This window comes from Ptychodera flava, chromosome 5, assembly GCF_041260155.1.
Source record: "Ptychodera flava strain L36383 chromosome 5, AS_Pfla_20210202, whole genome shotgun sequence".
NCBI lineage: Eukaryota > Metazoa > Hemichordata > Enteropneusta > Ptychoderidae > Ptychodera > Ptychodera flava.
Genome location: NC_091932.1, coordinates 9,411,407 through 9,483,495, shown reverse-complemented (window position 1 = coordinate 9,483,495; position 72,089 = coordinate 9,411,407). Strand labels below are relative to the sequence as shown.

The 72,089-nt window shown below is 38.3% G+C and overlaps 2 protein-coding genes and 1 long non-coding RNA gene across 3 annotated transcripts; 1 reads left to right on the top strand and 2 right to left on the bottom strand.

The window, feature by feature from the left end:
- Nucleotides 1-18,264: 18,264 nt before the first annotated feature.
- LOC139132955 (uncharacterized) lies at nt 18,265-20,897 on the top strand. Its single transcript, XM_070699293.1, has 2 exons — nt 18,265-19,090; nt 19,592-20,897. Exons 1-2 carry the CDS (start codon nt 18,479-18,481, stop codon nt 20,735-20,737), a joined length of 1,758 nt encoding a protein of 585 aa, XP_070555394.1. The 5' UTR covers nt 18,265-18,478; the 3' UTR covers nt 20,738-20,897.
- A 10,871-nt stretch (nt 20,898-31,768) lies between these two features.
- LOC139132953 (uncharacterized) lies at nt 31,769-33,380 on the bottom strand. The gene is made up of 3 exons (XR_011552503.1): nt 33,220-33,380; nt 32,923-33,001; nt 31,769-32,660 (listed from the first exon to the last, which is right to left on the bottom strand). It is a non-coding gene; the product is annotated as an uncharacterized lncRNA (long non-coding RNA).
- Nucleotides 33,381-33,864: 484 nt separating this feature from the next.
- LOC139132952 (kremen protein 1-like) lies at nt 33,865-66,541 on the bottom strand. The gene is made up of 5 exons (XM_070699292.1): nt 66,407-66,541; nt 65,654-65,839; nt 61,711-62,037; nt 34,292-34,623; nt 33,865-34,197 (listed from the first exon to the last, which is right to left on the bottom strand). The coding sequence occupies exons 1-4, from the start codon at nt 66,462-66,464 to the stop codon at nt 34,517-34,519; spliced, it is 678 nt and encodes a 225-aa protein (XP_070555393.1). The 5' UTR covers nt 66,465-66,541; the 3' UTR covers nt 33,865-34,197; nt 34,292-34,516.
- Nucleotides 66,542-72,089: the final 5,548 nt, after the last annotated feature.

The window sequence follows — 72,089 nt, the reverse complement described above, 5'->3', positions numbered from 1 at the left end:
ATTGTACTGAGAAGCATTTGGCAGTGTCAAGTTAACAAAACGGTCATTTGCATATTTTATGAAGTTTTGTAATTAGTGATATAACTCCAAAATAACTGCACCAAATGTGATGAAATCTGCTGCAGATACTGATCCGACAGATATCTAATTGTTGTGTAGAGCATTTACTTGTGTGAAGTTAATTAAGGGTTTATTTGCATATTTAATGAACTTTGTAATTAGTGATATTACTCCAAAATTACAGCGTTAAATTTGATGAAACTTGCTACAGATGTTGATCTGATAAATATCCAATTGTACTGAGAAGCATTTAGCAGTGTCAAGTTAATAATTAGCTCATTTGCATATTTCATGAAGTTTTATAATTAGTCATATAACTCCGAAATAACTGCATCAAATGTGATGAAAACTGCTGCACATACTGATACGACAGATATCTAACTGTGTTGTAAAGCGTTTAGTAGTGTAAAGTTAATTAAGGGTTCATTTGCATATTTAATAAACTTTGTAATTAGGTATATAACTCTGAAATTACGGCACCAAATTTTGTGAAACGTGCTACAGATATTGATTTGATAAATATTTAATTGTGCTATGAATCATTGAATAGTGTCAAGTTAATTTAGGGATTATTTGCATATTTAATGAACTTTGTAATTAGTGACATTAATCTAAAATTACAGCATTAAATTAAATGAAACGTGCTACAAATGTTGATCTGATGGATATCTAATTGTCCCATGAAGCATTGAGCAGTGTCAAGTTAATTAACAGCTCATTTGCATATTAAATAAAGTTTTGTAATTAGTGATTAAAATCTGAGAGTACTGTGCAATGTTGAAAAAACCTGCTTCATATAGTGATAACATATATCTTATTGTTCTGTGAAGCGTACTACTATTAATGAACCTGTTGTAAAACACGTGAGCATATTCAGTTCATATCTGGTTCTCATAATGTTAGTATATCAGAGAACAGGAAGCCTTTCTACCTTCGACAGTCTTCAAACTTGAAATGTTTTGAAGATTTGTGTGCAGTCTATTTACATGTATTAGGAGATACAAAATTGCTTCATTGTAATCACTCTTCAAAGGATTTGAAATCAAATGGGAAATGAGAGTTTTCAAAGGTTTCATCATTTTAAAGCTGACATTTTGGACTTGACAAATTAAAGACTACTACTTAAAATGTTTAAAACTACAAGTCACCAATTTATCCAAGTTTTGCAAGTTGTTCACTTCTCAATGATTAGAAAAAGGCATGACAAAGTTCAAGACCAATGCATATCACGCCCTGTCCCTGTGGTAGGTGTATGAATTCACACTTTTAACAATGGGCATTTTATGCAACTTTTTGAGGGACTCTGTTTTAATTAAATCAAGGAATATGTGAAGATCATTTTAGGCATAAACACTTGAATATGGATTAGGAACAGGGTTTTTCCCTTAGGATATGTAGTTTTGTAGTTTATCCAATACTCCCTACGTTTCTAGTGTTGTGTTTACCTACCAGTGTTCACATGCATATGGTATTAAAGGTTATGTAAAGGCCCAGTAGCTGTAACCTTTGATGATTTTTTCATTATTTTTATTTTTATGTCTCTCAAGTTCTTGTTCTGCTCCCCAAAGCATGTTGAAACAATGATTACGTATTTAGTTTACCAACACAGCATCGTTATGTGTAAATACACTGTTATTGATGACATGTGAATTCTAGTGTGGGCCAGAATTCCCTTCTGAATGATACAAAAGCAGTCTGTACATGTAAAGGCTGAGTTGACAAACTGAATACTCTATATCTCACCACCATGCTTAGGGTGGTAGAATGAGAAACTGAAGTTGACATTTTTAACAAAAACAGTGACAAAGAAATCATCAAAAGCTACAGCTACTGGCCCTTTCAATGCAATTTTTATTCATTGATTTTAAAGTTCCATTAGCTGTATCTTCTTGCGATTTTTCCGTTAGTTTGATTGAAATGATCACTGGCTCATGTTGAATAGCCTGTCAAATAACAGAGAATCGCATATTATTCTGAAACATTACGTGCCCTACAACTAAATAACATGTGATTTTGCAACGAAAATTTCAATTTTTGTCCGGACAGAAATACAAACTCTGTTGACACGCGGATTGCAACGTAACATTCTTCTGCACCTGTGCGACCCATTTACAGCAATTTCAAAATAAATATTCATTACTTATGCCCGTACTTACGTCGTAGTCCATTGCCGGAGCACGTTGCGTAGCCAGATGTCTGGCAATCCACGACGCAATGTTGTTTTGATCCCGCAATAAGCGTGAACTTGTACATGCCAGACGTCAACAAATGAGCTCGGAAGGGCAACACGTTTGAACACAAAAATTAGCAGTTTTTATGTGGCTATAACATCACTAATCATGTTTGTTTCTTCGTAAAAACAACATTTTGGCAACAAATATGAGCCTCCAAACATGGAATTGTCCGAGGTTAAAATGGTCAAAAGTTACAAATAATGGCCCTTTAAAGCTAGGCATAGTGTACACTGTATCTACACCATGAGTATCTTGTTTACATGTTTGTTTGAAAGTGTTTGTTTGATATGAATTACCTAAAATCAGTGTTTCCTTTTTTTGCTTTATTTCAGAAAAAAGCTCGGAAGAAGATGTGTATACTTATTTGCATACTCGTTGTAGTTTGTGCTGTGATTGCAGTAATTATCATTTTAGCGACTAGAAAAAAATGAACAGTTTAACTCATCCAAGGAGACAGTAAATAAACAAACAAACCAAAAAAGACAAACAAACATTCTACATTGGACAAGAATTGAGAGCTGTTAAACACTAGCTGTGGTACCATTACAAGACTGGAATCATATCAAGCATACCACAGCATCTCCTCAACAACAACCATTGTAAGCAGGAAATATCTTCTGATGAATCATGTAGTTCACAAAGTTTCAAGTGAACACATTCTGAAGGATGACAAATATCAAGAAATTCTAATTTACCCTGAACTCAAGGTTCTGCCAGAAATGGGAATAGTATGTTTTTCACAGGCACTTCCCATCAGTAGACCTTAACCTGTTCAAGCCGGATTACCTGTACTCAAGTCCATAGTTACCATTGATAAAATGGGTTTTGGCTAAAATCATTTGTAGACTGTTAGTGGTGAACAGGTTAAAGATTTTAATCTGTTATAACATCTTTGAGTTTTGCTAATAGGGTACCAATTGCCAACATTTGATATTTTGATTGTGCATCTATCGTCCAAAGTCAATAAAATCATTAGTGTTTTCAAAGAAGTTGAATGTTTTAAAGGGAAGGGCCATCAGAACTGCACCTGTGTAACTTTCTTGTTTTACAAGCAATGTATTTCATGTACAATATCTAGATGCATCAAATCATCATAGCTGTACAACATTTTAATTTAACGATGTACATTATGGCAAACATGTTATAATTTTCACCAATTGCCAACTTACCTTGGATACAATGTTTACATCGGTCGTATGAGTCCCGTATGATCTTGAACACAGTCCCATTGACCCCTCCCCGTAAGGGTCAGTATTGATGGCACTCTTGTAAAGTTAGCTACAGGCTATTGATTTGTGTGAAAACAAGTGATCATACCACAATACATCTCTGCAAACTATACTTCTTGTAGACTCACAGGGAAATTGTAAATTAGCATGATAACAAAGCTAAGTGCTTTGCCTTCAAATAAGAAATGATCAAAAAACACCATTGCTCTCGCTGACCTTGATTTTGACCCTCTGTGTACATAATTGCAATGTCTCCATTACTTACTGCAAACATTTAAATGGGATATGTGAAAAAGATGACAAAAAAGAATGCCATTTAATCAAAGGCGTTGCAAAATGATCTTGGAAGCTGTGTGAAGGGTAGCTAAGGTTTTGTTAACAAGGTTAAAGCACGCCATTCATTGGTAATCATTCATTTACCACATACACCAGTTTATGAAGCAGCCTAACTTGTAGTTGCTGATCCAACAATGCCAAAAATTACATGTAAAACACTCTTATACAACTAATGAAATGGTTGCACTGTGTAAGACTTTCGGCCATGATTTTCTCAGAGAGAGAACACCCACTCTACATCAAACTGCTGTGAGCATAATTGTATATTTTTTCTCACGTTTGAAATGAGTCTGTCAAAATTTTAATGTAATTCTGTCCTTACTTTTTCTACAACTCTGTGAGTGAATCCAAGTTGAAAACTTTTTTCATTGGTGGAAAACGAGTATCCATGACAACATACTTCAGAATTTGAACAAGAATTATACTGTATTCTTTTACTTGTGAAAGTGATTCCCACATTATAGAATTGTAAATTTTATTCTGTATGCATTCCTTCCCATACTTCTCCAGTACCCAGACTTCTTAACTGGCTGTCTTGTCTATCTGAGTTGTATATTATGTCATATGTAGCATGATTTTCTTTCATTTCATCCACTCTCAAACATCAAATGAACCCCCGGCATTGTGAATGCTATTGATGTTGTTCGACAAGAAATCTGAACAATGCACTCCTATCTGTTCTGATGGATACGTTTTCAGTGATAATGCATTTGCCCACAGCAAGCAAAAATTAGAGATAGCATAGTATGTTTACTTTCATCTCAACAGTTCATTGTAGTGAAATTCAGTAGAATATTAGGTTGAACATATGCATGAAGGTTTTGTACAACTGCCATTAACCTAGACTTGTAAATCTTTTTAATTTATGAAGAGGTATTTGAAAAGTCAAAAACATTGTGGATAGTATAAAAAAATAAGTATTAAATTAGCAGAGATTGAATTTCCAAGACATGAAAATCTGTAAATACTAGGCAATAACATCACATCTCAGAATAAGAAATGTGTTCATGACATTTTCAAAAAAATAAAGAAACCTTTCACACAAAATAATTGGCATTGAGATTTTGTGCATGAAAAAACCTGTTTCAGTATTTTCATGTGTATTTTGCCTCTTTGGTCTGTTTGCTCAGCACCAGATCTTGAAAAGTACTACTGGCAAGTGTTCAATTGACAAATATTTTCCCTTATAAAGTGGGCTCCTGATGCCTTTCCAATAAATCATTTTAATTTTCTCTCAAACTCTCTATTCAACATTCTCAAAAGAAAGGGCATTCACCTTGATTGTTCTGAAAGAGAATCACAAACAATTAGATTATGAAACGCGGCGAAATTTGACATAGTCACTAAACTTTGAAAGATTTTGGCATGCAAGATCAAATTTGTTAAGGTAACAATGTCTAGATTTTCTGCGTAGAAGAGTCATTCTGCAATCTACTGTGAATTGGCATCTATTATTGCTGCAGGCAAAAGAGCCGACATAGAAAAATACATCTATTGATGTACATTTATGAAATTTAAGGGACTCTTTAGACATTGCTTTTTCTACCACTGGTGGCGCTCACAGGCAGAACCGTTCCGTCGTTGAGTGGAGTGATACACGCCCTAATCACCAAAATAAAAGTATACACAATGCACAACAGTGCATGTACTAAGGGACCGAGCACAATTAACGGCAGGGGGCGGAAGAGAAAATGGAGGGGGCCACGAAAAAAAAACGAGTTCTCTTGGGTTGGGCCATGAAAATTCCAGGGAAGGTAAGGGGTGGGCCACCAAAATTTTTTACACCATAACAGACAGAGAATATTTTTCAGCATTTTTGTTCCTTGTTGAAGCTGGAGTTCCTTGTTAAACTTCTTGTAGCATGATGAAATACCAAGTCTTAAACCTCACAATGCAGTTGTTATGTGCAAAATGAGCAATATTATTATTGAAAATTGACTTCATTTGTCAACAATAATAATGGTTGGTAATGATACAGAGGCTAGGTTGAAACTGGTTATTTCATCATGCTATAGGAAGAACTAGAATACGTAGTGGACACACAAGAAAAAAGTACTGAAAAAAAGGAGAAAAAAATGGCATTAATGGGTCTTTTATAGTTAGCCCATGAAGGACTATTCCAATGGCAGACTGTCATTACAGTGGAGTAACATTGAATATCTTGGGTAGACACTGGGTTGTGGAAAGTGCATTGAAATCATAATGGTCATGTTATACATTTTTCCCAAACATCTGAAAACATCATACAGATACTCAGTTGAAGTAAAGCATAGGCATACAGGTATATGAAATGCTAAACATGCATACCAGCAAACAGACTCAAAAATAATTATGCAGTTCAGTTCAGTCTTCTCAGTGACAAAATTGACCTAAAATTCTTACTCTTTGCTGTATCATACTTTGGAAATTAAAAAGACAATGCATTCATTCTATATACCATGGGTAATATGTACATGACCCTGTGTGACCATTTGTTCGGATGACTTTTGAGTAAAGGGTTAATTTAAAACTATATTAAACTGAAGGGGGAAAGTTACATGGAATTTTGCTCATAAAACACTTATCTTTAGGGTTGTGCAGGAATCTGTCAAAAATGTCCTCCAAATGTCTTTTGTTTTCAGGGTATTCAAACTAAACACACAACACACAGCATAATAACTGAACATTCTTATATAAGGCTGGTTAAAGGTACAGTAGCTAAATTTCTTAATTTCCCTGGTATTTCGTCTCGGTATAAATTGACAGTTATTGTTCAACTCCCTAAAATATGTGGCATTGTCTAGTGTTCAGCATAGTGACAGCATACTATACATGTTCTTGATAGTCTAGATTAAAAGTCACAATATTTCAATCATAACAGAGCAATTTGCACACATTGTAATAACAAGCTGAACACTGGGTATGTTTTAAGGAGTTGAAAAAGAAATTTAAATTTAACCCTTTCAGGCCAGATACCCAATAAATCAATGATTCAACTATATCAATTATAACAGCACTGAATGAACTTGTAGATTGTGGTAATTTCATCATTCTTTGAGATTAAAATAGCACAACACAATACTGAAAAGTAGCTGTAGGTGTTACAAGTAGTAAAGCTTGAACATATGTTATTTTGTTTGTTTATCATTTATATATTTATTTGTTTATTATATATTTCAAGAATGCAAGAATGTTGTTTTCACTAAAGCATATATTAAAAGTTATAACGATTATATATATATGTACAAGTTTGTACCTTTGTAATCTTTCTTTTTTTGGGAGGGGGGCTACAAAAATTTTGTTGCTGGTGATGGGGGCCACTAAAATTTTTGCTGGTGTTAAGGGGGGGGGGCTGTAAAAAATATATGCACCACATATTTTCTCTTCCAGCCCCCTGCCGTTAATTGTGCTCGTTCCCTAAGCTAGACCACGGTTTTGTGGAGTGACCATGACTTGGCCAAGATCAGTCGATATAGTATCATCGCTTCGACTACTAACAAAGTTTGAGTACAATGTCATCTGTCAGACGCCAACCCAATAGAATGATCTTGATTGCTAGCGATTATAGGCAAAGAAAAAGAGACGCCACAGAAGTCATTGACAGATGATTTACACAACAAAAGTTCTTGACTGTCATTAGTGTACTGACAGGCGCAATACAGTCCTATGAGTACAGCCTTGAAGTTCTGACAATAGTCAATTTAGTAGTACAGTCTTTGCCATCGGCCTTCGATCAACTATCAAAGCAATACTGCAAGCACCTGGTAGATACGGTCAATATTATGTAAATTAGATCTTATTTTGAAGAATTACCAGATACTGTATACGTTTTCGTTTGCGTCGTGTATGTGAGTGTTTATTTTAAACGAATCTTTTAATAAACAACAGCCAATGATAAAGAACTTTCGTTGCTGTCGTTAAGTGTCGTTAATTTCATACAATTGATATGGAAATATGTAAAGTTTATCATGACTAGCGATACTTCTTCAGCTCAAAGATGTGGGCCTATATCCTCAACAGAGGCTTTTTGTTTGGAGAAATGTGTACTATCTATATGTAGAAAAAGCATATTTAATCACGGTTCCGGACCGTTATTGAACCAACCATTCAGTGTCCGGCTTAAACACGGCCATTTATGAATATTTGCAGTCGACCTTTTTGTCTTAATGAAAACATTCAAAATATTCAATTCATTTGAATATACCAGTACATATTCATACTGATTTGGTCTTTGTGTAGAAAGATTATGGTTTAATCTCTGTAAAGACTCTGCTGACTAGTGAAATGCTGGATATTTCAGAATGTAGTTGGGTATAAAACAGAAATATAAATCATACAAGAGATGTATATGCCACCTCTACAACTTTGACCGTCGCATTGCAACAATTCTAGTAGGATTGATTTACGTTGAGCAGTAATCTCTTTATTTCAATTAAAAATCCATCATTTTCTTTTTTCAGGGGTACTTTCCTTCAGAAGGCGGGGATTACTCAAATATCTCAATTGGAGTAGGGTTCAGAAATACAAATATGTTAGTTTCCACGTGTAATCGTATAAGGATTTGTAAAATTCATTCAAATTTGGCTCTATCAAACACCCTCTGTCAATTTTGTGACACAGCTATCCGGTTCATTTTGGATGCCTCTATCGTATATTCAAGGGATTATATGCTCGGTGGTGGCGCTCTATTATCCATGCATCTTCTCAAGATCACGGAAGAGCATCCATTCATATGATGATCTTTGTTTACTAATTAACAGCTAATTTTTTTTTCAGACAAGACGCATTGTAATTTTAATGCATTCACAGTTATGTAGATTTGTTTTATTTGTTACTGTGTTGAAATAAATTTATCTTTTTCAAAAGAAAAAGATTACGGAAGAGCTGTGCTTTTATCTTCGGGGGCCGTCAACCCCGGGCTGCCAGCTATCAGATAGACATGCGTGGATACACATCGTCATCGTATGAGCGCCACGACCGGGCATGTAAGCGAACGACTTACGGTAAAGACATCGTAGGTAGAAGTCATGTCTCCGCATCAACTGAAATTTTCTCATTTACATTTAACATTTAATTTTTTTATGTGTTTCTGATAATTTGATTGACGATTGAACTCGAAAAAGACAATAAATAGGAATACTTGCGGCAGATATCCAGTGAAGAAAGTTTTTCTGGTTACCCATCTCAACAGAGTCTGCCGGTGCAATGATGACTACAGCATAGGCGTAGGAACCGGGGTGGGGTGGGGGGGGTGGGGTGGGCAGGGGGCAGGGGGGCGGCCGCCCCCCCCCCCCCAATGCTGAAGTGGGGGGAGGGGGCAAAGGTATACTTTTGCCCCCCCCCCCAACTTTTACAAATACACATTGACTACGGCTAGCTGTCCCAACTATTGCTGAGTGCTCTGTAGGGAGTTAAACAAACAACTGGATTTAAGGCGCGGTAAAATAAATTCTTTGTTTGCCGTCCGCGTGCGGGTAGGTTTTTGGGACGAAATCTGAAAAACAAACACAGATCGTATAATCGAAAATACGGCGGGGTGTGCCCTTCCTTTGTTCGCGATGTCGCAGTAATTTACTTCAATGTCGCAAAAACGCAAATGTCGTACGATCGTTTCCATACAAATCAGATTACCTAAAAGGGCTACATCAACCGCTGTACGTAAAGTGTACATGTGCACCTCCTGTTGTAGCGGAACTGCAGTGTACCGTAAGTGAAGATCAATCGACCGTTTCACAAGTTGATTTCTCCCTCAAAGTTTTCAAATCGGCGGAAGGGCGTAAAATCTTTTGGCCTCCATACAGGACGGATCGAAAGCAATTCTTGACTGGTTTAGCTTCGAATAAGGAACGGAACGGAATTTCCATCAGCTTTTCCACGATCCGCGATTGATCACGATGTTGGATCTGAAACGTGGCAAGCAGGTACCGGTACCGCCGGTGAAATGTTCGATGTTGAATGCTCCAAAGAGTTCGTATGCGGTGGAAGTTGCCCTTACTTTGAACATTTTTTTCTGCTGAAAAACGATTTGGACATTTTACAAGTCCGGATTAGAATTCAGTTTTCAAAATAGCAATGGCCATTCGGCATTGCTGTCTTTACAAGCAGAATATTTAGCATTTTAGTATGCAATAGCGTCAGTTTTCTGTCATTAATATGCAAAAATAACTATTAGACCGCATTTTCGGCAAGAACGATGATATCAAAACCTGCTAGTGTTATAATGAATACAAAAACTCACACTAATTCCTATGAATTTATGGCTCAGACTACAACTGAGCTGCAACAACGACCGCGCATGAAAAAAATTGTCCGAATTTCAGGCAGCGGTGTCTGAAGTCGCGCGTGCAGCTATATTTAGTAACAAACCTGACATCGCGATCAGCGCTATTGGAATTCGGCTAAAAAATAGTTGATACACAAAATTCAGAATAAATAGCCTTTAAAGTTACAGCTAATGGAGCATTTAACTCAACAGAAACAGTGATCAGGACTAGTATTTATTTGACACTTAAAAAGGAGGATTTGTACTCGAGGCTGTTATGATTTGTTCAGCTACCCACTCTTCTTACTGTAAAAATTGTAATTTTATGGAAGGGATAGTAGTTTCACCTTTTACCAAGATGTTTAGCATTTGTTTTCTGAGTGACAACTACATACTTTGTTATACTCAGTAACTTTTGCAGTTTTATATTTGGAATTTTCAGGTTTTGCAAGAACACCTTTTTGTTCTAAGCTTACCCCAACATGTTGAAATACATAGTGTACAGTTGTCAAAACAACTGTTACTACTCGTTTTTCTCCTATTATCTCATTACCTCATCTTGGCCTGCTTTTACTCATGGACTCGTCTCAGCTTGCTGAGAGGTGCTGGTAATCTTCGATTGACTACACGAGATGTTCAGAGTTCGTTGGTACTACATAGACTTTATTTCTCGGTAGACAAGCTTGACAGCTGCCATCGCCCAAGATACGCTTCTCCAATTGTCTGTCCCCTGCCCTGTCTGTTGTATTTTTCTCTCTACTCCTTTGTATTCCCTTTCCCGTATTATTTTAGAATGGGATTTTAAACGTTATGTTTAAGGCTTGGTTTGGATCATATGATAGATATGAATTAAAGATGGAAATATACGTCCAATCGTAAACATCAATACAGATCTCGATCTTAAATGTACATGTCATAATTAATATACAAATGTCACTTAGACACGTTGCAAAATTGAAGCCATTGCGTAAACGGTGAAGTTCTTATGTTCCTTCATTAGATGTTGATTCAAATATATTTTGTTTTCTTCAAAACTTCGTAAAAATCGTCGTAATACGTAATTTGCATCTTTTACATTTGTCACAAATATGCTTTTATTCATGTTGAGATCTTGTTATTTTAATAGTTTTACTCTTGCCTATGACTACCTAGTGCATAAACCTCCGTCAGAGACAAACTATAGATCTGCGTAACACAACCAGTTGATTACTACCACAGTGTACATGTGGTACACTAGGCCTATGTACTGGTATAGTGTTTATTGCCATTGTTTATTATGGAATTTTTGTTCAGACTCACAGTCACCTAACTCTAAGTATGCTTGTTGTACTTATACAAGTATAACCTGTGTTTCCAAGCATTGCTTTCAACGTGCTTAATGAAGAGCACAAGAAACACTGTATTGTAAATGTAACAGATGATTTTTCATACTTGTGACCCATAAACCGATGGGAAAGTTAGAGTTTATGCGATTGATCTATGTTGTGTGTTTGTTTGTTTTATTGCTGGCTTGTAGGTTTTTCAAAAATCAAAGGACAGCAAACAAAGTATTTTCTTTACACGGCCTAATACATAAAAACACAAATATTGAGAAATTGCCGTATGTGAAAGTAGTGGTGCTTTCATTACATTTTTACTATTTAGATTGAATTTGGCCTGTTTTAATTATTTTAATTTATTTGTATATGATTTAATATTTTAATTTATTCATATATGCAAATTTTAGATCGTAATTCATTCATCACAAGAATGTAGATTACCTTGCCCCCCCCCCCCAACCGTGAAGTGCTTCCTACGCCCCTGCTACATGATTCCAGCTTGTGGGATGTTTAGTGCTGGCTGCAGAATATCGCTGGGCAGGTTATCACTGGCGGTAACATTAACACGTTCATCGGCGTGATTTTCTAGAAGATGGTTAAATTTCTGATCCAAAAAGGTATATGGTAGTGTAGTTTTGAATGTTTTGTGTGAGCGCACGGTTAGTTTTAAATCTGAATCGTGTGTAGATTGAGTGATTCTGTTTTACATCTTAGTATTTAGGTTGCAATGGTGGACAGATCGAGTACGGGATCGAAAGATCGAGCAGAAAATCGGTCTATCTAGCAGCCCACCCTGTGCACGGGCGCCTGTGGGTGAACACGTTGGGTATGATTTCTTTACTTTCGCGATAACTTTACTACATTACACTCACGAAATATATTTGCTATTATTCTACCACATTGTATTCATTGGTGATTTTTTTATTTACATTCTTGTACCAAGTCTAGTGTGGAACTAAATCAAATGACAAAGATGTCAACTACCAATCAGGCAGTCGCAGTACGGGACTCAGCACTCTGAAGTCCGACGGGTACTGCCACTGGAGGGCAAATTGCTCTATGCCTGCGTTCTATTATCGCCAATGGCCTGTCAAACAACAGTCACACAATGGCTGGAGCATTGTATCGGTGTACAATAGGTTTTCAATCTTAAAGTCAAGGCGTTGTTTGAATTTTCCAATTTAAGGAAATATGTCTTAAATCCTTGACAGGAAAGTCAGTTGATAAAAGCACGCACGCTCCTGTGGGGAGTAACGATGTGTGATTTACGCATTTCGGAATTTTCTATAGGAGCTAAGTAAGTTTCATTGTCAATGAACTTCATCATCTTTTTGTCGGATAGTAAGTCCGTCATACGAAAGAGCAGACGCGTTCTGATGGGACAGATTTACCTGGAATTATCATAGCATCTCCTTCACAATAGTATTCGACAATAAGGGTGTCTTAGATATGCAAACCACATAAAAATGTTTCTGCTTAATTATCAATAACGTCAATTATCAAACTCAACAGCTTTCAAGTAAAGCCTTGTTGACAAATCGCTACCAGCGAAAGATCGAAACAAACTGATGCACAGTGAATAATAACGGATGAGTGTCCCACAGTATACTTTAATACGAAATCATGTGACATGCCGTCCAGTGCAAATCCTCTCATTTAACTACCATCATTGTAATGTATTGTTGACGTCATCGTCCAGACTGAGGTCATGAATTTATTTGCATAATGAAGTATTCTGTATATATTGCGGTCTGTGAGTTTTATGAATTCCAAGAAGTCATTTATAGACTATAAAGTCCGCTATGCCGGCATTACCGTGCATGACTTTTAAGGTAGCTATATACCTTTTAGACACTTATTTTTATTTTTTCTCAATTGAACACGTCCCAAACCCCAATAAAGTATACATTTTCTGAAAGCCCTGATATAGAGCTATCCGACCAAGCACAGTACACGGTCATTATTTGCATAAGAGTCACGTGACAAGCGTTTTGCTGAACCTTCCAAAAACCGGTTTTTCCCGCCTTATGCAAACACGCTGCAAGATTTCCGGTTGGAATTTCTTCATTGACAAGCCTTGACAATATCCTTCAAAACCGTGTCTGCGATTTTTTCCCGGAGGCTCCATTCAAATTATATGGCCCGATAATTAAAATTCCTTGAAAAGCACCTTCATCTAACACCTTTAAGAGCGCATTAAAAAAAAACAAAGGCATATAAAGAAAATCCCAGACACGGTTTTGAAGGATATTGTCAAGGCTTGTCAATGAAGAAATTCCAATCGGAAATCTTGCAGCGTATTTGCGTAAGGCGGGAAAAACCGGTTTTTGGAAGGTTCAGCAAAACGCTTGTCACGTGACTCTTATGCAAATAATGACCATGTACTGTGCTTGGTCGGATAGCTCTATATCAGGGCTTTCAGAAAATGTATACTTTATTGGGGTTTGGGACGTGTTCAATTGAGAAAAAAATAAAAATCTGAAAGTGTCTAAAAGGTATGTAGCTACCTTAAGGAACTACACGAGAAACCCTCAATGAAGGGCGGGTGAAGAATAGACCCATATTCTGTGTAGAACTGTTTCACATTACTGCCATCATGTGATCAGCTGTTGAGAGATAATGGTGTTCAAATTCTTAAAAAGTGGACTCTCAAAGCTAAAGGCTGGACATAATTTTCACGTTTATTCCCTTTCTTATCGTAATAGCGTGTAGCACTTCTTCTGTATTATTGTAAACGCTAGTGTCAACAAACACAGATAATATCTTTTCATGCTTCACAGGCCGACAGGGAAGGAACCGTGACAGGACCTGACACAACTACGAAGCAGAGACATCTCACACAGGAAAGTCGTATAAACGCATTCAAGTATCATAGAAAATTCCCAATGGACTCATATTTGAACTAACTCTTCAACACAAAACTCAATAAAATAGGAAAAGACTGTGAAAACACACTCAAGTGTGCAAAATAAAGATGTTGTTATTTAGCAGTAACAAGATAGGAATCCATGACAGACTGCTATCACTTAGCGTAGGATAGGGCATAAATTTTTCTTTCCTTTTTTCGTTTAGAAGTTGACAATCACCAACTGCATGAACTTCGGAAATGACAGTGATAGAATAGCAGAAAGAAAAAAGAAGTAAAGATTAGTAAGTTGGATGGAAGTGGAGGTAAGGTTAAAATATTCAGTCAATGCCCGCGAGGCTCCTAACCCATGAAATATTTTGTCGCTCCGTAGCTTGTGATTGTATTATAGCTCATTTCCAATTAAGAATACTCTTTCCCCCTAAAACCGTATATTATGGTCTATTTTCCACCTAATCCGATGTTCTTAGGCAAGCAAGTTTATTTTTTGATGTTTTATACCTTTTCAGATTTGTAGGGTTTAAAATCCAAAATGTTTCGATTAACTAAACTTATAAACAGGGTTATCAGTGATGGCCATTTTTTGTGTAAATTAATGGTCGACTTGGTGTAATTTGAGAAAGAAGCTCGAATGAATCGATCGCGCATAATGTGCTAATCTAAGAAAATAAAGATGAGCAACAATTGTGTATCATCTTTTGAAGTCATATGATATGTTGTTTTACATTACCACATGATTCGATACATGGCAGGAAATGACATGGCGTGATATGAAATGATATGATATGAAAAGATTCGATAGGATTCGATATGAGAGGATAAGATAAATTAAGATACTTTATCATCAATTCATGCCCATATTGCTGAATTCTAGTGAGGTTGAATGTAAAATGTCAGCTGTTACATTGTAGAGATACACGTCAATAAAGGTGTAGAAACGTAATCATTTTGGGAGTAATCTCAAACTACAAAATAAATAAAATGGCAACAGCTCCTCTTACGATGCGATGTTGCCAACATCAATAGTTGAAGGGCCTTTTGGGAAATGATATTTTGTGTGTCTAAATACAGGATGAGTATGTGTAATCTTGTAATGTTATCCTATGGTAATTCCATTCAAGTTGTTTAGAAAACAACAGTCGCACAACACGGTCTACAGTCAAACAGGCAGTGAACGAGGGACAGTGACATTGCGCTCGCGACAGCTGTTGACATTGCAACTGTCAGTATAAACGAATGTAATGGCATTTAGAGATGTAAGCTAGTTGTGAACTCGCGGCCAGTGGACGCACTCACAATCTTGGCCAGTAAGGAAGGTTTGGCAAGGAGTAGTTTAGTCGGCTACTTTCGCAAGTGTAGGGTTAGTAAATGATTGCATTTGCATTCTCGTGAAATAATCATTTTTTATCAGCACATGTTTAAACGCACGCCATTTTGAAATTTTGTTTCTACACTTTCGTTTGCGGTAAGGGAAGAGGTCATTTTCAAATAGGCGGTACCGCCGGATACCTCCCGCGGTATACCTCTACTTCGCTTACCGCCAGGATTACCGCCGCCCAGAGACCGTGAATATTCATGAAGACTCATTACCGCGGACTGGAGGTGAAACATTAACACCTCTATTACACTAACGATCGCGGTAATACCGCGGGCACAGCGGTAAATGGCCTGAACGGCTGTACTAAACCATAGATAGTAGAGGGGGGGGGCCTCTACTGTCTATGACTAAACACAGTTGCAGTATGAGAGAGAGAGAGAGAGAGAGAGAGAGAGAGAGAGAGAGAGAGAGAGAGAGAGAGAGAAGAGAGAGCGAGCGAGCGTACATCTTGGTCATATAAACAGAGTGAGTTGTAACTGTTGCGTATGTTCACTTCCGAATTCCGCCTGTAAGGTATTGCAAACTGAAGGCCAAAATACCTAGAGAAAAAAAAGGTGCAATTCAGAACACCCTATCACAAAACATTAGTTCACGACTGTAATATTATATGTAAAGTTCAAGCACGGTCCCTCATAGAGAAACCGTGGTTCAAGTTACGACACCCAAAATTTGCTCGATTTGTGCGAGATCGGGAAGTAAAACTCGGGTCGCACATCGGCAGAGTGGGACCATTCCGTGATAGCAAGTATCGACATTGCCTTGGGGGACAGTTTGTCGTCTAATTTTCATCCGCATTTGATAGCAGCATTAATGCCCCTGTACTTGATAAAGAAGGCAGTGAAAATACCAGCAAACTACCACCGACGTATTTCCGTGTAGTTTGAAAAAAACCTAACTTTCTGAATACGGGGTTGACATATGGCGTTCGTCGTGATGCTATGGCCTGGTGGAGCACAGCGGTAATAGACAGAGTGTACGCTATGCGATTTCCTCGACCAGTTACATCTCGATTATTAGATTGTGTTGTAATTGTCATTTGCGCCGACAAATTTTAGCAAATACAGATAGTTTTGAAATAATAATTCAACTCAAAAGATTCATCGACTGATAATTGGACACTTTCGAAATAAACTGAGCTCGCATATTTTGGCAGGTCTTGGCTGTGCTGATATAACGTCGAAAACACGTAAACATGGTCGTACTTTGAGATGAAATTCACATAGGGTCTGGTCACTGAGTTAGAAGTAAAAATGAGAAGTAAAATCGTCTTTTCAAGGGCATAAAGAATGAATTCCTTTGATTAATTTCTTCATTTGTGCTTGGAGGTATGGTTTTCGTGTATCGTCTGCTGCAGTTTGCTTGATGTCTCGTGACCCGTCCCCGTGACCTCTGTGACTTTTATACTCGAGTGCAACTTGATCAGAAGATTTACACGATCTCGATCGCCAAACGTAAATTTAAATGAAATACGATTTGCTTGTGAAATGTTTTTGCCTTTCTATCACTTATTTAGCGCATATGATGCACCTTCTTTTCCAAGGCGATGTTCATACTTTCCGCAATATCGATGGACTGCGATGTGTCAGTCATTGAGTGAACAGCTAGCAGCACATTGAGCAAAAGGGTTCACCCTACGATCTACGTAAACAGCCTACCACTAACCAGACATGCAAACCGGCATGCGAAGTTGATATTTATATGCCCACAGACTTGGAGCAAGTCTACGATCACATGTTTATATTGATAAACTTCATGAACACGTTCAATAAATAAAACATTCTGCTATAAAGCTCAGTTCAATAAAATATGCTGCTGATATAATTGTTTGAAATCTGAAGCTTTGCATTCAAGATTACAGAACATGGTAGGTATTCTTTGAACTTTGAGCAAACAGAAAAATGGGTGTATGCACAGAATAATAAACTGGAAATATTTATGCGTTTATCAAACGACACCAACATTATGTCAAGAGTTGTTAGTATTGTAGCTTTTTACAGAGTGATAGAGTTATTCGAATCCAGTTAGCGCGATCACTGTGAAATAATAAAAAAATAAATATAAATTGACCGACATATTGACGTAGTTTACGGCTCTGCACGCATTGGTAACGATATAGCTTCTTTAGATAAAAATCGCTCTGCATTTTGATGATTTTGAATGAATGTGTCTGTGGACTACTGCAAACTGTAAAGTAAAATTTCTCAGATCATTTCTGCACTGCTTGCCATAAAATGTCGACATTTGGCCAAGCATAGACAGTGGAGGGGGGCTGTCTATGGGCCAAGCGACGCAGCTCAGCGGTACGTATAGCCCACTGCACTTCATGGTTTAATTTTTTAAATTGTTTTATTTATTTCGCTTTCTTCGTTGGTGTTGTAAAATGGAATCGATACAGAAAATACAACTCTAGAACCTGTGGAAACACATTTGTCGGAAAACTAAATGATAAAAGGGCTTATTTTCAGGACACGCGTAATCATCGATAAAAACAACGTTCAACTTCAACTTGACAATGCATTTTAAACTCGTGATATACATGGAAGTGACACGAAACAGCAAACTCTTTCAGGAACAATAGCCCTGTTCTCAGCTAATAGGGTAACGCCATAGCGACAAGGCAGACAACATGTGATCTTCTTGTCTTGATACACTAGTTTCCCCTAAACGTTTAATTAATATTCCAGTTGCCATTGGACACGCTACTTGTTACGTTTATTGTTATGTTAAATGTTGGCAAAGTTAAACGAGAAATAGACCACTTTCATTTCATATAGCGTTCCCAATCTCCACATGATAACTATCTGTCTGAAGCACCATGTCTCAACTATCCTGGATATTCAAGTATGGTGGTCGCGCACACCGTTCAGAAAGTGCAAGTTCTGCCGGCCCTTCTCAGGGCCCTGAACGTGTGGCGCGACCAGGTCAGCTTGGCTGGCTGTTTCGGAGTAGATATACTCCAATTCATGGCCATCCTTCTCAAGAGAAGTCTTCCAAGCGAGGTGGTGCTAGGCCTGGCGCTGGTCGTCCCCGCATCGATGACAAGTTCCCGGACGCGGTGTCAACAGCCTCCAACTACGTCCAAGAAAATGGCTTTCAGGCCCATCGTCGGCGTCGAGAAACCACCGGTAATTGTGGTGTAAGTCGTAGACAGATCCGCGAAATGCTTTTACAGAGTGATCCAGCGTTCCGTAAAAACTCTGTCAGCATTTCAACTATCGGGCGATGGATGGTAGCCCCCCACAAAGGTGTGAATGCGGCGTCACTGTATACTGGTGCCATAGATGCAAGAATACCGACTGCCACCAACAACCGCCGGAAAGAAGATGTAAATGCTCACTACTATTTTTGTCAGGTGAAATACATCATGGAATTTTGTTCAAAATTCAAGGATTCAACGACAGTAATTTCCTGTGATAATATGAATAAGGTACGTAAAAGTTTACGCAGCGTGTGCGGTGGGTATGTGCTGCTTTCAAACAACCCTGGACAAAGAACAATACGTTCATTTTCACTATAATAGCCGACACTGTTACAAAGTAAAAGTCTTGCCATTCGTCACCAAGTTATAATTGCTTTCTATAATGAAATTGAAATGTGTTATAATAACATGCTATGCGAAATGGATAGGAACATCAGAAAACACTGTATTGTTGAGATTGTATATGGCAATTTTATTGCGTTTTGTGAAGGCATCCATATATTGATAAGGTAGCCAAATATTGACGCCATCGTATGCATCTCGCTTTCTATCTTGCAATGTTATTTCACTTCTGCTGTAAATCTCAAGAGTTTATTGGGCTCTAAATATTTTAGGTTCGGCACAGTCACAGTAAACTTGGAGATGGTCGAGTTATCAGAAATACAATATTTGTAGGTCATTGACATGACACGTGTTTCTTTCTTTTTTCTCTGCGTATGTGTGTCCCAGGTGAAAGTTGGGGTTCCAGCAGTGAGCAGGTATCATCAACAGGGCAGATTTTATCCCAATAATGATGCTCCCGATTTCGAGGACCATGACTTTCCGAATCCGGGCTACCTCATCACACCGGCTGGCTATATGGTGCTGACGCCACAGATTGACCAACCAAATTTCACCACCGACGATCTTGGACGTCGTCACATCGGTTTTCCGAAGAGTGGTCCTATTCGCGTCATTAACCGAGTCGAGTCATTTCGCCCAGTCAACGTAATCGCCCATATAACAGATATATCGTTGTTACATCATCAGTCACCCTCACCTATCGTTACCGCAGTGCTCGACGGCGGATCGGACTTTAACGTCAATTTTATAACCAACATGTTTTACTATGCGAGACTTTGGCGCAATCTTAGCCTGGACGCGCTCATTCTCACAAGCTTTTGTCCAGGCTACAGCGCCTACAACATGATTGAACGTGGCTGGGCAACTTTAGCAAAGAAACTAGCAGGAGTCATTCTAAGTGACAAGATGCCTGGCGAGTCACAGTCGCCATTTGCCCAGAGGAACACTTTGAACGCAGAAGAGAGACGCTCAAAGGAGGCTCAAGTCTTCAATGATGCCATGACAGCACTTAACTCCTACTGGAACAACGTGAAACACAACGGGTTCCCAGTGCTTTCCACCTCTGAGGAATGTGATGGCGAAGTTTATAGACTGTTTACCGATTATCAGAGAGTTCATCGCCTTGTGCAGCAAGCTGGGGCTAAAGAGATACGACAAACAGAAAATCAGGATATCTTCGAGGAATTACAATTTATGTTTCGGCACATTGACAAGCGGATCGGAACCGTTATACTTGCAAAGTGCAAAGACGATTTTTGTGAACACTGCACATCACATCCAATAGAAGCAACGGAAGCAATGGAGCTGATCCAGGGAGACGGTATCCCAGCGCCGATACCCAGTCGAACACACGAGGGGCATTTTGCAACGTTTTTAGAAGCTGTCGAATTTCCCCGACCAACGGCTTACAACGAACATATGCCAAAGTACGGCGAGCTTAGACTAGGATGCTGTCAGCACTGCAAGTCATTCACTTTTACATCGGTCACAGAGAAGTCTCGGCACAACAGATTGTACCATCCGACACGCTAGTTACATGTAGTTAACTGAAACAATCACAACTTTGACAAGCTATTGGTATGTAATGTACATTGCCATTATGTATAGTTGTCGGGTGTGGCTGCCTTAATGATGTCTGTCAGTAATGCATTTCAATTCTGTAATGTTATTCCGACCGAAATAAATAAAACGTTTGCCAAGATATTAAATTAATGCAATGGGTTTTCTTTTCGTTTCCCGTTTTTGGTGAAGGAGGGAGAATGGTGTGGCATGGGTGTGTGTTCAGGAGTACTCTGTTTGCAACGATATGCTATAGGCCCTAGTCCTAAAATTAGGAGGAAAGAGGCATGTCATATCTATGACTGTAAATAGTTAGTTCCCCTTTATTATGAAAAAAGAACGCAGGACTTTCCTTTCGTTTTAGGTTGGCAGCATCAATTATTAATGAAACTTGCCTCTTTGATATTTAATTTCGACATTGAAATAAGGCCAAAAAAAATTGTGTGTTTCCTGTAACATGCTCTTCAGAAATAGGGTAGGTAGGTAGGAAATTTTTTTTTGGTAATTTTTTTTTCTCTGCAAAAAGGAAAATGGGAAAATTTTAATACCCTTTGACAAGGGTCGAGGCATCGTCATTGTCAACACAAAAGATTACATACACAAACTCGACACAAAAACATTTTGGATAGTTAGGTGGGGAGCCTCTTTCACACTTTTTACATTTTTTCTTGAACGTGATCGCATTTCTCACATGTTAGGGAAAACACGCTTGCACAAGCAGTCGCCATTGTTGTTTAATGACGTCATGAAATCACGCGTGATTTAAAACTTTTCCCAGCCAATCTCGCGGGATTTGTTTTCAAGGTCCAAAAAAAAGTTTAGGGTCGGGGGGTTTGAACTAGGGTAGGTCGGGTTACCGGAAACACACAATTTTTTTTTGCCTAACGGAGTGTTTATTGCCACATGCGTGGCAATAGCAAAGTTGACTATTGCCACGTGCATTGGATAGCCATCTCGGCTAATGCCACGCGCGTGCATGGCACGCGTGACGCGTGGGATACCTAACTTGGCTATATTGATACGCACGTGGAATAGCCAACTTTTACACAGAGATATTTTAGGAGACAGATTTTGCAGACTAATAAATTGAATAAAACGTCCTAGTTTTTGTAGAAATTGCTGCAAATGGTTTTATATTTCTAGCACGTTGGCAATGACAATAAAGACTAGTCCAACAATTTTACGAAGGGTCATATTTTCCTGACAAGATCAATTGCCCTCACACCTGTAACCTCCACAAATGTAATAATCTCCACAAATGTAATATCAACCACAATTGTAATAAAATGCACCCATAAATGTAATATCGCCCATAAATGTAACAAAAATCAACCATAAATGTAATAAAAACACCAACCACAAATGTAATAAATGGTAACCATAAATGTAATAAAAAAATCACCCATAAATGTAATACTTGTCAACCATAAATGTAATAAATCTATTTTGTCGTCGCAATTGAGGAATTAGCCCTTAAATATTGATCTATGTAATAAGGAAAGCAACTCCACACATTATTCATTTCTTAATTGTTTGCGTTTAGTGTGTTTTGCATATTTGAAAGTGTATTTTACGTTTCCCTGTTTTGTGTACAGAACTGATTGGCCATGGCTAGACACAGCTGTAATCTGAACGTCAGTGCAGTCTCTACTCCAGAGTGGGGAAGACTGTATAACACTACGATCCTTTAACGCCGTTTTTTCGAAAATTGCCGTACTTTCTTAATCAATCGCCTCAAATTCGTCTTCAGTGGATAAATTGTGTGGAATAATCGATAGATTATCTGTATTCCTATGTTGTCCCACTTGAAGTTTGTTCCTTCACTAGGGATGCCAGGATGTCTAATTTTGTTCTACTGTGTTCAAGGTAGTGTTCGTATTGTTTTTTACTAGTTTGAAATATATGTTCTCGTCGACATGTTTTGTGTCGTAAGTTTCTGTTATAAGGTTTATATTTCTCTGTTATTTGTTCTGAGTCATCTATCATAAACTTTGTGTGGTATCACTGGTAAACAGGTTATTTTGACGCTTCCTTATTATGTAATTATCAGTGTCTAGAACTGCTGTTCCACTTCCATTATCTAACGGTTTGATCAGTACCTCGCCGTTTTCTGATAGCGTTCTCAAAGTATTCTATTCTGTGTTTCGGAAAGGAAACATAGTTTCAGGAAAGTATGCAATAACATTACACTAGTCTTATTAAAGTTATTATTTACTCAGGGCATTGATAAACAAATGATCACATATGCAAGTTCAAGTTTATTACATTTATGGTGAGTTTTATTACATTTATGGTTAATTTGTTTATTACATTTGTGGTTGCGGGTTGTTACATTAATGGTTGACTATTTTATTACATTTGTGGTTGATTTTATTACAATTGTGGTTGATATTACATTTGTGGAGATTATTACATTTGTGGAGGTTACAACACCTATGTGAGGACTCGGAGATTTATGTCGCTCGTTTTCATTAGACGTGCCTGTCGGCCATCGAGATAGTCAATTATGTGTCAGAGTTAATCTCAGAATTGTCGATCAAAATCACGGCGTGGCAATAGCCAACTTGGCCAACTATCCCCGGCCTTGAAACAAACTGCTAGCGGGGGCCATCGCAAATGAAAATCGAGGTTGTTGAAATGAGGGAGGGGTAATCGGGAGAAGTTTTAAAACAGGAGGATCGGACAGATAATGGAAGCAAGGAGTGTAGGCTTGTCTACGCAGATCAGACTGTGAGTCTCTCACTGTGAATAAGTTGGCATCAAATATCAATGAAAAAAACTTTATTGCATTGTTCAAATACGACAACATTCTTTGAATTAACAATGAAGCAAATAAATAATACAATCAATAAGTAAGAATGGTAAAATTAATTTCAGACTACTTGCTAAGTATTGTTTGAAGACTCAGTTTATAACAAAACTAACCAGAATGTTCATATGTTATTCATTATGCTGAAAGGTTTCAGTGTTCTGTTCTACTTCACATGTCGACACTTGTCATTCATTGACCGACGCAGATCTGCCTTCTGTTGTTCGTTTGTTAGATAGCCAGGAAACTGAAGTTGTGCTTGTAGAGTCAGTGCCTCAATAATCTTTGGGTCCAGCATTTCCTTGTCGACAAATTCGTTCTTCGACCAAAATCGACCGCCTGTTAAGTTGGACTTCATCATCGTTTCTTTAGAGAACACTACATCCATGAGCTTTAATACCAGTTTCCGTCCGGACCCCGATGATCGCGCTAGTGCCCTCAAGTACTTCTCTTTGGGAATGGCAACGCCACTGTCGGGTCTACCTAGGATGGCATCCTCACCGTCGACAGCTGCAAAAATTGGCTCATCAATCATCGACATTTGTCGGGACACATGTTCCCCACGGTTAGTTGACGATCCCTGGACTGTAGTGTTAAATGGAGGCGATGCATTATCGTAAGATTGCAGCTCATTGTCGTACGCTTCACGTGCCGTTTGTAAGAGCCGACGGGTGTGACGTTGCTCGTCGAGAATTGATGCCATCAGCTGTAGTATCATACGTTGATTTGAAGAAATTTTTGCAAGTTCACGACGAAGAGGATCCGATGACTGGGACGATACTGTCTGATCAAGAGGAAGAAATTCGGAAAGTCCATCGAATGAAAAGTCAAGAGGTGATAGCAGTGGAAGTGAATCACGATGCCTTTGACGAGTTTGATTGAGTGGAGGAGACAACGGCTGGCAAGCTGGTTGTTGTGGTAGCATTGATGGCTGTTCATGAACTTGTGGTGATGGTTGCGATGTAGGAGAAAGTGACGGGGGAGCCGGTGGTGGTGTTGGCGGTAGTGACAGCAATTGAGACGATTCGTCGCTTGGCATCGGCGTAGGTGACAGTTGAGGCGTAGACGATGACGCTGTTGGCGACGATGGTTGAGGAAGTACGTCGTCTGGTAACGGCAAAGGTGGTGACGGCGTAGACGATGACGAGAGGGCTGTTGGCGACGATGGTTGAGGAAGTACTTCGTGTGGTGACGGCAAAGGTGGTGACGGCGTAGACGATGACGAGAGGGCTGTTTGGCGACGATTGTTGACGAAGTACTTCGTCTGGTAACGGCAAAGGTGGTGACGGCGTAGACGATGACGAGAGGGCTGTTGGCGACGATGGTTGAGGAAGTACTTCGTGTGGTGACGGCAAAGGTGGTGACGGCGTAGACGATGGCGAGAGGACTGTTGGCGACGATGGTTGAGGAAGTACTTCGTCTGGTAACGGCAAAGGTGGTGACGGCGTAGACGATGACGAGAGGGCTGTTGGCGACGATGGTTGAGGAAGTACTTCGTGTGGTGACGGCAAAGGTGGTGACGGCGTAGACGATGGCGAGAGGACTGTTGGCGACGATGGTTGAGGAAGTACTTCGTCTGGCATCGACGTAGATGTCAGATGCTGTGGCTTCGAAGACAATCGACGGACTAACTTCGAAAGGGGAAGATCGTCATCACTTTCATCTGCTGAACTCGACGATAATCGGCGGCGCTTATTATCTGTTGATAGAGTATAATGATATACAAATTCATACAACGACTCTCTCCGCCTCTTTACCACAACATAGATTTAAGAAGGAGACCCACATTAGCAAACACTGATCTTTAACCTGATTTTTCACCATTGAAATGAATCTTTAAACCGACATGTAGTATATGTTCGGGTAGCTCGACAATTGAAGATTATAAAAATGGTGAGAATATTTCAAAACCTGTTTGCGTGTGTTTGTTTTGCTCAAAAAGTGTTTTGGAGTTTTTTTCACTTAAAAAACTGTAAGTACGAGAGAGTGATGGCCATTGGTGAACCGTTCACTGCAATCGATAGTAGGTTTGTTTTTGCACAATTAGCCTTGAAAGTGAGAAGTGGTGAATTCTGAATAAATTAACGGCTTTTGTCCACGTTTGTCATGATATCTTTTGGTTTTGGAACATTGTCGGAATTCTGAGACAAGGTTTTGTAGAAACACTGACGAAATACAATCTGTGCAAAGATGAGGCTAATCCGTCAACGTGGCGCCAAGTTTCACACTCTCCAGAAGTTTCGATACATTGCCAAAAACGGAACGGAGTAAATCGCAGAAATGTGTATGCGACTGTTGGAGTCGCACAAAGTCAGCTAAAATTCCGGTTCTCTCACATTTTCGGTGGAAATTCCCAGCCATAATGAAGTACACAATTGTCTGAATTTGTGGTGTGAATGAAATGATACATGACGTGAAAATTGAAAGAAAACGAACACTTAAACGGCCATATCGCGGCGTAAGCGTTAGGCTTTATTACATAACTGTCATTCCGAACTAAATGTGGGGATGACCTTCTTGCTCAATGCAAATTAGCGTATTAACTGGGCACTGTAGTGTACCAGTTAAAATCTGATTATCGAGCGAAGAAATGGCTGGCTCTAACGTTCGGCACTGCATGTTGAAGTACGACCACAGTTCACCTTGAACACGGCATGGAGCTAAAACGGACAGCTCCATGAACATGGTTTCCGACCACAGAGCAGCAGTTTATAGAGTTCCTTCGGGCCCCACCCTAAAGTAAGTAGGATATACAACACTTTTATGCTAACCCTAAAACTAACCCTAACCCTAACCCTAAAGCCCTCCAAACGTTGTATTCGATGTGCTTCTTCAAAGAGGACTAACATTGTGTTTACATTGTAAATCACGGCACCATCCTAATGTAATATCGCAAAACTGTACGTGCGTTACCCGCATCACGTTCCCTCTGTGCCCTCATAGAATTTACGGTACCGAAAGAGGATCAAAATAGTCTAGGGCTAACTGTAACAATTGGCGTGTAGTATTACTTACCGAACATGTCAAGTACTTCTGCTTTACGCAAACCGCTCTTGTATTTCACACGAACAATCGTGCCAACTTCGCACTTTCCCTTGATGCGGGATGCCTTGACTCTCTCGACTTGGCCAATATATTTGGCAGGCTGCAGCAACTTAACGAGTACTTCAGCCATGGTTTTACAGTAGAGAACTCAGGTTGATGCGCTGTTATGACAGGTAATACTTAAGATGATAAAATTCGAAGTGGCTATCTTTCCTTTACCCACAGTCCTTCCGATTATCCAATAAGATCGAAGTGAAAGCAGTAGGTGTGAATTGGGCAACCAATTGTTGTCATCTTGTCTTGTCAGTTTGCAGGGATGTTACCTGTTTCACCGATACATTGTCACTTGATGATGACTCTGGTGTTTACCATACTATGGGTGAACACCATTTCCGTACACGAAAAAATCTTGCCAAGATCATGCAATATGATGTCATTTTATTTCGTACTGAAACTAGCAGACATTCATCTGTATCATTTGTGATACCATCACTGATCTCGTGTTATTCTTGATACAGGAAATCAACGATCATCGCCAAATCAAAATATTATTACATATACAATAAGTAACAACTGGTATGATAGATTGTCAAGAAATTGCATCTTCCCTTGCCGAGGTCTCTTGTCAGTGTGAGATGGAAGTCGAACAAATGACCCGGAAGACGGAGAAAGTGAAAGCAATGTGCGTACGTTTTATCACAAAAGTATGATCGGGTGAAAAAACGTCCATCCAGTTCGTGAAATCGAAAAGAATAGATCGCACTCGTAGCGAGAATACAGAAGTCGAATTCGATTTAGTTCGTCGGCTCTATACAACTCATAAGACCCAATTTCACTGCCACGTGGTGATTAGCACAGTAGTTTTGAACTGACACAAGTTTTCTAACAAACTTATTGAACATGTGATATTGAGCGACAAAGTCGTAAGCTGTTTTCACACATTTAGTGTTTGACGAACTGTCAAACGACGTTCGAAGAGCGAAGTGTGACTAGCGTTTTATAAAAGGTGCTTTGAAAAGAACAATCAGGAAATAAAGCATGATGTTGCCGATACAGTGGGCTTTTTGTAGAAAAGTGTGACAAAATTTATACATGTCAACTCGGAAAAGTTGATATTTAGAAATTCGATTTGGCAAATGCTGGGCTATACATCGACACACGTTCTCGGTCGTCACTCGAAAATATGAAGATTAAAGACAATGAACTCATTTAATATTCATCTCATCGCACATGTTTGTATGGACAAACGAAAAACGAGGCGAGAGAGACGCATCAAGGGACGAACAAATACTCACCTGGTGTTTGACAAACTGTTAAACACCGTTAGTTAGAGTGAATGAATGAATGAATGAATGAATGAATGAATTAATGAATTAATGAAAGTTTGATTTCGGACATACACCGCCGCGTTAATTAGAGCAGGTTGTGTGAGACGGCGCGTCTCAGTCCAAATCTGTGCAAAAGGTAAAGCGAGCAGAACGCGTACGCCACTCTGCATAGCGTTCTTCGCTACGAATGCAATCTTCTTTCGGCAATTTTACGTACCGGAGCGCCAAGGTAAAAGGCACGTCATTTCAGTTTTTGATTATAGGTATCCCCCAAATTGCAGAGGGAATATGGTCAGATGTAAAAGATGGACAATTTCACAGAGGGAGTGTACACGTCACGGATAAATGATCCAGCATTGATATGAGAGTACTCATAAATTGTTGTTCTTTATCGAGTAAAGTTCGGCGATTTCACGAACCTAGCATGCCCAGATACATGACATGGCATGTAATTGAAAGGCGTGGAGAAATGAAGTAAATAAGCACGACATATATTGGTGATTTTACAGACTCAACATCAAGTCATATATCGTTATTTCTGACAGAAATATGTGGGACGTCAAAGTTGGATGCTGATATTTAAATAAATATGGTAAAATCACAACGTTTTTTCATGGGAAATAAAATGTTGCTGACTTTCGGAGAACAGGACCCAGACATAAATTATGCAAATCAAATACGTCACAGGGCCGAACTCGACGTCATTGCTGAGAATCCCACGTTCAAAAATCGATCATCACATAGTCTCACGTTCTACGGACTGTGGGTCAACAAACAATTTGCCGGACCGTAATGGTTGCATTCTTTTTAGAACAATGTTTTTATTCAAGCAACGTCTAAATTGACCTTTCAACCCCAAGGGTCTTTTGATAACAAGTCAGATTTATGTAGCATCATTATTGAACGTGCGTGCGGGAGTGGTACGTTAGCCAAGTATAGCCCCGGGAGTATAGCCAAGCTGACGGGACTTTTGTGGAGGGACCGTGCTTTAAACAAATCAAGTTCACGTTACTAACAAGACTTGCTCCAAGTCTATGGGCATATAAATACCAAAAATGATAAACTGAAGGAATAAACTTAAGCAGACTGTCGCATTAGTGGTAGGTTGTTGCGTAGGATCGTGGGATGAACGCATCGGCTTGCTCGGCCAGCCCGTAACTGCTGTTGCTATGCCGAGAAAAGCCAAGCGACCGGAGGCAAGTGTAGTTGCTGACACCAGCTGTTCATAATCGTATATATATGAATGTTTTCGTTTGGCGATTTAAGAATCATAAAATAATTCACTAAGCAATCACACACCTACATGTAATTCACCGTGTTTATTGCCGCGTGATCAATTTTTAGTGGTTATAAACTTTTCAAAACAACGCATCCAACTTGGTGTCTAATTGCAATAACTAATTCGATGTTTGATGATGAGTAGATTACTAGTAAGTCGATGTGCATTTTTATCGAATTGGTATTGGCAATGGGAGAAAGCATTCAACATAGTTTTCATTATCAACATTCTGTACTAGAAATAGACATTCAACAGTAAAAAATAGAAAACATACTTACATTGCCACCAACATAAAAAATTGGTGTCCAACTTTTCAACATCACGTTTCTTTCTGATGTCATTTTTATTTTAGAACTATGACCAACTCTCGATGTTATAGTTGACAAGTATCTTTATTCCATTTTATCATCTTAAAACAACTGCGCGCATCTTGCCGATGACGGTGACACACAGGCAAATTTTATCAATACAAGGAACTAAATATACGCAGCAAGCGCAAAGTCATCGTATGTGTACAGTACGGATTGTGCTACATAGTTGCAATCTTGTATTTCGAATACAGAAAAGAACGGGAACGAGTGACATAAATGTTTACGTTTCAATTTTCTCACTATTACAACGAGCCTATAGTGCTGTATGTGTTGTTAAATACTGACTGAAAATGTCATTCAACGGCAACAGCACTCTTGGGAATTCTGATACTGACATAACAAGTCAGACACTGCCAGGTGGCCATGCATGACGCCCACTCTCTGATCTGGCTCTCCGCAAAATCAAAAGACTTGAACACAATAGTTTACTAATGACGTACTAAGTAGCGCGGTTTTCCGCGGTCTCATTATGCATGCAAGCTCATTAAAAGCTGCTAACTGCCTTACCGCCGGTCCCTCCAGGGTTAGAGGTATACCGCGGGAGGTATTGGCGGTACCGCCTATTTGAAAATGACCTCTTCCCTAAGGAAACATTCATTAAGGGACTGGTCATCGTTTCTTCGGCCGGTGCGGGGGGGGGGGGGGGGGCATTGGATTATTTTTTGCCGACGCCAAAAAGACGCTGAACCCATTCAAATTTCGAAAACAGGGTGACCCCTGCGCGCAACAAAGGTAAGCAAATATAAATCCAGTCGCTAAAAGCCTGCAGCGGTCAACTCTGAGCATGTATACAGCCTGTTTCTGCGGATCGCTCCGCATACAATCGAGAGGAAGTATTGAAATCGTAGTTATAAAGCTAGTTATTTTTATCGAAAGGAAATCACAATATGCCACACTATGTGGTTGTTGCTATCTTGTACTCCAAATGGCCGAGCTACACAACCGGCCGACTTCTCTTGTATAATATGGCCGCCTCTCTCTGGTCCATACGACGATCGTGGAGAATCGAAATGGGGAATATTTCGAAGCAAAGTTGATCTTTAGATTGATAAAAACTGTAATGAAGTCATGTGCCATACAAATTTCTTTCCGCAAGACTCTTCTTTAGTCCCGATATCATTTGTAACGGCCTGTGTTCATTGAGACAGAGAGAGAGAGAGAGTGGGAAAACTGTCGCCCATGGTGTTGAGTTCTAACACAAATAAATAGAAAGACAGACTAGCAACGCGGCACGCATTTTGTTTTATGGTCGTCGCGATAAACAATGGCCTTTTCATATTAAAATGAGCTTCACAATTGCACGAGATTATGCGAAAAATACAACGAGATGGCATCGTGCTGCCTGTCGCGTAGCAACCATACTTACTTTGTGTGCTCTCAGGGCAGAAACACTGCTTCACGCAAATCAAACATAACACGCCAGCAGTTTCATAAACACTTCTTCCCATGACGAATTCGAACTTGTAAACGACGATATGACCGTAAACCATTGAGTAAAATCTGGCAGTATCGATAAGAGACTTTCAAATTTGGTTCAAACACACTTATTATATATTCATAAAATGTGAGAGGAAATTTAAAATAGCAAAACTCACCTCCCCGAAGCTCAAAACTCTTCTGTTTACGCCTGCACGCCAAATTCGCTCATCGCCACACGACAACAACAACACGAACTTTGCCGAACATACTTTGGCTTAAAAATTGGAGAAAATCCGGAAACAACCGAAGGATGCATGGCCGGCACTCTCCGGAAAGGAGAGTCGAGAGCTACCTGAGGCGAGGCGTACATGGAGGGGCTACGTTACCGCTTCACACCTTGAACAATACCCGTTGCTCGTCTGGCTTTCCATTTGTCTGTGGTTCTAAGGGCAGGGCATATTGAGAAGAATCCTGTTTACATAAATAGTTTCATATTTATGCCCGAGGCGGAGTAAAAGTAAAGCTGAATAGTTGAGTTTTTTCCATCATTGGTGTGATTCTAGGCATGGGTATATGATGAATCGGTTTTTACCTAACATCGGCTGTTCCTTGTGTTGTTTCAGCATGTGTTTGGTTTTTACTTCTTCGGACAATCGACTTTATCTCGTGTTTAACACAACACAAATGGCACTCATGATGATAAGACATAGCAACATGCAATATTGGGTGATTAATCAACATACAAGAAATCTGGAATTTATCGGGTAATGTTTATTTGTCATACGAACCTGTCATACCAATCTACAACATTGAACAGACTCTGTTTACAATCTAAGGTTTTGCAATTAACTCATTAAAGTGGACATGAAGCCAGAGCCCATGCTGGAATAACTGATTATTAAGATGACTGTGCATCATGGTGTCTGGTATAGTTTGTGTGATTGGAGCTGAATGATTATAGTAAATGGAAGATTGATATTAATACTTGACCTTTCGCAACAGCTTGCAGGAATTAAAAGAGCAATCTTCCTTAGACTGTTGTAAGAATTACAGAAATATTCACTTCGTTTAATCTTATACATGTAGAGCATCTTCCTATGTACACATGTTTGTAGATATTAAGATATTAACATCGCTATTCACTTTAGATGGATGATTGCAGTAATGTTTTAGGATCCTGTATTTATCTAAGGATGTCAAGAATTGAAAAAAATCTGCAGAGCGAATGGTTTTATAGCATTTACTATTAAAGTTGAATTTAGCTTCTAAATTCTCCTTTATGCTCAATATTTCAATCTTGAATATCAACGATGTAACTATGTTTTACGAATAACACAATGATTTACTCCTTATTGTCAGTAAGACATTGAAGCTTTCCGTTGATTACCATAACAGTGGTAATCAACCATAAAATAATCATAACAACGGTCCCCTTTATTTCAAAGGCACTACTTCATATGGAGACACTTCCGGGTACGTCTCTGCTGCATTCTCTCCGATCGTAGAAACTTCCTGAGTTGAATTCAAAGATTCGTATGTGTTTTGCGCAATCTCATTCAGTTGAAGTGATGTATACGAAGACACTTGTGCATTCGCATAACTTGAAGTGTCCTTTACCTTCTCGCCTTGGTTCGTTGTTTGGCGGCTGTTCGACAGATAACATTGTCAACATAATAATAAATTTAAGTATGTGATATAAAATGTGCGTCAGATGATATCTTATTTTCATTTAGTTAATGCACTGCGAATATATTTTGTTACATCACGAACATCAATACAACATTATTTCTTAAAGTCTCGCTTCCGGTGCGTTTGTTTTGATGCTCTGTTTTCTGGACAATGAGGAAACCATTATGATTTTATATGAGGTAATTTCATTGAAATGAAAGTTTGAAATATCGTCTTACCTCTGACAAATAATCTTGATGACGATCGTGGTGATTACTGTGACCACTAGTGACACTGTGACTCCGATTGCGAATCCAACTGAAACAAACAGTGGAATATGCCTGAATTATCTAGCAACTTCTGTCCGAGAAATGAAAGGGAAGCGTTGAAGGTAGCGCCGAATTGTAATTTTACGCTATTGGCATCTGAATTTCATTTTACCATTGCAAATTAGTGTTGTGTCCTTTCAATTTTAAAGTTAAAATTAATCAATAATTAATAAACAATTGACTGTCATAGTTATTGTTACAACTTACTCGCTCTTTGAATCTTGATTTCGGTAGAACTTTGCAGGATATATCCTGTTGAATTGGGGTCACTTTTGGTGTGTGTAATGTCGTGTTGAGCATATTAATCTCTGTAGCAGGTATTGTGGAAGTCACTGGCAGATGCAGCGTCGTACAAACCTTCACAAGAGCTATAAAAATCGAATAGTTATTTCAAGGTTCAGACTCTTTAGTGGGTCGACTTAAGGTAGAACGCACCTCGGGGACAGAAATTCGGGCCTTAAATTTTTTTCAATTTTTTTCTGACCTACCACTTGTGGGGGCTCATTTGAAGCTCTTGGCGAAAGAAAAGTTTTCACCGTCTTAGTTTTTTGAAAATCGAAAATTTTATTTTTCCCATAGAGTTTACACAGGGATGGCGGCCATTTGAATTTCAAATATCGAGAAATCGCAAGATATTGTCTCTCTAGTACCAAAGTTTGCACGGGACCCCTGATTTTTATTCTTGCTTTGGTAAGAGAATGGTTCAAAGTTTCACTGAGGAAAATATGAGCAAAAGTTTAAGTCTTTCACTTTCGAGGTGCATATTACCTTAGGCTAATATTAAATCACCTTGATCAATTCTTTTGATCGATTTGGTAAAATGTATGTATTTCTTTCATTGGAAACTCTTACCCTCAAACTGCATTATAAATCCAAGATCATTGCCCGCATTGTCGGTGATCATCTCAATACGAAGAGTATTGAATGAACTGTATAACAGCTTTGGTTGTACACAAACAGTAAAAGTAGTGATAGTACAGCTACTGTCTTCTATCCCATCCTTCACAATCACCATGTCATTGTCTTGTAATCTCAGCATAAGAGTGGTTAGCTTTACTATGTGTCCAGGATCCACTGTTATTGTCCAAGTACACCATTGTTTGTTGGTATAGTTACCGGGGAAATTTGGTGAATATATGTATCCACTGGAATCAGTGTAGTCACCGCCACAGGCACCGGAATATTCTGAAAGTGTGAAAATGTAACATCATCATTACTTTGATCGGTTTTAATCAATTTCATTGGTAAAATGTATTTCTTGCCATTTGGAAACTCTTACCCTCAAACTGCAGTACAAATCCAAGATCATTGCCCACATAGTCGGTGATCATCTCAATGCGAAGAGTATTTGATGAACTGTATAATGGTTGTGGTAGTGAATAACCAGTAAAAGTACTGATAGTAGAGCTATGGTCTTCTATCCCATCCTTCACAATCACCATGTCATTGTCTTGTAATCTCAGCATAAGAGTGGTTAGCTTTACTATGTGTCCAGGATCCACTGTTATTGTCCAATTACACGATTGTTCGTTGGTATAGTTACCGGGGAAATTTGGTGATATATGTATCCACTGGAATCAGTGTAGTCACCGCCACAGGCACCGGAATATTCTGAAAGTGTGAAATGAAACATCATCATTACTTTGATCGGTTTAATCAATTTTCTATTGGTAAAATGTATTTCTTGCCATTTGGAAACTCTTACCCTCAAACTGCAGTACAAATCCAAGATCATTGCCCATATGGTCTGTGATCATCTCAACGCGAAGAGTATTTGATGAACTGTATAATGGTTGTGGTAGTGAATAACCAGTAAAGTACTGATAGTGGAACTATGGTCTTCTATCCCATCCTTCACAATCACCATGTCATTGTCTTGTAATCTCAGCATAAGAGTGGTTAGCTTTACTATGTGTCCAGGATCCACTGTTATCGTCCAATTACACGATTGTTCGTTGGTATAGTTGCCGGGGAAATTTGGTGAAGATATGTATCCACTGGAATCAGTGTAGTCACCGCCACAGGCACCGAAAGACGCTGAAAACGCGATAATGTAAAATCAACATTAACTTCATGACGAAACCCGTGGATGGTTTCCAGAGATCAGCATTACACGAACAGTTTGAAAGTATATAAATGTTGAAAGTTTTCACTGACACCAATTTAAGTGGATCGGTCTAATATCCGCCATTCCGGGCGATATTAAACAAAAGGAAAATGGAGTAGACGATATTCACATTCTGATAAACGATACACCAAATCTATTGAGGACCTCTCAAGACACATTATTAAGAATGAATTGACAAGCAGGATCTTTACCGCATCGGCGAGCCAATGTATAAATTAATGCTGAAGATGACCATCGACAGCAAAATGAGGGAATTCCAATTTAAATTACTACATAATATTCTTTATACTAATGAAAAACTTCACAAACTAAATCCCAAGAAATTTCCAACCTCTCTGTGTACTTTCTGCATGAACGATGTTGAAAGCTATGAACATTTATTTTATGCATGCTCATTTACAGTGTCCCTTTGGAGGAATCTATTACTTTATTGGGGAGACTCTCTAGAGTTGAGCTCACCACCAAGCAAACTCTGCTTGGTTATTTCAGATGCAAATGAATCTCTGTTAGTTAACTTTATTAGTTTACTTGTGAGAAAACACAACTATTACTGTAAAATGAACGGTGCTAAGCCAAGTTTTGCTGGATTGGTGTCTTTCATACGATGGATATATCAGATAGAGAACTTCTTTGCAAAAAAGAATTACAAGATAACAGTGCACTTGGAAAAGTGGTCTCCTATATTATTATTTGTGCGATTATTGATGTATTTACAGAGAAAAACTAGTACACTAGCATAAGGAACTGTAACATTTTAAGGAAAATACCCAATAAAATTCTTTAAATATATACATAAAAAAAGTTCCAATGACACAACTAGAAAAGAACAAAATAAGTCGATTTATGTTTATCCGCATTGCTGACAAAATGTTTGTAGGGCCATTAGGCCAAGTAAATAAAAAGTGTGTTTCTCATCCTTGCGAGCGTCAATTCAGTCAACCTTTTTTTTCTCCTCATGAGGAAATTAAAAAAATAAATAAACGTAAAATACGTGACGATAGTGCATAACACAGTGCTGTATAAAACAGAACGGTAAACAAAATAATTGACACTAACATTCCATTCAGAACTGTACACATATGTCACTGTTATATTAGGCTGTCAAAACTGTGCATTGCTGCACAAAAAATCAAACCGCAGAACTGTTGCTATACAAAAATAATCTCTGTGTGAATTCCGAGGCTGTTTTCGTGTTTTTTTCCCGCGTTTTTGTTCATGAAGAATAAAAATGAGAATTAAAAACCCGCGTTACTGCATTATTTTTAAAATATGTCTAGGATGAGAAACCAACTTTTTATTTTTCCTGGCCTTATAAGAATTCATCCATATTGTGTTTATAATATTGACAAGATCCAAAATAAACAGGAATGGTTACGATCAGCACAGGTGGATTAGCAGAGTGTGTGATTTTAGGAAAAATATGAGAAATAAAAGCTGCAAGCAGCATCACGGGGCCCAAGCGCTTGCAAACACTGGCAAAATGTACCAGAATGATTATCAATAAACTTATGCCATAAGGTGCTTCATCCTATCAAAATTTAAAGCATGTAGCACTTGTGGTTACTTATTTATAGGCATATTTGTGAAATCGAGATGAAAGGAAGTCTGGGTCTAAACGTATCCCTTTGTACCAAACATCAGACCTCTCAGAATTAGATATGTGTATAATTAATGAGGTACAGTATGAGGCACCATAAGGTCCTCTATCATAACCGAATATGAAGGGTTATAGCACTTGTTGTTACCGATTCCTAGGCATATATGCATATTTATGTCCAGACCTTTACCTCTATTGGCAAGCCTAGACTTAGTTAGAATGTTACAGAATGAATTACAGAATGATGCAAGGGTCAAAGGTTGTAATTTAGGTACGCAATTTAGTCCCATACCTTACATTGCTTAGATTGACAACAGCCATTTTAGACTCTTGTAAAGGCTAGCATGAGATATGGCCATAGTTTAGCTGCAGAGGTATTGGGCAGGTCACAGGTCATTGAAAATGTAAAATAAAGTAATATTTTAAAAATCTTCTTTTCAAAATCAGCATTGCGTGTGACCTTAAAATTTGGCAAGAAGGAGATTGCCCTATGGTCTACAAATAGTATTAACATAATTTGATTGATTTTTTTTTAATGCAAGTGAGACGGATTAAAACTTTCAGTTGAAGATACCTGCTGGTAGTGGTGCGGCATGGAAAATCCATTCTGCATTTATTTTTAAAACCACCAAACTTGGCTCAGATGTGTTTTAATATGTGTTGAACAAATTCAGATACCGAGCTACCGAAAATCTGTTGAAGCGTTGGCATGGCAGCCATTTTTCAAAATGGACACCAGACAACGTATTTCTCACCTAGTAAATGTTAATGCAGTATGCGTTTAGTAATTTTAGGTCGCATTTTTCAAGTAGAAACTATTGAAACAACAATTTGCAATATTTTAATATTTTCTTCATCTCCTGACTTGTTAAATAGGTAAATACAGACATAAACACAATTCTTATGCATAAAATGCACGGTATTAGATCATTTCAAAGGATGACACTATGTCAGCAATCAAGAAATATTAGGCCATGGGCTAGATGGGTCTACAAAGAACCTCTAGGATAAAAACACCTGTATTTATAGAAGCCTTGGGATTCTTAGAATACGAAATAAAAGTTTAACAGAAAAAAAGAGATGCAATAACTGTTATTGTCGTGTTTTGAAGAGTACCGCAAAATCGCCATTTTGCGCATGCCCACGTGAATTTTTCTGGTAGTACTTGTAAGTCATATGATCACCTTTTTAACATAACCTGACTTGTTGGGTCTCACTAGAATGGAATTATTTTTCCTCTTTAAAATTACATATATGAAATATCTTTCATAGATTTTTTATGAAATAGGACTAAAACTTACCCGATACCCCAAGTTTGCAATACAAATTATAGCTTATCTCAAATTCTACCGATGTTTTACCTTAGCATAATACAAAAGGCAATGCTTTGTATGATATCTGTTTTATTCGTCACAGAAAAGTGTGAATCATGTGAAATAGACTTTTGACATAAAAAATATTGGGATGCTATAGCTCTACCGGTCATATTTTGAAGGATATCGCAAAATAACAGTATTGCCAACTCGAATGCGTTTTCGTTGAACCTGTCTTTTTCTAAGTCATCTGATGAGCTTATATTTTAACATAGTCTAGCTTGTGGGGGAACTTGGAAAGTAATTTTATTCTTATTACAGATAACATATTGTAATATGCAATATCTTCCACTGTTTTTTTAAACTACGGCCAAACTTACCACATCCTACAAACTTTATTGAAAGTTAATGTCACTGCTTATCTCAAATTCTACAACCTTTTATCTAGACATGTAATAACAGGCAATGCTTGTATGAAATCTACTTTATTTACTACAGGACACGTCAAAAATATGAAATAGACTTTTAACAGAAAAAAAATATTGGGATGCAAAAGCTGTTACAGTCATGTTAGGAAGGCTATTGTAAAATCACGATTTTGAGACTCACTAATATTTTTGTTAAACCAATCTTCGTTTAAGTCATCTGCCTAGCCTATTCTACATAACCTGGTTTATGGGGTTCATTAGTTAAGCGATGTATTCTTCTTTAGATGACATATTGTGATATGCAATATCCTTATAATTTTCATGAAATAGGACCAAGACTTACCTAATACCTCAAAAGATAAATCGAAAATTACGGCTTATCTTAGATTCCACCATTTTCACTACACACAATACAAAAGGCAATATAATGCTTATATGGTATCGGTTTTGTTTGTAACAAACGTATGTCAAAAATATTAAATGAACTTTGAACGGGAAGATAATATGATTTACAAGCAACTTGGATCATATTTGGAGGGGTACCAACATATGGCAAATTTCCTGAAACATATAATTTTTTTTTCAAACATGCCTTTTTGAAAGTAGTCAGCCAAAATCATAGTCACGGATGATCTCAAAATATTATTAACATCGCATATTAAAGTAACTTGATATATTTGCCAAAAAAGTTTTCCCAAATGCGTCCTTGGTGCACTAAAACTCAGACCTCTAGCTCTATTGACTAGCCAAGAGTAATATATGTAGTACTACATAATTAGTGAGGTACAGGATGTGGCACTATAACGTCCCCAATCACACAAATATCAATGGTATAGAACTTGTGGTTGCTGATTTAAAGTCGTATATGGATATTCAAGGTCAAATGTCATCGAGGTCACATTACATTTTTAAAACAAACTTTGCTGCAACAGTTACCCCTGTGTATCCAAAATCAGATCTAAAGTTGTATTGGCTAGCTCAGAATTAGATATGTACATAATTAATGAGGTACAGAATGTGCCATCATAAGGTCTGCCATTGCACCAAATATGAAGGGTGTACCGATAGTGGTTACTAAGTTATATATGTACATTTGAGGTCAAAGATCATTGGAGTCATGTGACATTATATCGGTAAAACTGTATTCCATAGTTATCCGTATGTATCAAACAATCAGACCTGTATTGGTAAGCCAAGAATTTTGTAAATGCATAATTAATGAGGTATAGGATATGCCATCATAGGGTCTCCCCTCATACAAAATATGAAGGGTGTGGCACTTTTGCTTACTGGGTGATGGACATATATGTATATTTGAGGTCAAAGGTCATCGAGGTAAAATGACATTTTGTCCAAAAATTTGTGATTTCGTTGTTATTCCTGTGTACCAAAGACAAGACCTCTACCTGTATTAGTTAGCCGAGAATTAGGTATGTGCATAGTAAATGAGGTACAGGATGTGTCGTCATTAGGTTCCCCTCAGACCAAATATGAAGGGTGTAGCACTTGTGATTACTGAGTTATTGACATATATGTATATTTGAGAAATGAAAAAATATGGTCTTTGAGTTCTACACTGTAAAAATAGCAGACGCTAGACGCGTCTTTACGCGTTCAAAATGTAGATATCGGTGTTCAAATTTGAACGTCAAGTGTTCATATTGTTAACACTAGTGTTCATACTCAGGTATGTTATGCATGGGCATAGGCATACATACATGTAAAATAAGTTTGAACATACTTTTTAATCAGACCTGGTCAGAAAATTCTGAAAATTGCCAAAAATATGTTTTGCATTTGATTAAGTTGAAATTTATCATAATATATTACCTAAGTCAGATCACGTGACCATAATCCATTATTTTCCCGCCAAAATTGTATATTGCAAATAACTGAATATTCCAACCGTTAAACATCAAAATATTTAAAATATTATGACCAATTAATGTAAAATGGGATAGGAACTTGTGTTGGAACTAGTGGCAGATGCAAAATTATTGAATTTGAATAACATTTCTTCACAAAAAAAACAACAAATACAATATTTTTGACGTTTTACATGAATATTTGAATATCAGAAAGAAGTATAGAGTTTCATGAGTGCCATGTATTTTTGAAAGAATATGAAGGATGTTGTTTCCAAAAGTGCAGAGAAAATCAAGAAAATTTAACGGGTTACGGTTGGAATATTAAAATTAATAAAGACATAAATTTTGGCGGGAAAATATCAGATTTGGTCACGTGACTCAACTCGTCAAGATTTAGGCAGACATTAATTTTAAAGATTTAATAATTCCAATAATTAGGCCAAATATCAATCAAATCGCGTGGTTTTTAAAGATAACTGATCATTTTCTTACTTTTGGGCTTGATGGGTACAAACACCCATGCTTTAACTTACTTGAGTATTTTTAACAATGGTGTTCTAAACCTGAACACGGAGTATTAACAACCATCTCCTTCAAGTGTTCAAATATTTAGCATTACAGAAATTTTACAATACTGTAAAACGATTAACAATCTTTAGTGTTTTTTACTTTACTATGGCTATATTAAATTTACTACTGCCTCGCTGTCCGGCAAACGTACACGGATTTCGATGTAACAAATTTGCCACTAAATGAAAAACATCTCCGGTCTAAAATTGCTGAAAGCATGTTTTTTCGAAAAAAGGAAGTATACAAAATAATTTTACACGTTTATTACGGGTTGAAATTTGAAAATTGAAAAGAAAATCAGATAACCACCATGAAGTTTTATTTTAACATCGGCGTGCAAGAAGCTTTCTACTCCAAACACTAGGTGTTCAAGTTTGGTGCCTTTTCTTATCCCGTCATGCATCAAAACGGAAGTTGCGACATTTTTCTTGTAAACGCACGCTGAAGTCGTGATCGTTGGGAAGCAAGACCAGAAAGGGTAAGTTTTCTGTCCAAAATAGTAAAAGGTGTTACATTTTAAAGCATCTGTATTGATTACCCTTTGAAATTATTTTTATAGTACTTTGGAATAGCTAAAATACGAAAAGAAACCTTTTTTTTCTTTCAGTGGCTGGTATATCATACACTAGCTGTGAATAAGCAGCGGTGTTCTGGGCCGTGAGTATCGATCGCACTCGGGTCGAGGGTCATACCGCTGCGTAATCACAGCTAACACATGTATTTTGTTAATCACGATCGCATGTAAAACATTAGTTAAACATCGCAGAGTGTACACTCTATTGTTTAGCATTTGAGAGTTGGTCGTAACTGCCCTCCCACTGGTAAACACTGAAAATGTGCCCTCCCACTGAATTTTGATGGCCACTGCCCTCTGGTATCTACAGTCTGCCCGCTCCCCACTCCCCACAACAATTTAAGCTCTCCGCTGCCCTCTCCCCACTACTGAAATTCCCCATTGCCAACTAGATGCCCACTAGGCAACCAGATCAACACAAAACCATGCAAGCAGTTAGCAGTATACCTTGGAACATTTCTCCCCTGTAAGTTAGGTTCTATTAAGCATGCCGCTTTCCCCTCCCTCTACGTATTTTCGGTGCCCACTGTCAAAATTTTCTCCCCGCCAGCTGAAAGTAATGAAATTTCTTTCTTCCCCGCCCACATAAATATCGATATTTTCTCCCCGCCCGCTGATTAGTTTTGAAATCTGCCCGCCCGCTGAAGAACTTCGCACGAACACCTTTTTGCACAAACAGCTTCGTTGGTGGCACCTGAATCTAACTGAGCTAATTTCTGTGTTGGTGTCACCAGCCATATGAGCACGGTGCATTCCAACCAAAACTCGCGACTCAGAAACTGACAGGTCAGCCCGGGGGATGTCCGGGGTGATGTCGTCAAGCGAGGAAGCAAAATTAGACCATTCGTCCTGTGTCCAAGTCAAACAAATGTCACAAGGTTGACTCCTTGTGCATTCTCGACAACGGAAACACAAATCATGTCCGTCCTGCAGTGAGAACTGCTTACAATCACACGTTCAATAGGAGAAAGCCATGACGAAAATCGGAACAAGTGATGACTCAAAGAACAATAAAAAATTTTCAAGGAACACTGAAAATAGGAACACAGAAAATATAGACTGTACAACCACCCGGACGTGAAATAAACGCCGGTGAAACAATACAGTACAGAGTGTCTAAGCTATACGGAATACGTGGCGTAATAGTTTATTTTCATGGCGTATTAACCTTGCCCTTCAATATAAATATTATCCAAATACGCATTGAACTCATGTAATATGAGCCTTTTCTCAATGGCATGGAAATTGAACCCCGTTTTTAAATCATAGGTGACCTTTTTACTTATTTCTTTCTATCCTGGACGGGAAGTATTTGTAAACAGTTCGATACTTTCCCCTGTATGTATTCACCCGAGCCACTTGAAACATTTCCAGTAACATCGATGGCATCTGAATAAACTATATATTTATTGACTGTTAAGAAATCCGCTCTCTTCGGACTCATAGTACTTTTTATCATGGGGTTGTCCTCAGGTTTATCTGAAAAGCCAACGAGGTTAGCGAAGTTACCTGTGGCATTAAAAAATACTTTTATATCTTTAGCTAAAGTTAGAAGAACGAGGTTTGTCGGCAGATGTTTTTCAAAATTAATTTTCTGCTTCAACCCGATTGCTTTGTTAAGTGTAGCGATATTGTAGTTATCTGGACGTCTTGATTTAGTTCTCTTCGGTTGGTCACCTTCTTGATATTTTAATATACTATTCGTCCCCATTATGTTATACCATGAATTAAAGAGTGAACACTGTAAAAATCTTATTTGAGTAAACTGTGATATGTCAATATCTCTCTCTTTGACAAATGATCACTGATGGCATCGGTGACATTGGGCCTAGTTAGTGACCACTACCTATCTGACTTATAGATTGATATATGGCGGGTGCACATGTGGGGCAGGATGCGCTGACCATTTTCGAAACACCTGACATCACTTCTTGGTCTTCTGGCCAGAGGTCCATATATCTTTCTTTCATGAATATGACTTTGTTTGTGTACCGTCTATTTACTGTCTGTTCTGTGCTATTTTGTGTCTATGTTTACAACTATTGTCTTGCGAATTCCGACCTACTGTCATTGGATTATGGATTGGTATGATTGTGATTATTTTTCAATGCAAGGGTTAAAATTAACAGTAACAGGTTTGCCTGTTTTGCTTTCAATCCAAATGATCATCTCCGCGTTGTATATTATTACAAAGTATAAGGTTCGGCAGGAATAATATTTTTCTGTTCAAGGAGATCTTTGTCGCAACCGTGGCAGCAGTCGCTGCACCTAATTTTACCCACCGAGAAAAATTTGGTTGACTTGGATCGCCCATATCGATTTTCAGAAATTTGCTGGAAATCATTAGATATCCCATCGTAGTCCTGCAATTACAATACCATCATACATTGTGTTTACAACTGTTTTAGTATCCATGATTGCTGACACGTATATAAAATAGAAAAATAAAATAATTACGGAATTCCTTACGGAGTTAATCCATCTCATACAATGTAGAGCGATCGATATATATGCGATAAAAACTGATTTCAACAGTCAGTACATTCAGAGGGACTGAACATTTGGATCCCATTCATGACCCGGAATCTCTTTAACATTTTTTCCGAAGGAAAACTTACTTTCATTAACCGTTCCGGGCTCTGTTTTCGTCACTTTCTGAAGCGGCTCACGCGTAAGCACCCTACGGCATGGTTCCCTTCGGATCTTGGTCGCTTAAGATTGATCCGAAGGGGACAAATATGTCAAGCACGCCCCCAATATAATCCTAATGCAGTCAATGAAACTCCTATAATTCCCAAAACAAGATAACATTTATTATACCATCCATCACACTGTTCTTTCATCATAGGCGGTAGGCTTATACAGTTTGCTGCTACTGCATCCGTATCATTAGTCATTGATTTCCGCTTTATCTTTTTGTTTTGCCTGTTCCATTCTGCTAGTCGCTCCCTGCAGCAACTCTCCCTGGATGCTTCGTCGGTAATGTAATTTTCTCTATATTGCGCTGCAGCTCATTCCGGAGGCTAGTCGTCGGGGTCCTTGGCGGATTTGTTTCCGTTTGCTGAGTCCCTTCGGGACGTGGTGCTTTCAAAGTTGAATCCATTTATTTCGGGTATTATATTAAGCCCGATTTTTTTAAAATCTAAATGTTTACCCGTAATTAAACCGGTGGAAACTAGAGCAAGTATGGGCCCAAAAGTGTAGGCTATCCATCCTGATAATCGTTTTATTTCACTGTTTAGAATAAAATCCTTTTTAAGATCAGTGGCATAGTTATCTTGGTCACCGATTGGAACTACCTGACTTATTGCTCTTACTCTAGATCTATGAAACTTTGAGTGATATTATCACTTATAAGAGAACTGTATTTCGCTTCATACATTTTGAAGGCTTTATTTACCGTTTCATCTCCCCATTTTTCTACGTCCACAACTGAAATCTCCTTACCAAAAATAACTTACTCTGGCCACTTGCGATAACACAGAGTATTTTTTCACGTTTTGTCTCTATTATGGATCGAATTATAGTGAATTAACGGAAGAGGGGATTTTGAGTCTGATCACGAACATGCATTGCGAGTATGGGACGAAGTTGGATGTAAGGACAATTCGTGATTATATGGAATTCTATTGTGAGACTGATGTTCTACTTCTTGCAAATATATTCGAAAATTTCCGTGACACATGTTTAAAAGCATATAAGTTAGATCCAGCCCACTATATGTCAGCGCCCGGCTTGACATGGAATGCTATGTTACTTTATACAGGTAATAAATTTAAACTCATTCAAGAAGCTGAGTAGATGAATTTCATTCAGAGGGGAATTCGAGGTGTATCAGTCAGTGTAATATTCATTCTTACAGACAAATCATCCGGCTTACGCCGCCACTGGCGGGCATTACGATCCAGAGAAGCCGCTGTCCGAAATAAAATATCTCGATGCTAATAATCTTTACGGATGGGCAATGACTCAACCAATGCCAATGGTGGACTCATTGGATGACGATGGAAGAATTGTTAGATGGGAAGGCGGAGCAGGCTTGGATTGGGGACCCGGCGCTAGATTTCTGCCAAGTTTTCAAGAAGTAGACTTAGAATATCCTACCGAATTACATGAAGAACATTCCGATATACCACTCGCGCCGCATCACTATGAATTTCCGAGGCAGGGAGCTACCGCCGGAGGGAGTCGACTGATTACAAGTCTTATGGACAGAGAGAGATACGTCGTACATTATAAGTTGCTTGAATTCTATCTTCGGATGGGAATGCGACTGAAAAAGATTCATCGGGCGCTTGCCTTCGAAGAGGCGCCATGTCTTGCAGAATATATTGACTTTAACACTAAAATGAGGGCAAAGGGAAAGACAGATTTTGAAAAGAATTTCTATAAGCTTATGAATAATGCAATGTTCGGCAAGACAATAGAAGATGTTCGAAAGTACAGAGACTTTAAATTTGTTTCGGGCAGTACGGATAGTGGTCGTAAAAAGGTTCAGAAGTATAATCCAAAGATGAAACATATAACTCTCATAACTTCCGAAGAGGATGGCGATTCCTACGACAGTGCCCTACTGGAACTGAAAAGGGATCAATATGAATATAAAAAGCCAGTTTTCATTGGCGCGGCAGTGCTTGAACTTTCTAAGCTGCTTCTGTATGAGACACATTACAATTACTTTCGAAAGCGGTTCAAAGGAATACGATTAGCCTACATGGATACTGACAGTTTTGTTTACAGTGTAACTCTTCCTTCTCCAGACACCGCAAGCGTCAGCACTTCAATGATATAGTCCAAAAAGATGTAGAACAGAATGGTGAGAAGTCTATATATGATAATAGTGGTATGAGAGACATGATTAGAGGTCCAAAGATTAATAAAAAGGTGATAGGTAAATTTAAAGATGAGTTGAATGGAGTACCTATATATTCTTGATTTTGTCGGCATACGCTTGAAAATGTATACTTTTTGGACAAAAACTTCGGAGACGAAAAAAATAAAGGGATAAAAGATGTTTGTGTTAGAAAACATTTGAACTTTGAAGACTATAAGGATCTGTTTGAAACTGGGAAATTCGGAAGGAAGGAGACCGAGCGGGCACAATTTGTACAGTTTGTACGGAAAAAACCTGGAGAAATCCGTAGTGAAAAGCGTAGTAAAATCATGATGGCGCCAAATGATATCAAACGTGTACAGTTATACAATCCAGACACGGGCAAATGGCTGGCAGAAACATGGCCGATAGGACGGAGTTCCTAACGGAGTTAACTTTCATATCCATTTAATCCGTAATGTCGCATGTATCGTTCTAGTGGTGGACTAAATCCTTCTTGTTTTTGTATTTCTAATGCCTGATGAAATATGTGCTGAATAAGTTCTGAGGCGTTTTCTGTTGTTGCGCCTTTTTCTTGTATTTGTGTAAGCAGCTGTTTATATTGAACGTAATAATGTTTATATTTCTCTCGCCTTTTTGATACTCCTGTTTTTCCTTGTATTACATCAATAATAACCCCTGGTATAGGAGATAAGCTAAAAGATCTGAAACTGTCGGAATTGCTGCTATGACAGCTGAACTTACAAGAATTCCCTTAGTCACATTAAGAGCCATATCAATTCGACCCATCAATTTGTAACTTCGTCGATATGCGGCACTAGTTCTTTCGATATAGTCGGCCAATTGTTCAACACTTTCAACAACTGAGACGTGCATTTTTTTACTGTATATGTAAGGGATGATAAAAATAATTGTAGTAATATAGAGAGACAATATGGCAGAAGGAGGAGAAGATATACCACTCCAGGATTTCGATGATGCAAATTTAAATGATGATGATGATGCTACTGCTGAAACATACTTTATAGACGATAATGCCCTTGCAGAAGCCGATCCTTTCCAGGCTAGCTCACGCGATAGTCCGTATGTGGATCGTACGACTAAACAGAGAGTAGAAATTACAAAGCAAATGGCTGAACAATTCTTAGACGAGAAAAAAATTGAAAATCCGGAAGCACGAAGCGAATTGATTTCGAATGCTAAGGTTATGAATGGAAAGCTGTATTATAAAAACCTCAGGCTGTCAAAACTTACAGGACGTGGATTTTTAGAGCTCTCCTCATTAAAAAAAGTTCGGGATCTTCAGAATTTATAACTAAAGTATACAGATGGAGTGGAGTCAAATATCGCTCTAGCGCAGAGCCCGAATTTGTGAGTTCTACATTGTATTCTGAAGATGTGAAAAACGATAAAATACCGGCTGAGAAGATGACACCAGAAGACATGGGTATATACAAAGATGAACTTACATTCTTACAGCAAGATGCTTCCGTTAATGCACATAAAATACAAGCTTTTGAAAATAAAATCGAAAAATGGAACAATCTAAACCCCGAATATAGAGCTATTAATGATGAATTAAGGATTGCGAATATGCGTATTAAAGATCTTAACAATGAAAAAAAGAAATAACGCTAGAGAAAAAAGAAGTTGAAAAACAGTTAAAGGATCCTGAAACGGACACCCAAGGAAAAAAAAAGCTGAAAAACTACTAGCTGAACTTATAACAAGCGAAGCTAAAATTGAAAATTGAATTAAATATGAACATGATAAGATCACTGAGGCACATCAAAGTCTGGCTACTACTAGATTTCTTCGTGATGTAATTTCCGATCCAGATTTGTCACTAAGGCTTAAGCTGACAGAATTATTAACGAAATGGTATTACAATCGCTGCATTACTTACTGCCCTTGGAATGACAATATCAACAATTGCCCTAGCTGTGACTAAAGGAGGAGGAGGAGGATCAGCAGGAACTGGCGGCTCTGGAGCAGGTCCGCCCAAGTATATACAAAAGCGAAAGAAATTGTAAAGCAATTTGGCGAATGGTTAAAAACATTGGCTGCGAAAAAGTGCTGCCGAAATACCAAGTTTATCGGTTACTTGTTAGTTTTCTATTAAAAACAGCAGGATCGGTGGTCGGATTTGTTGGAGAACAGCTGTGGATATTTTTAACAGGTTTAACATTAGTCATAATAAATAAAATTATGTATTAATATATGACCATATATGGTGAAAAGAATATTACAAAGTTTCTTTCTAAAAATAAAGATCTCTTTGGTTTCTCTGTCGAATTGGAATGGTGTAAACTCCGACGAATAAATCGACATATCCTTCGAGCAAATCCAGGTGTCCGACTCAAAGATGATAATCTATATCATAACATATTAGCTTTCATTAAGGAATATCAAAAGACTAACTTCTTTAAGCGACTAGAATTCATAAACGTCTTCAGGAGGTTGATAATGATGAAAAGGAAGTCCAACATTTACAAGAATATTGGGTTCTTCGATTGATTTGCGACACAGGTAATCAATTTATTTTTCAGTCAGACAGAAATATTTATGTAAAGATGTGATTTATTTTCTTTTTCAACTGTAATTTTTTCTTCTACATACTATATACATTACACGAAAATGGGGTACGACAGATCATTATTCCGACTTTCAGCAACCGAATACCGAATTGAACTAAGTCAGAAAGAACTCATCATGTGATTGCTCATAATCCAAGTGAGGCAGATCCAGTCCAGACACTTATCATGCAATGTCCAAAGTTAGAAAGCGGAGTAGTACTAGTTCCAGATACTTTCGACCTGGTTTTTGATCTCGAAGTAACAGGACATGAAGATAACCGAGTAGTACAAAATGTTGCAAAAAATATAATCGAGCGTATGGTTCTCACATTTGAGGGTCAGGCACTTTTCAATTTGAATAAATATAACCTTATTGAATGTTATCGCGATCTCTTCAAACATAAAAAGGAGAGAACAAACATGACACTGTACGGAATTCAGAACGAAAATCTAAGAAAATTGAGAAGTGGCGCGGCCAATGCAGATGCCGCTGTCGTGGATGATAGTTTACTTTTTGATACATATAAAACAAAATATGCTATTCATCTGTCTCATCCCCTCATAACAGGCCATGGGGTTGCATATCCATCAGCGTTAGGGAGTCATATTGAATGGGAAATTACGTTTGCACCCGCCTCCCAATTACTTGTTAGTAATCATGTTGTTACACCCAATTATAAATTAAAAAACATTCAAATGAAATACGAAACAATATCTGATCCCGACCTCGCGAGACAAACTGCTGGTTATTACAACAGTGGAAAAAGTTACCTTTACGAGCATTTACATTATTTTAGAACAATCCCATTCAAAGAATCAACCACGGTTATCAATGAAAATATAAATGTACCACGACGTAGCATGAGAGGTATTGTTATACTCTTCACTAAAAATCAGAATCAGTCAGAACTTGAACAGCGAACTTTTCTTTAACACATCCATTGAATCTGTGTCTGTAATGATTGAGGGTATTGCAAATAAAAATATACTCAGAAGATGTTACCAAGACAATTTTGGACAGAAACACGACGGTATTTTGCTGAAGATCGAGACTGGTGTGAAATTGATATGGATGAGGTCGATTATTTGAAGAATAAATTCTGTCCGTTTATCGATCTGCGTAGTTTTAAAGATATTAAATTTCATGGAAATGGTCTAAGAGTAATGAACACAAAAGATGGCATACAACTTGAAATCCTGAAAATGGATACGTCAGTTAAGGGTGTCGACGCTCAAGATGATAATATATTTGCTCATGTTTATGTTATCAGTGATGCAATGGTCTCTGTTGAAAATAGTAGATTAAAGTCTTTACTATTTTAGTTAACTCTCAAGTTCAGAAAAAATTCTGTAGAAATTTTTCATGAAAACTGTAGAATGTCAGACTTGTAACATGACATCACAGGCTGCTAAGCAACATTCGAAGTTATTGCGAAAGTCCTACTGAAAGCCCCTGCTGGAAAGGTATTGCGCAACATCCCTATCAGAATATACAGCTAGTTTTCAATCGAATTCGAACCCACAAACTTACGGCATCAGTCGCCTAGCTGAGAGGCCACAGACAGAACCACTCGGCTAAATCTCCACTCCCAAAAAAGAGTGGTTCAATAGCCGGCTAAGTTGTTACATTTTTCTGACTGAGACCGCTCAACACGTTGCAATTGTAGAGTTTGTGAAGCACACATGCTCACTATCATACATCGCACATACACACTTTATCAAAGCAAAGAAACGAATTTCATCGCTTTAACTGGGCAAACGATAACCTCGGGGACAATTCTGTCCACCAGCAGTGTTACCAACCCAGGATAGAAAATACGGCTAGTTTCAATCGGATTCGAACCCACAACATACGGCATCAGTCGCCTAGCTGAGAGGCCACAGACAGAACCACTCGGCTAAATCTCCACTCCCAAAAAAGAGTGGTTCAATAGCCGGCTAAGTTGTTACATTTTTCTGACTGAGACCGCTCAACACGTTGCAATTGTAGAGTTCGTGAAGCACTCACGCACGCATGCTCACTATCATACATTGCACATACACACTTTATGGAAGTGAAGAAACGAATTTCATCGCTTAACTGGGCGAAACGATAACCTCGGGGACAATTCTGTCCACCAGCAGTGTTACCAATCCAGGATAGAACCCGTTCCGGTAGTGTAGGAACTAAAATAGGTGAAAAAATCTATATAAGTGTTACTCCGTAGGAAAAAACATAGTGAAATTTTGACACAACCAGAAGACGAGTAAGGTATAAAATTATACTTACATCCAGAGGACAAAAATCAGCACGGGAACCCCTTACGGAACGGTACCAATAGGGGAAGAGCAGAATTATTTACTTACATCACAGTCAGAATCTATCGAACAAAGTGACTCACCGACCTAAATATCCGTTCCGATAGGCTATTCTATGTCAGTGAGTCATCTGTAAATGGGAGTGACGTCAGTGCCAGCTGTCGCGGAGTTCATATATAGGTCAGCTCACTTCATGTTATTTTTAGCTACAGGTAGGAAAAAATTCCCCTACCTGTTGCTTTTCAGGTAAGTTGTCTCAGTATACACCTTTTATTACTACTATACTAAATTATTGTATTTTACGCAAGAAATTGTGTGTATTTTTAGAATAAAATAATTTTACTGAATATCAATGGTCTGCTTTGTTATTTCAAGGCTTGAACACCCCCTGAACGCCCAAAATGAAAGGTGTTCAACAAGTGCATATCATGTGTTCTAGCCTTTAACACACTCATTGTTGAACGGCGTCCAAGCATTCAAAAAGTGTTACAGCCCTTTGAACGCGTAAATGCGTTAAAGTTTTTAAACACATTGCATGAGTAATGTGTGTTCAGTCATGGAACACTATGGTGTTCAATATATATCTGATGAACATGTAATGTTCAAAATGTGAACACGTGTGTTCAAAAATTGACGTTGGTTGAACACATAGTGTTAAATTTCTGAACGTCTAAACGTGTTACAAAAAGGCGTTTAATTGGGTGTTCTATCCTTGAACTTTTAACTTTATAGTGTACCCCTATGCCAAATTACGAGTTATTTGGTGCAGTGGTCTTTGAATGGCAGCCATGACATATGAAAATAGGCCAAAGGTCATTCAAGGTGATCCAAAAATTGTAAAAGAACGTTTTGTCCTATAATGACGCCTATAAACCAGGAAACAAAACTGTAGCCCGTGTAGCTCAAGAGATACGTAGAGTTTAAAGTTTGAGAAAAGATTTTCGATTGGTCAAGTTGTATGAAAATTACATAGAATACAATTTTTCATTAAAAATAGCAGCCCGATCACATGCTGACCGCAGAAATTCCAAGGGTCAGGTGCACCAGTACTCAGTATGCTTAATATGCCCTGCAAATTTGAAAAGGCTGCGCGCAACGGTTTTGGAGATCTAGCTTTGCAAAGAATTTGTCGGAAGAAGAAAGAAGAAGAAGAAGAAGAAGATTTTTGATTTTTCAAATGAACGTTTATTACTAAAATTAATCTCCTGTACAGAAAAGTACATATCAAATCAATTCAAATTTTGAGACGAAAAGCAAAAAAGAAATCTGACAAATGCGTTATAGCAAATGATGGTCAATTATTGGAAATACTGAGCAAAGTTGGACTATAAAAAATCAGCAAAAACTGCAAAATGGCAAAGACACTGATGCTGGAGCGAGACGGAGAGAACTGGTGAAAAGGCAAACAGGTAGCTATAACACTTGCAACACTGGTAAGAAACTAATTAAATCTGAAAAAAGCACAATTTTGTTATTGACAGAAGGCAAGATGCGAGGTGCATGAAAAATCTCCACTGAATAGGAGAAAGCAAAACAAACTTCGAAACAAGAAAAAGCGACAGAAATTTGCAAAGAACAAGGACAAGAACACCTTACATCTTGCAGAAAAAACGCCGACCTAAACGCCAATGAGAAGGGACATATTGAGAAGACTTTTCGTTGGCATGTACATGCATACGAAGAATCTTCTCAACTGACTCACCCCCTCCATTCCGTGAGGAGTACGGTGCCCAGGACGAGTAGGTTTAGGCAAAAGGAAAGTGTGCTTAGAAGTGAAAGCACACAAAAGATTGAAGTGTTCACAACAAAATTGAATCAATAGTAATTGTTCCATCAATGTCTACAGAAGCAATGACGTCATTAATACACCAAATGTTTTTGAAAGCACTTATGTTTGAATTGAGCGTGAAGTAATTTTATTCTTCTAAAATGCGAGCACAAACTCGCCTTTTAAAAACAGAAACAAGCATATTACTGATTGAGGGATCATGACCATTAATTGCATTTCGTCTTGTTACTGAATTGCAATTTTAGCTGTCGTAAAAAGGAAATTTAAAAGCGCAAAAGTATTCTTGTCCATGTATGATTTATCAAAGGGTGGGCCTAAAACAAACCACCAGAATAAAATCTTGCATTTCTGACTAAGAAAACGGTAACGGAGTTTACGAAGGAGATATGACAAAGGAGAAAGACGAGGGCATTTTAAAAATATGTGTAAAAGGCCATCTCTGGCACTACAGAAAATACAATCAGAGGATGAGCTATACCCAGAATGGAACATAAACGAGCCAGTTGCGTACGCACCGTGGAGAAGACGCCATTGAAGATCTCCTGTGGGAATGGACTGAGATAACAAGAAGTGAACAAAGGTTTGATATTTTCAGTAAGTGAAAGCAGATCTCTCCAAACTGTATCTTGACGTTTATTGTTCCCATGAAAATTGGACATAATTAAGAATTTATATATGCTACCCTTTTCAAATTTATACAAGGGACAATTCAAAATAATATGGTCATCAGTGCCTTTACAAATAAGTTCGAAAGAATACGAAGGACGATGACAAGAATGAACGTCATCCAAATCAATTTCCTCTTCAAAATAACTTTGGATTTTGTTTTTCCAATCATAGGGAATAGAATCAACCAACGTCTTGACAGTATTTGTTAAAATTCTATCCGAATGAATAGAAACAATATTTTTTAAACTGGCTTGGGGAGCGCCAAGTTTTTTGGAAAGGGTCAAAAAGATCTCCAACTTTTGTAATGCCAGCACTGATAAAGTGATTAACAAGAGTACTATCAAGAGGGTTTGTAAAACTAACACAATCGTTGAAAAAAGGGCTTCATGGAAGATATCTTTGATTGAAAGGGGTCCACCTTTTCTCAGGAAAATACATGACTTCCAGACTTTCAAAAGCTCAAGATAAAAATTAGGTAGAAATTCTGGAACAGACTGAAATTCACTGTAAATAGTTGAGAGGTGTAATTGAGATTATCAACACTTCAAAATAAAAATCAGCAAACAAAAATGAAGGATGATCCAGACCTGAATACAAGTATGAAGATAATTAACCTGAAAGCTTTCACACGTGAAGAGAGATCGATAAGATTTTGCCCTCCCAACTTCAATGGAGAAAAGTGTTCGACTTGGAATGTTTTCCTTGCCAGAAGAAATCAAGAAATTTGTCTGAATTTCATCAATGATAAAAGCAGGAGGACAGAGGCAAATTAAACGATGAAAGAGTTTAGTTGCAGCAAGTTGATTAATAACGATAACACGGCCTTGGAATGACATAGCAGGAGCATATCTATTCCGCCAAGATAACTTATTGTCAATCTTTGTAACACACTCACTCCAGTTTTCTGAAAAATACTCATTACTGTTGCCCAAATAAGTACCAAGGACTTGGAGACCAATACTATTCCAAAGAATTTAAGCGGATGATCAGGACGCCCACGCCATGAGCCGACCCAAAGACCTTGGGAGTTAGGGTAGTTAATTTTTGCATTACTGGCATGTTCATAGACAGAAAACCAATATTTAAACCTTAAAATAATCAGTATCACAAGTTACAAGAGTATTAACGTCATCAGCATAAGCTGAAAGTTTACATTTACGATCACTTGAATTTGGAATCATAACACCTTGAATACTGTCATCTTGTCTTATTCTGTGTAAAAGAGGTTCAATAACAATTGCATACAGCTGCCCTGATAATGAGCAACCTTGCCTTATACCACGTGAAAACTGAACTGGAGCAGTAACGGAACTGTTAACACAGACAAGACTATCAGTTTGTGTATACAGAAGTTTAATAAAATTAATGAAATTTTCACCAAACCCAAACGCATGCAGAGTTTGAAAAAGATAATTGTGACTGACACGATCAAAAGCTTTTTCCTGATCTAAAGAAAGAATACCAAGAGGAAGATTCATGTCATTATGAAAATGAATGCAATCTCTAATTAAATGAATATTGTCAAAATCTGTCTGCCTGGAACAGTATAACTTTGATCTACATGAATGATATGTTGCAGAACTTTGCTTCAACACAAGTGATAAAGCTTTAGTGAAAATTTTTATCAGTTCGTGTTATCTCTTAATTTAGAGATGTACTTTGGAGCACTGCGCATGCGCAGATCCATATTGCATAAGCGCCCCGTTCAACACGAAAATGGATTTTTCTCAAGGCACGAGCACCGCACCGGGTGCTTTCGGCTCTTGTGTAAAGGCGATGGAGAGACATTTTCGGGTCAAGCTTGGAAGCAGAAACAGTTTAGACTTTCATTAACGTCATGGCTACCAGCGAGGGTGGAAAGTTCGGATTTCCGGTAGATTTTATGCAATACTTTCAGCGGTCCTCTCAGGGTTTCCGCCATGTTGTTTCTGTCAGAATATCCATGATTTCATTCAGCTATATTCAAATCCATCGTACAGTGTCTTTTTTGGCCGTTTTTTTCATCCCACGTAAACAACACTGTCGATGAACAATTGGTGGACACAAAGGCCAGCATTTTATGGCCGTTGCGCCATGGGGGACATCGGGGGACACTCGGCATTTCCGTACATGCATCGCGGCCTACTTCTATTTTGGGAAATTCCGACGTTTTAGCTTTGTATACGTACCAAGAATATAACGATCTTATGCATGGCGACTTATAGAACAGCCCGCGAAGGAATTCTTTTAGTGAAAAAATACAGCCTTCAATTGTCCATAGTTTCATCCCAGTGTTCAGCTGCGTCAAGTGGTAGCCCTGCGTACAATGGTGTGTGTTCCCGGCGCTATACGGCCTCCCATCCGTGTAACGCCAGGAACATACAGCGTTGTACGCAGGCCGGCTAGGTCTACAAGTCATTGGGTACGTACCGCACTTTAGGTGGGTTCAAACTTAAACTGAGTTCGATATTAAGTGATAAGAGGGGAAATACACCATTATAAATATTTAGAATTTTGATCCCGTTTGAAAATAAATGTTGCATGTATCAGATATTGTAGAGTACAATAACAAATTGTCTTCTGGAGAGTCAAAAAATTTTGATGTTAGGGTTGCCAAGCAAAGTTTTTGTTTTTGAGATGATATATGTATGGGGTCACATGGATAAGTAACCTGGCCCTGTGATAGTCAATTTGGTGATGCATCTTCAAGGTCTGCAGTTTGGGTATTTCTACAAGAGATACCTTGAACTTAGTCAGTATTGTTATTCCAGTAATTTTGTATTGCTTTTCATGACTGAGGATCTGAATTAAAAAAGACACTAAAAAGACACTACTAAGTCATATTGCAGTATCTTTATTATATTTCACAACACCATGAACATGTATAACAATATAAGTATTATAATTTTCAAATAAATACTCTTGCAGTAAATAAATGTTTCTTTGTCTTGTTTTTGTAGTACTTTATAGTGCTGCATGGACAGTCCTGTTGAGTAACTAACTATGAGTGATATGCTGCTGACATGTGTCTTTTATATTAACCTAATAAGAACAAATGCTTTCATTGCACTGTGCAAAAAATATAATGATGATAAAAAAATAAGAACAAAACCGAAAGAAAACCCTCAAACTAGGTTGTTGGAGGAATTGTTTTTCCCAAAAACAAGAGCAAAATCAAAACAACCTGAAAATCAGCCTATAAGCTTGACTAGACAAACGTTATAATGCACATGAAGCAAAGTTTATTTAGGCAAATTTTATCATCCTGGTGTCGTACATCTGACTAAAATTCCCCTTCAATTGGTTTCCTTCCATTAGTCCAGATCCTCCCAACCGCTTCATGGCGAGACTCCTTGGCGTCGTTGGCGTGTAGCAAAAGACTGAGGGGAAGGGAAATTAAATATAGTTTTAGAAACCACGTCAGTTATGGAAGCCTATCCCCGAGGGTCATTGCGGAAGCTTTAGGTTTTGACGATCACCTGAGACGTACCTCTGCAGACTAGAGTGCAGTCGTCCATCGAAGCATCAACGTACGTTCACCGTGGCGATGGCGGAAGACATTTCTACCTCCATCCATCATCATGTTTATTATAAGCCATACACAGCCCCATGGCAATATATTCGAAATGATCAACATCGACAGGCAGGGAGGGACAAACAGTCGACGGTACAATGGCGAAGTTTAACACCAAAAGAAATCCAACTGCCGTGCATGCAAACATGAAATACAAGTCCGGGCAGCGGGCTCTGCGTCGCAGGGCTGCAGGGTACCGGCGTTATGTGGCCTCAACGCAGGTAACACACACAGGCCTTGCATCGTGCTCCCAGGAAAGTTAAAAATGAAGCGCTGGTTCCACAAATTTATCATGGGATCACTGTAAAGAGGTATATTTAGCGTTGATTCCTGATCTATTGTAACTGTGGACCTGATTCGGCAAGTTTACCGTATACAGCAGAAGCTCCCGAAGGAGTACACACGGTGTAGACAGTCAGGCAGAAAACTTAGCGCGATCCGCGCGATCGGAGCTAGCTCTGACCTCTGACATTTAGGTACGATCAACTTCCTGCTCTACGCACGCGCAACAAAGGTCAACGGGTCAAACGTTACTGCGATGCGCATAATACATCTCTAAATTAAGAGAGAACACGAACTTTTATAATCAGAGCAAAGCAAACTGACAGGTCTCCAGTTGTTAAGGAGGGAGTTATCACCTTGTTTAGGAAGGAGTGTGATAACAGCTCTACGACAGGACGTTGGAAGAAGGCCATCGGAAATTGACTTTTGAAAAACCTGGTGAAAATCGTTCCCCAATAGAGAGTGACCAGATTGTTTTATAAAATTCACAAGGAATGCCATCACACCAGGTGTTTTACCATTCGCAATATTCTTGAGTGCAAAGGTGTACTCATCAAGACCTAATGGGTTCATCAAGTTGCGTAACTTTGTCAGCAGGTTATTGAGGGAGATCATGAAGCAACGTATTTTGTGCTTCAGGTGAAACAGGCTCAGCAGTAAAACGGGTTTTGATAAAACTGGCGAGTAAGTTGACTAATTTCTCTCTGATTTTCTGTAATTGTATGATCTTCACGTTGGAGATGAGTAATGGATTTACGACAGCCTTTGTATTTTTCAAGAGAAAAGAAAAACTGTGAATTAGTATCAGAATCATTGAGCTGTTGAAAACGAGAACGAATAACTGCACCTCTGGTATCAAGTTTCTGAAAACTGTCTAACAGGTCTTTTTGCTGATGATATCTTGTTTCCAGAGAAGGCTGAGTATGAATCAATGTTTCCAAAGTACGAATTTCCTCAATAAGCTTTTGTTTTGAACGTTTAAAGTGATGAACTCGTTCAGCGCTGTACTGCTGACTTAATTCTTTAATCTTTTGTTTTCCTATATCCCACCAAGACTGAAGAGAAGAAAACCTATCCTTCTCATTACGCCAACCTTCCCAGAATTCTTAATTAAAGTACAGTAATTTTCATCATTAAGAAGACTAGTATGAGACACCAAACTGGATTTTTGTGGACACTCGAATTCATAGTTAAAACAAGGGAAACAAGAGAGTGATCAGATAAATCAGTAGGAGGGTAGACACAGATTTAATTTTCGAAGTCAACCTCTTGTTGATATCAATGCGACTTTTTTGCTCTCCTCTCTGCCACGTAAAATTTTGAGCCTGTTGTGAAAATAACGCCAGGCATCAGAAAGCTTACAGCGATGAACAAGAGAAGAAAAAACTTGCGAAGACTTTAAATGTGGTTCAATATGAGACGACCTATCTAAATCAGGAACAAGAGTACAATTAAAGTCGCCCCTTATGACAATATTTTCATTATCAAGATCAAAATCAAGGAGAAATTTACAAAGACTTTCAAAGAAAATACAACGATCATCTCCACTTGAAGGAGCATAAATATTGAGCAAATGAAAGGAAGTGTCATCCATCTTAATATGCAAATGAAGTAGACGACACTTTTTACAGAAACATCATCAACATTTTTGTTTGCGGAAGCAGCACTTCAACCCCAGAATTACTAGTACCATGTGAGAAGTTAATAGGCGCGCGCCAAACTACTTGCCACTGAGCCTGATTAGCCACTGTAGAATGGGTTTCTTGTAAAAAATTAAAATCAGCATAAAGATTGGACTCCAACGAAGACAAAATGTTAAATCGTTACAAAGAACCATGGCAACCATTTACGTTCCAAGAAATGAAACTTGTCATCACTAGACAAGCAAAAACAAGAACGATTTACTTCCAATGTTTAGTAATAGCCAAGCTTTTACATTGCCTAACATGTTGTTGTAACTTTGCCACAAGTTTATGGATAGGAAGTTTTTGTTGACTAGTGACAATATCTGACCTGATTAAGTTAGCAAATGATTTTATGAGAACTTTAAAATCTGAGCAGTAATCTTTACATTTTTCTATCATATTTTAGAGCCTTTAATGTCTTCTAAAAACTCAAGAAAATTAGATGGCTTGATTTGTAGCTTTTCTTGAAATTCTGATAAGTCAGAAATTTTAGATGCAACAGATTCATTGTTATGATCAGACATTTCGCTGAGAACATCAAAGGAGTTTGATGCTTCCACTTCTGGCCAAATAAACTGACTTTGAGAAACTTTTCTTGGAGACTGTGACTGAGAAATAAACAAATCCTGAGACTCATTTACATTGATATCTGAAAAAGGAGTCTCAGGAAACTCAAGTGACTGAGACTGAATAAGTGAAGGTTGATGACGAAGAAGGGGGGTCGAATGATAAAACGGGAGTAGAGGGGAGCGGAGAATACGAAGGCGAAGCAGGGGTTTGTACCCTGTCTTCATCGGCATGGACGTTTGCAGCAGAGTTAACACCTTTTTCTTTCTCTTCAGTGGGTTGACTGTTTTTACTGGTGAGAGGTCTTTGATCTACAGAATTTTCATCAACAGATGTGACTTTGTGAGCGGACTCTGATTGTGCCTCATTGTTTTCAACAAAGCGAGTTGACGTTGAGGCGTTACTTGAAGTTGAGGTGTTAATTTCTGTAGTATTCATATGCTGATTAACACCTTCATTTGCATTTTCTTCACTTTCGACAACATCCATTAAACCTAAGTTTTCATCCACACAATTATTGTCTTTTTGAATATTTTCAGTGTCATTATCGTTGTTTTCTGACGATCTATAATCATGATAGTTAGGACAACGTTTACGGATATGACCTTTTAGTCCACAATGAAAACAACGCAGTTCATCAATAGATACGTAAACGGAATAAAAACAGTCATCATATTTGATCTGAATTACACCACTGATGTTCTCATTGTGTAACAAAACATGAACTTGTCGTCTAAACGACTTCACATGCTTCAGCGAAGCATTTTTACAACCAAGAGGGATTGCTCTTATATGTCCAACAACTCTACAAGTTTCCATAAATATTCCTTCAAAACTTCATCAGGAATGAAGGGAGGAACATTTGACAGAATTAATTTTGAGGCCAGTTTAACCATGTGTTCCACATCGACTAATTCATCAAACAAAGCAAACTTCGATTCAACAATGCTTTCAACATTACCGAGTGTTGCTAAGAACACAACAAAGGACTTATTCATTCTAGATGCAGCAATAACATTTTCACTTCCGACTTTCTTTGTAATCTCTTGGACATAGCTTTCAATGGGAACACCTTCAATATTAGTACACCTGACAGCATGCTTGTGTGTCAGATTCCGAAATAGCTTTTCCTCCCGGACGGCCATATTGCCGACCACGGGTTAACAAATGACAAAAAATAAAATCGAAGAAAATCCGCCTAGTCGAAGATGAAACCGGACCGGAAACAAGACCAAAACGAGCTAAACACTACTCACAACATAAACTGATGACAATTGACGAAGGATGGCACTTCTCACTGGTAGAAATTCAAAACAAGTAGGAGCCCTTCTTCTGTACGTCTATCCAATATGGCGGAAGAAGAAGAAGAAAGTTGAACCCCAGGAAAAGCACTAGGGACCAGCCCATAGGCTTGGGCCCCTTAATATTGAACCCTTACAAATACATTAGGGGCTCAAGCCCTAAAGGGCTTGGGCCCCTATTAAATAACGTAAATTATTATTTCTAACAATATGACTGTACGAATATATTCCGCACGTTTTTAAAGCGAAAAAAACACAGTGAGTCAGTCCTGTCCGGACACATGCGAGGCCGAGAAACAAAGCCTTCTCATTTTCGGCTGAACTGTTCCGATTTTCCACGACGAGGACAACAGCAACACATGTGCACGTGCTAACTCAAGCATATTTAGCTGAATGTATTGAATGATTTATGGATATTAGGAAAAAGGCAAAATTATGCGAACTTTGATTCCTAAATTTATTACGTACGTAAACCGATGATAACGGATTTCTTGATATATTTTCTTGTTTGGGTCATGTTCTACAGTACATGCAAGAATCATGCGTTTGAATGCATTTATGCTATATTTACCGAGCCATTGTTGATCTTTCTTACATCACAGAATACTTATTAAGCAGTATCTTACCAACATCATGAAAAAGACCGCAAGTGTTCATTTTACTCACTGTTGTAAACGTCAATTTCTAAGATTCCTCCACAGCCTTGTATGAATGGCGATATTCCAACATCTCCAGAACACTGTTTTGTCTCGTGCCATCGAAAGTCGTAACGTATTAATATAGGAATAGCCTCTCCATCAATCTTGTAATGAACAGAGTTATCACCACAATAACATTCACTTCCTATTTCGAGAACGGCGATAGTTTTTCCTTCGTCACGGCACGCTTGAATACATCCCTGTATCGTTACACTATACAGCCTATATGAAGGTGCCGAATATGTAACTACTGTATCGATAATTATCGACTTGTATCTACCGAGGAAGCCGGGATCTGAAATAATAAACCACGTCACGAGTTTTTTGTCCATGGCAAATGGTGGGTGTAGTCTTCAACATGTAAAGGCAGAAATCAAATATGATTACCTGACTTACAGCAAGTCACAGTCAAGTTTATGAAAGTGATTACATTGAAGAGAAAACCTTAAATATATCAGAAATTATAATACTATTGAAAAACAGCGATTAATGATTTGATGTATTACATTAATGAGAAATATTGGATGTAATAAATAAAGTTACACATAGGACATTAAAGTGGCACCCACACTTGGTAACATTTTTAAACACATCATTTTGATGCCAACGGTCGATATTGGACGTGGCGACTGAGCGCGGATCGCAAGATATCTATAAAAACATATCTTCAAAAAAGTAAAGTTTGAATTCCGGTGGCCCACCTAAATTCAGTTTCCGAACATGGAATGTTCGGCACTGGGGCCATTGTCAACGAAGCTAGAGACTACGAGTCTACGCTGACGCTGATGTACGCCATAGTACCACTCGCGTCGGTGATCGCTCATGCCCCGTGGGAGAAAGCCGAGTCTTACTGACAGCGCGGGTAATAAGTGTCAGGAATCGTAGTTTATCGTACGTGTCCAAACCTATTGCCGAGGTGGTCGATGCATCCGTCTTGCCGCGACCGGCCCGGGCTACATTCGCCCATTGATAATCGATGCATCGATGGTCTGTTACTCAATTCTGGTCGCACACAGATTAACCATTTCTGCAGGAAAACTGTTTAAATATTTAGAGTACATTTGACTTTAAAAAAAACCCCATATTTCATCACGGAAACACCCTGGATAATCACGGTCAGCACACTTAGTGTAACACATCTTTGCCTTGATAAGAGCGCACTGCACGGTTAGCCGACTGGAGTCAACAATGCAATATAATACAGTGGCGATGAATATTGACAGGATTTCAACATTTTGAAAATGAATATGACAAAAACTACTTGACTCTGTAGGAGGTGATATCATTGAATATAAATCCGAACTGTAAATTTTCTTGCATAATTAAATTGGAAACATTTTTACGAACGGAACTTAGTTTTCGGCCGACAGGCTGTCTCAGCAGTGGCAGACGACAAAATGAAGTAAAATCAGAGAAGGTGAATATTTTACACGTAAAAACCGATATCTATGTGGTATTAGTTAAAAATATAATACAACTGATTGAGAATAATGAAAACGACAAAACTAAGGAAAGTTTTTAAAAACTTACCTGGGATAACGCATAATGCTGTATATAAAGTCTTCGCAGTGGGAGGTAAATTAATTGCGTCGTTCGAACTTATTATGGACTTATTACATTTTCTAGGATATCGTCAATCAGCACAATAACAAACCTTCGGGAGATTTCGGGTCATAATCAGAAACGATTGTAAAACTTTGGGATGTGAAAAATACGCTCGGGAAATGACATGTTTTTATCGATATCTCACGATCCGCGTCAAATATCGACCGTTGGCATTAAAAAATGTGTTTTAAAAATGTTACCAAGTGGGAGTGCCACTTTAAGCACAACATGTTTCTGGTGTACATTTAATTATTGCGGATATATATAATGATATTTAAGGTTATTACACGAAGTTTGGTCGACACGGCGTCGTATTCAAGTACGTGATCTGTCCGTATTTTGACGAGTTGCGAACCTATATCATACATGCATACTTTGCTTCTGACTGTTTTCTTAAGGACGTTCCGAAATTAGTGACGCAATCGACTGAAGTCGACCTTGGTTTCTAATCGTTGTACTCATAAAACAGGTTTTTTTTAAAGAAAAGTGCAGTATGTGCATAATTTCAGACTATAATTACCATACCCTGTCCATTGCGTTTTAATTGGTCGAGCTGAACCTCATGACTGCCCAAAATACACAGTAATGGTTTGTTTTCATGCCCGTGAATATGAATATTATCGTAAACACAGTAACTTTACGGCTAAAACGGAAATTGTAATTTGTACAAAGATAATAATCAACCACAAAAAAACTCCGGATTTGCAAAATTTGCAGCGCGCGCACTACACACTGACAGGTTCTGCGGCCCCGTTGTCGTTCGCACGGGAAATTTTCGTAAATTTTGACTGTTTTTCGGGTTCGTTGATAATATAATTTAAATAACAGACTCTGCGCTGACCATTAACGTTTATTTATGGGCGGCAAGCCGAGGCCGTTAATTTGGCTTTCCTCTCGCCCTTGCCCATAAATAAACGTTAATGGTCAGCGCGTCGCCCGTTATTTCTATATTATATTACCATGCCCTGTCCATTGCGTTTTAATTGGTCGAGCTTAACCACGTGACTGACCACAAATACACAGTAATGGTTTGTTTTCATGCCCGTGAATATGAATAATATCGTAAACATAGTAACTTTATGGCTAAAACGTAAATTGTGATTTGTACAAAGATCATAATCAACCACAAAATAAAATGGAGCATTTGTTGGCCAAGTTTAGACGCTTTTTTTCAAAACAATCTCCGCATTTGCAAAATTTTCGCAGCGCACGCACTATTCACTGACAGGTTCTGGGGCCCCGTTGTCGTTCGCACGATAATTTTTTTGTAAATTTTGACGGTTTTTCGGGGTTCGTTGATAATATAATTGAAATAACAGACTCCGCGAAGCCTCGTCCATTAATTTTTGGCTTTCCTTTCGCCCTTGCCCATAAATAAACGTTAATGGTCAGTGCGTCGTCCGTTATTTATATAATATTATGTGCCATGCATGGTATATAACAACAGCAGTTTGGTTTTTTGACAAAAATAGCAGCAAAGATATCGTTATGAGGCTTACAAGTGCTGTGATTCAAAATAGATATTTCTTTCACAAAATAGTACACATTTTCGATATTCAATATGATTGTAGTGTCGCATTTAACCTAACAAACTGTCTCCAGGCCTTTTGTGTCAGTGCATTTGGTATTTTTTCCTAGTAATCTTTATTTACAGGAGCACCAATTAAGACGTGCGATGTACCTCTTCTAATCTTATAGTGCTCTCTCTATCAGCAACTTATCATGGATTCAATGTTAAATAAAATTAGTACCTATAAGTTTATTTGTGTTTTTGTCCTCAGCTGCAGGCTGGCATGCAATGTCCTATAAAACTATTGATTTCAAAGCAGCTGTATGAAGACATCAGTATTCGGTTACAAACGAATCATGGTCAACACTAGCGCATTTACACACATTTCTCGTTTGAGTGTAATGATGATAAGGAATACACATCTCCCTATTATTATCTTTAAATAACAAGATATTAGGTTTTAGCAGTGAAATCATGAAAACATTACGATCAGGAGACGTAGTTTTAAAGGTTAAGCGGCAATATATAAACGTTTTCTCTCGTTATGCCGTGCATATAATTGATGTCAATGGATTTCATCGCTGACTTCATGTGAGCGAGACAATATGACACAAAATAGTCCATGCTAGAATAATGACTTTGTGTTCGAATAATTTACTAAAACAGAGTTAATATTTGTGTGCGTCGCGATCGTGTCATGTGATATATCGACGAGCGCCAGCGGATGTCTGAATATTTTTTGCACTATTCATCAGCGAGATATATCAGTATAATTGATTTAATTCTTTCAACGTACAGTAACACGTGATTCCTACATGGTACTTGTCATTACACTGACAATCATGTCCGTTTTTGTCCCAATCTATGGTACAGTCTTCTAACGATTCTGACATGATAGGACATCTGACGTCACAAACAGAAGACTGCAGATCACTTCTTCCAAATTCACTGTTCGACCATTCCCACATCACGGTGACATAACCTGGTTTTCAACGAAAATACCACGATGTAATGAACTTAAACGCGTGCTAATACTCAAATATTAAACGTTTCTTAACAATAGCTCATTTAATTTCTTAGTGACATTAACAATATTTCCAACCTCGATTATAAACAGACCCTTCCTTTTTTCTCATTTTTTCTCTTTCCTTTCTTTCCATAAAAATGCTAGCGACCTCCATGTAAACCAACGTTAAACATAATACAAGAAGGTGACAAGCAAGCCATTGACACACATCTGATCGGAGTACACGTGCACCATACCTCGTATTTTTCTGTTTCAAATAAGTTTCGACTAACTTGTAAATGAAATCATTACAATAGAAGGAAAATGAATTCTGACTTTGAGTAATTGATTGATTTGCACATTGTTATCGGGAAACGCAAAAGATAACTGATAGAAATAATTGCATTACAGGTTCATTGCTATCAGATGGTTTATCCGCCTTTCATACTCTATTTAAGTCGCAAATACTTGTGTTGCATATGCCAGTTGATAATGATCTTTTCATCTTGTTGCCTGAAATTAAGATGGAGATGTTTAACTCACCTAACTGTTTACACACAGCCCTTGCTACTGTTAGGTCCCATCCTGCAGTTCCACACATATATCTCCATGAGTTCTCTCCATCTCGTCTGACTTCAACTCTTCCTTCAAATGGTGTCCGACCACCAGTTAGGTTTACTTCAACTAAAACAACGATCAACGTCGTCGTTGTAGAGTGACAAAACTTAAATTTTCGCGATTTTTCAAAAGTAAAACATAAATAAATTATGAACAGTATGCGAGTGTAGTTCAGAGGTTCTAAATATAATATTTGTTTTGGTGGCAAAGTTTAGAGACTACTATATGGTGTACGTTTACTTTAAAGCAATGGTTTATCAGCATTACTCTTCTGCAGTTTGTTTTTCTGATAAGCAAAGATTGCATCTTTGTGTACTGGGTTTCGGTGTTTGCTCGGCTTAACTTATCAATACCCTAAATTTATGATCAGTCTTAAAGTTTGTCATTAGGGGAAGGCTCCATTAACTTTGATGGTACCTGAAACCCGAGTTGCTGCCTGCCAACTCGGGTGACAAACAGAAGACTTTTAATCCCCAAGGTGTTAATTTTCCATTGTTGCGATTATCTTATCGAGCTGGTGCTATGATAGGAACGTCAGGGCTGTAACGACTCACTCAATACCACGGGCACACACATATGCTTGCACATGGAACTATGTTGACAGGAAAAAGTGAACTGCCCTTTTTTCAATGCAAGTAATCTAGTTTATTCTTTAATTTAGGCTCTAAACTAAGTTTTAGAAATATGGTGAAACAAAATATCGTTCTTCGTTCATTTTCATTCAAGTTTCCTATTTTCGGACGCTTCACTTCAGTAACGCGCATTGATTATATATATGCAAATGTGATCAGAACAGCATGGAACGTTCTTTCCACATGGCGAGATTTTTCTTGCACTTGCAAACAACGTAACGAGTGAGTAAGGACTCAAAGCGTGCGCGTATCCTGTGACATTACATCTCCTATAGAGCGAATTTAAGTCAATGAATTGCTAGCCGGATCCGTCTGTAAACAGTATGGCCACTCGTACATATTATAAGAAAGGAGAAATAGTAGAGGCAGTTAACGAGGCCGGTCGGCGGACGGCACAATTTTCAGTGATTTAATTCACGGTATTAATTTCACAATAAACGAATTCGCGAGCTTACCATTGATTTTTGGTGATGTTGAATATAATTGAAAAAGAGAGCTAAATTCCAGTGTTCATGTTTGATAAAATTCCAAATTGACGACACCCAACGTCAACCTGTACGACACCGTATGTGTACAACACACCTGCAGTCGATTAGTCGATTGTGACACAGTAAGCTTACACATAATGCAATATCGGTCGACCCACAGTCCCTCTATCCATGCATTTCTGCAGTTGTCTTTCTATTCTGCTAACAGACATGATTTCACAGAATATTACACAGAAAACATATTTTATCATATTTGGAGGCACTGAATACTAGCATTGCAAGAGAAAGCGACGACAAATTTTCCGGTTTGATTCCAGCCGTGCTTGTGCTACGTCAACACACTCGCAGCGATCAACCCCAGAAATTATAGCACACTATCATCATTTACGATGGGAGAAGGATCACGAAAAACAAACACCGGTTTCAGGATATGATGATTTCTGTCTTCGTGTCGTAGTTAGACGCAGAGAACACTTAATAGAGCCAAAAACAGCGAAAATTCGAGAAAAGCGTACACACAATCGGGGATGTGGCATGCAGGACAAACCCAAGCTACGCATTATCACGTGATCGCGGTTTGGCTGTGCGGTCCAGGTGATTGACACCTTTTACAATAGGCGTTTCCAGACCGGTGGATAGAGGGACTGTGTTCGACCTGAATATGACACTGTGATTGACGTAGCGTTTCAAAAGTACGAAAAATGAGACCAAGTAATTGTTTGTTTATTTAGATTTGATCTAAAACCTCCGGCAACCAAAAGACAAAGTCCTACTCTTACGCAGAAAATCAACGTTTTCAAGTTTAGACTCCCGCGTAGACTTTCCCTTCCACAAAACGCGATGTAGATCTATGATCGACTATGGATGGATTGACGTGGCGTTTCAAAGTATGAAAAATGAGACTCAGTAACTTTTGGTTGCTTTACATTTGATCAAAAACCTACCCATCAGACAAGGCCCAACTCTTACGCAGAAAACAAAAGCTCTGAAGCGTTTTGTTTTTTTGTTTTTGTTTTTTTTTTCTTCCGCGTTTGAGACTTTCTTCTCTTTCGCATTTGAGAGAAACAAACGTCGGCTTTATTCGGAAATGGCCGCCTATTGGTGGGCGTAACGGTAGTCCAATGGTGCACCCGATGTGAACGTCGGAATAATTCGGGCTGTAGTCGGGAAAGCAAGGATGACCTCGAGAGCGATTCCCAGTTCAGTACACGTTCGCAGATGGCGGTACTACAGGCTGATACTAGATAGCAACAAGTTCACCGCGTAAATTGCTAGATTACATATAGCCACATAGGCACTTCTGAAATGTTATCTCCGGCTTGCAAGACAACAAATATCAAAATATTATTATCTAAACCAGAATTTCGGGGCTACAGAGCGAAACATTGCTGGAAAGTAGCCGGCCAAAATACGGAAGAAGCCGGTCAATTTGGCCGGCATCCGGCTAAAAATGAACACCCTGCAAACAGAGAGGCTTGTTGCGATGGACAAGTAGCCTTTGGCTTTTGACCAGAAAAAATAAGTGAGTGTTCATTGATAATTCAAAGACTGGATCCGTTGACACCAAAGTTTGCTCGTGACTTTCATTGCATTGCATGCACCTTTCGCATGCAATGTGAGTCTGAACTGAAAATGAAAGAGTACGTTTTAGTAAAAGTCCTGTTTTGTTGTGCTGAAGTCCTGTTTTGTTGTGCTGATTTTCGCTACCGTGCTTTCTTTTATAGGGGTATAAACATTCATACAAAAATAGCTATTCGTATGCAAACTTAGCGTACGTTAATTAACTGCTAGTATTGTTTAAATAGCATTTTATTTGAAAAGAATTCTATAGTACCATCGTTTTTGTAAACTCTTTATGCAATTTTATGAACTAAATGATGACCTCAAAGTAACAGCAAGTGCTGGACGGCACTTTTAACGCTGGTTGGAAATCCTGAGTGCCGCACAGGGGGGGGGGGGGGGGGCATCATCAAATCAGGCGCCGACTGGCATTGGCCATGCTAAAAGTAGTTCCGGCAGTGCTAATGTTTCGTTTACACTAAAAGATAATCTGTTCGCATATGTTGACATAGAGATTAATCCTCTGATAACCAACTCGGGTTACTCGGGTACGTCCAAGTTAATGGAGCGTTCCCCTCATGTTTCGAAATGCTGATGTGGTGCGTTTATCAGTTACTGCAGTTATTTGTAATTGAGTTTCATTTAAATGAACTGTAGAGGAAAATGAGAATTTACATATATTGATCCATCTCATGTGCATTTTAAAATGCGCAGATGATTTGTTTTTTCCTCGTCTGATTTTGCTTTAATGGGGATGCTTTCTGTGTTCTATTTCTTCCACATGCTAAGATTGGTTTGTTTGGACGTATAGATGCTATAATCGTTTAATCGCTCTTTTAAGGTTTTTGTTTAAGCTTCATTGGTCAGGGTTATTTATCACAATAAGTTGGCGTACATGGCCTAAATACACACTTACATATAATCATTGTTGTTTGTGAAATTATTCTTATCTCTGCGGACAAGAAGGTCTGACTGACGCTTTTTAGCTGTAACTTCCATAATAATACATCATTTTATAACATTAATCTGTTCATAGCTCTCAGCTTTTCCAGTCACACGGAGCTCTTCGGATTTTCACCCATGTTTCGAATCAACAGCTAGGAGATTTTTCATATTTGTGCTACATGATATTCAGAAAGACTGAACTTTGAAATCTGCATATCAGAACTTTGGGTTGTTTTTATCATTTTTGGTTAAACAGCTGCTTCTCAAGTGATACTGCCGATTAAACAACTTTCGAATTTGATATGCATATGCATCTTCTTTAGACAGTCAGGTCCAGTCAATATTGTTCTAAACATTGCAAAAGAGACATTTTAAAAAAAGCTTTCTATGTTTTGCTCAATTTTCATTAAAAAATCTTCTCCTCCTATACTGTTTGCCCAGTTGCAAACAAATGTTGTTTATAAGTCATTCACGTTTATTTAATACATGACTAAATTTGCATATGCAGTAATTTTAAGGGGCTAGTTATGTCAAATTTTCAAAAACATTTTTTCTTCTAAGCGATCGGTCTGACAGCTAGGGCATCTAATTTGTAGCTTCGTAGGCTCCCTTTTAACACTATAGAGAAAAAGTGCGTGACTAGAGCGAGAAACTGACGCTTTCTCGCAATCGGTGAGAATCTGTTCTTATTCTCACCGCTGTTGGTGAGAAAATTTTAATCTCCACTGGAGATTGGTGAGAAATTGAAATTCACTGTCGAGAATCATCAAGACTCGCCTTTCAGAGTCTTTATGATTCTCGCCAATGAACGGCGAGTCTTGATGATTCTCGCCAGTGAATTTCATTCTCGCTGTACTTAGTGAGAATTTCCATTCTCACCGGTGAGAATTTGTTCTCACACTTGATTTTCGCCAAGGAGTGCATTTCTCACCAATCTCCAGTGGAGATTAAAATTTTCTCACCGACAGCGGTGAGAATAAGAACAGATTCTCACCGATTTCGAGAAAGCGTCAGTTTCTCGCTCTAGTCACGCACATTTTCCCTATAGTGTAAAGGGCCATCATTTGTAATTTTTGACCATTTTTACCTCGGAAAAGTCCACGTTGGAGGCTCATATTTGCTGCAAAATATTGTTTTACGAAGAAACAAACATGATAGTGATGTTATAGCCACATAAAACTGCTAATTTTTGTTCAAACGTGTTGCCCTTCCGAGCTCGTTTGTTGACGTCTGGCATGCTCAGCGTGCTGGGGACATCGCAGATATGGTGACGCCGCGATCACGCGAGATGTACAAGTTCACGTTTATTGCGGGATCAAATAACATTGCGTCGTGGATTGCCAGACATCTGGCTACGCAACGTGCTCGGACAATGGACTACGACGTAAGTACCGGGCATAAGTAATGAATATTTATTTTGAAATTGCTGTAAATGGCTCGCTCAGGTGCAGAAGAATGCCTACGTTGCAATCCGCGTGTCAACAGAGTTTGTATTTCTGTCCGGACAAAAATTGAAATTTTCGTTGTAAAATCACATGTTATTTAGTTGTAGGGCACGTAATGTTTCCGAATAATATGCGATTCTCTGTTATTTGACAGGCTTTTTAACATGAGCCGGTGATCATTCCAATCAAAACTAACACAGAAAAATCGCCAGAAAATACAGCTAATGGATTTTTAAGCTGTGTTAAGATTTTATGATTTTCAAGCATTTTTCACATTTTTTTGCTCCAATGTCTTTTAAAATTCATATTCTGAGATATTTTTCTTCCAACACTAATCAAATGCGCCTTGTCAGTTCCCTGCGATGACCTTATTCAGCTTTCATCAAATGACGAAAGTTGCACATCCAAAGTCCTGTTTACTTATCCTCCACTTTTGGTAAAACATATTATTTTCTTTAAGATATCATTGGCATTCATCTTATAAGAAACTGAATATGAAGAGTCTCCGCGATACAATCAATGATCTTTCAGTCATATT

What these genes read in the sequence shown, in the direction of transcription:
- LOC139132955 (XM_070699293.1), top strand. Translation starts at nt 18,479, where the DNA reads ATGTCTCAACTATCCTGGATATTCAAGTATGGTGGTCGCGCACACCGT. An exon ending in CCTGTGATAATATGAATAAG is followed by an intron (nt 19,091 to 19,591) that starts GTACGTAAAAGT and finishes TGTGTGTCCCAG; the next exon opens with GTGAAAGTTGGGGTTCCAGC.
- LOC139132952 (XM_070699292.1), bottom strand. Translation starts at nt 66,464, where the DNA reads ATGTGTGGAACTGCAGGATGGGACCTAACAGTAGCAAGGGCTGTGTGT. An exon ending in GGCTGTGTGTAAACAGTTAG is followed by an intron (nt 65,840 to 66,406) that starts GTGAGTTAAACA and finishes GTTGAAAACCAG; the next exon opens with GTTATGTCACCGTGATGTGG. An exon ending in AGAAATTGACGTTTACAACA is followed by an intron (nt 34,624 to 61,710) that starts GTGAGTAAAATG and finishes TCACACTTTCAG; the next exon opens with AATATTCCGGTGCCTGTGGC.